The sequence below is a fragment of the Rutidosis leptorrhynchoides genome, chromosome 6, assembly GCF_046630445.1.
Source record: "Rutidosis leptorrhynchoides isolate AG116_Rl617_1_P2 chromosome 6, CSIRO_AGI_Rlap_v1, whole genome shotgun sequence".
Taxonomy (NCBI): Eukaryota; Viridiplantae; Streptophyta; class Magnoliopsida; order Asterales; family Asteraceae; genus Rutidosis; species Rutidosis leptorrhynchoides.
In genome coordinates this window covers 300,234,945-300,307,033 of record NC_092338.1, presented here as the reverse complement: position 1 = coordinate 300,307,033, position 72,089 = coordinate 300,234,945, and the positions used below count along the sequence as shown (strand labels likewise).

Here is a 72,089-nt window from a genome sequence, read left to right as displayed (position 1 = left end):
CATAACCTGTTTATATCAAAAAGCCCCAAATTGCTCAAGAACACAAACCCTAGATTTCTAAAATTTTTGAAGTTTTTGGCTTCAAATCATGTTAAATAGCATCAATCTAGGTTATACATGCATAATATACTAACAATTTAACTCTAATTACACTAGAAATTAACAAAATCAAATTAGGTAAAATATAGCTCAAGAACACTAAAAATCAAATTTAAAGAGGTTTAGGGGTGAAATTGTTACCCTTCTTGATAAACTTCTTATCAAATTCATGATTAGAGCGGATTATAGAAAGAAATTTGGTTGATTTTGATGAAAATTTGATGAAAATTGAGAGGTTTTGTGGTGTATGTTTGTGTATTTGTGTATGTGTTGTGTGGAGACAGAGAACTCGACTAATATTTGATCCTGGCCAGATTTTCAGTTCCATGCGATCGCATGGCTCTGAAGGCCAAATTCCATGCGATCGCATGGGGTCCGGGTACAGTTTTTTTTTTTTTATAGAAACCTTATACTAATAAAACATATAATTAATTAAAAATTTTGTTTATTTTTAGGATGAGGGCGTTTCGGATCGTTGTCCTAGTTCGTCCCTCGACAAAATTTTAAAATTTGTCAATTCAAAGCGTTGTTTTAAAAGCAAAGATTTTTGGGTTTTTTAAATGTTTTTGGCACACTTTAATTCAATAAGATTAAAAATAATGATAATAAAAGTTTTCGTCCCTCCCTTGAGTAGAGCAATTTCGGTTCAACGACCTAGTTTTCAACTCACGACGAATTTTAAAAATCAATTTTTAACTTAGCGAAATAAAGTACATTTTTGTTTTTAAATTCACACCAATCTTAAATTTAAAATGCATAAAATTAAGAATTCATATTATTAAAATTTTAAAAATTCACACCAAGTTTATATTATAATTTTGTTTTTATACATACAAACTTATATTAAAAACATAAAATTTTCAGATATTTACAAACTTAAATATATTGATTTAAAAAGTTTACAATAATAATTTAATATTAATATATTAATTTTAAAAACAAAGTAAAAATAAAAATTAAAAATCTTTTTGGTCTTTTATCCCACTTTAATCAATCAAATATTATCAAAAATATACGCCCCTCTTTTCGGTAAAGTAATTTCGGCTATATTACCTAGTTTTACTCCTAACGAATTTCTGAAATATTTTGGGTTGATTGATTAAAGATATTTATACCTTAAGAATAAACGGTAAATTTCGCAGTGATGTAATAAATTTTTGTATGATATCAATAATGTCGGTTGCAGAACCTAATTTTATTGAATACCAATTTAATACTTTATAGCGAACGATTTAACGTTTATTATCAAAAGGTTAAAAATAATAAAAATAAAAACTGTACATACTTACCTATGAGAAAGAATTCTCAGAGACCTGCTTTAGCCCACTCATAATATAGTCGGACTAATTGGTTTTCCATAGCTACATAGGCGTAACCTCGAGCATTCAACGATTTTTCTTCTAAACATATGAACGGTCCTTTTCTGCATAAAGTAACGAACTCGGTATTGGAATATGTCTGATTTCCTCGAGCATTTTCCTTCGTGTGACCATTTTCCGCATTTGTGACATCTTTCAAGGTGTCGTGCTCTTCTTTTCTGGTGGCGTCATTTAATTTTCTATAATCAATACAAACACGCCATCCTGTTATAGTCCTAGTAGGAATAAGCTCATTTTTCTCATTTGTGATGACCGTCATGCCACCCTTCTTAGGTACGCATTGAACTGGGCTTACCCATGGACTATCAGAGATTGGATAAATTAAACCTGCATCTAGCAGTTTAATAATTTCTTTCTTAACAACATCTTGCATATTAGGATTTAGTCTTCGTTGGCGTTGCACATACGTTTTATGACCTTCTTCCATAAGGATTTTATGTGTGCAATACGAAGGACTTATTCCTTTAATGTCATGAATCTTCCATGCAATAGCTGGTTTATGAGCTTTTAGCACAGAAATGAGTTGAGATTTTTCATTTTTCGTAAGAGAAGACGATATTATTACAGGTAATTCGGATTCACCATGTAAATAAGCGTATTCCAAATGGTTTGGAAGTGGCTTTAACTCTAATGTCGGTGGTTCTTCTATCGATGATTTATATCGATATCTGTCTTCTTCTTTTAGCATTTGAATTTCTTCTGTTGTCGGTTCATATCCATTAGCCATAAGTGTAGCTAACATTTCAGTTTCATCAATTGGTTCAATTCCTTCTCCTAAAGAACATTCTCATGATCCTTGTAATTCTGGAAATTCTTCTAACAATTCTGCATGTGAATCTATAGTTTGAATATAATAACATATATCTTCTGCAGATTGCGGTTGTTGCATGGCTCTATCAACTGAAAAGGTAACACTTTCGTCCTCTATACTTAGGGTCAGTTTCTTACCAAACACGTCTATTATTGCTTTAGCCGTGTTTAAGAATTGTCTTCCTAATATGAGAGGAACTCGAGAATCTTCTTCCATGTCCAGAATAACAAAATCTACTGGAAATACTAAAGTACCAACTTTAACTAGCATGTTCTCCATTATCCCTCTAAGATATTTTACTGATCGATCGGCTAGTTGTATACTTATTCGTGTTGGTTTCAATTCTCCAAGGTCTAGTTTAGCGTATAGTGAATACGACATTAGATTTGTACTAGCACCTAAGTCTGCCAATGTTTCTATTGAACTAAGACTACCCAGAAAATATGGAATTGTGAAACTTCCTGGATCTGATAATTTTTCTGGTATCTTATTCAACAGCACTGCAGAACAATTAGCATTCATAGTAACAGCTGAAAGTTCTTCCATTTTCTTTCTATTTGTGATTAGATCTTTCAAGAATTTAGCATATCTAGGTATTCCTGAAATTACATCAATGAAAGGAAGATTGACATTTATCTGTTTAAACATATCCAAGAATTTGGATTGCTCAGCTTCAAGTCTCTCTTTTATCATTTTACTCGGGTAAGGAAGTGGTGGTTGGTATGGTTTAACATAAGGTTTAGCCTTAACTGTGTTATCTTCATTAACCTTTTCAACTACCGGTTTTGTTTTCTTATCTTGCTCAGGTTGTGGTTCTTGTGGAGTAGGAATAGCTTCATCAGAAATTACAGGTATTTCAGATGGTTTAAGTGTAATACCACTTCTTGTGGTAATGGCTTTAGCTGTTTCATTCCGGAGGTTAGCATTTGTATCACTAGGTAGACTTCCCGGTTTTCTTTCACCTATCAACCTTGCTAGGTTGCTCACTTCTTGTTCCAGATTTTGAATAGAAGCTTGTTGATTTCTAAATGCTTGAGCATTTTGTTCATTGGTTTGTTTCTGAGATGTGAAAAACTGCGTTTGAGATTCAACTAGCTTCGACATCATATCTTCTAAATTTGGCTTTTTATCATCGGTTTGTGGTGGTTTGTTTTGAAAAATAGGTCTTTGCTGATTGTAAGTATTGTTGGATACTTGTTGATTGCTGGGACCTTGTTGGATGTTGTATGGAACATTTCGGTTATAGTTCTGATTCTGATTGTAGATTGGTCTTGGCGGTTGATAATTATTCTGATAATTATTTCCAGGCCTTTGGTTTATGTATGAAACATTCTCTCTTTGTTCCATTGTTGGTTCAATACTGAGACAATCTTTTGTCAAATGTGGTCCTCCACACTGCTCACAACTAATTCATATTGAGTGAATATCTTTAGTCATCTTTTCCATTTGTCTCTCAACAGCATCTATTTTTGCGGAAATGGAATCTAAGTCATGGCTAGAATCGGCTCTAGCTGCTTTAGATGATCTAATGATATCTTTTTATTGGTGCCACTCATGTGAGTGGGAAGCAGTGTTATCAATAATTTTGTAAGCGTCAGTTGCGGTTTTCTTCATAATGGAACCACCAGCTACTATATCGATGTCTTTTTTTGTAGTGATGTCGCATCCTTGGTAGAATATTTGTAATATTTGACAAGTGTCTAAACCATGTTGCGGACATCCTCTCAATAACTTTCCAAATCTTGTCCACGCCTCATATAGAGTTTCATTTGGCTTTTGTGTGAATGTAACAATTTCTCCTTGAAGTCTCACGGCTTTAGATGCTAGAAAGAATTGTTTAAGAAATTTTTCAACTAAGACGTCCCATGTATCAATCGCCCCTTCAGGTAACGATTCTAACCAATCTTTGGCTTCTCCCTTTAAAGTCCAGGGAAATAACATGAGATATATCTGTTCATCCTCTACTTCTCTTATTTTAAATAGAGTACAGATCCTATTAAAGGTTCAAAGATGTTCATTTGGATCTTCCTTCGGTGCACCACTAAATTGGCATTGGTTAGTTACCATGTGTAGGATTTGTCCTTTGATTTCATAATCTGGCGCATTAATGTCTGGTTGAGTAATTGTGTGACCTTGGCCAGTACGTTTAGCTCTCATTCGGTCTTCCATACTTAGAGGTTCCAGATTCTCCATTATTGAATTTGTTAAATCTGAATCACTAGAGGATTCTGATTTAATGGGTTGTTCCTCGACAATCTCTGTTTGAATGATTGGTGGTTCCGGAGGAAAGATTAATGGTTCAGGATCTCTAAATTGTCCCTGAATATCTTCCGGATTCTCAATTATGAGGTCGGGTTCAAAAAATGGATTATCGGAAATTTGAATTGGAGTACTTGGTCGATTAGATGACGATTCTAAAGAAAAATCAACGACGACAATATTGGCTAGATGTCTTGATCTGGTTACAGGTGGTGAACGTATAAAAGGTGGTGAACGTTTTGCTCAGTGCATTCACTGAATATCCTATTAGTTATAAAATATAAAAATTATATAAGTTATCAAATTAATAGACTTTTCTACTTTTGCCCACATTTCAAATAGCCAAAAGATGTAGCAGGAAGCCAGAACCCTTTAAATCGGAAGCTCACAACTCAGCCACTAACAAATCCAACTATTACTACGAAGCAGAAAATTTGGATGTCTATCAATTTAACCACTTAAAATAATTTTTTCGTTGAAATTTAAAGAAATTTTAGAGAAGAAATAGAAAATTCTATGTCCTAAAAACTAGAGTGGCGAAAAATAAGAAAGAAAAAGATCGTGTCGGAAAACGTCGAAAAATAAAAGGTCAAAAAATAATAAAAAGAACGTAGCGCGTCGAAATTTAAAAGTCTAAAAACTAAGAATTAAAAGTTGCGTCTAAAAATATTAAAGCTTAAAAAGAATTCTATATTCAAAACAGTATAAACTTAAAAAGTACTAAAATTTATAAAAATGGCGTCGCAAAATTCTAAAGCACCTAATTCTTAGTCTAAAGAAAAAGTACTTAAGGGATTTTATGGCAAAGCCTAAAAATTTAGAAATAAAAATAACTATGGCAAAAACTATATCTTAAAACTACTTACGAGCGAAAAAATACAAATATTACGCTAAAACAAATAAAAATAAACAAAATATAAAAATAAACTTAAAGTTGTAAAAAGTACAATTTTTATAAAAATATTATTTTTATATTATTTATTTTATAAAACTATTAATTTTTATATATTAATAAAACTAATTAAACTAAAAATACAAATTAATAATAAAAACTAAACTAATTAATTAAAAACTAAACCCTAATTAGGGTTTTAATAATAATAATAATAATATACTCCATAATTATTGCTGTAATCAGGTCAAACCTGGCGTGTCAGGGCTGATCATGCGGTCGCATGAGTTTTGTTCATACAAGCCATGCGATCGCATGACTCTTGGATCTGGGCCACAATTCTGGGCTGCAACAGTTCTCGGGCCGAGTGATTTTTTACATATATTTTTTTTTCTGTTTTTCTGTTTTATAATTATACAAAAAAAATATAAATAAAAATTAAATACAACTTATATTTTTACAAAAATATCCACCTATTAGTTTTTGTAACTAAAAGAAAATACAAACTTTTTAATTTTTTTTTATATTTTGAACAACTCTTATATATATATATATATATATATATATATATATATATATATATATATATATATATATATATATATGTATATATATATAGCGTTTAGCTTTCGGCGTTTTTACTTTCCCCGGCAGCGGCGCCAAAAATACTTGATGTGCGTAGAGGTGTATACAAAATAGTTATATTTTTACAAGGAAAATACTATTAAATACGATACAATTTTACACAAGTTATTTATTTATTTATAGAGTGGATATACCTAAACCTTGCTACAACACTTATATGCAGTGTACCTAATCGTACAGTAGTGTAGTTTTTAGTAAGTCCGGTTCGTTCCACAGTGATCTTTAGCCAAGTTCAACGCTATATTTTTAAAACTATATTTGTAAATATATAAATATATAAGTAGTATTATTATTATAAAAAGGGGGTTTTTACCGTTTAATGACCGGTTTGTCGATTTTAAAACTTTAGTCGCAGTTAAAACCTAATGTAAAATATTAAAAATAAAAATAACTTAATTTAAAGCGTAAAGTAAATGACAATAATTAAAGTGCGATAAATTAAAGTACGATAAATAAAATGACAATAAATAAAATTATGATAATTAAAAAGTACGATAATTAAAATGACAATAAATTAAAGTACGATAATTAAAAGTGCAATTAAATATGAAATAAAGGAATTATGCTTATTTAAACTTCCGTAATCATGATGTTTGACGTGTTGATTTTAGTTTATTCCCATGGGTTAATTGTCCTTTGTCATGGATTATTTGATATGTCCATACGGTTTTGTCCATAATAGTCCATCAGTCATAATCATAAAATGCGGAAGTCTTCGTCAAATTATTCTTATTTCCGAAGTCAAATATTCCAACTAATTGGGGATTCGAATTGTAACAAGGTCTTAATACTTTGTTTAATGAATACACCAGGTTATCGACTGCGTGTAGTCCAAGGTTTTACTACTTTGTTAACAATTACACCAATTACCCTTGAATGTAATCCACCCCTGTTTCAATAAGTCTATTAACTATTAATCTAGTTCCTTGTCCGGTAAAATGAACAATTATTGGTATTTATAGATATCCCGCCCACCGTGCCCAGTCAAGCGTATATAACCAGTCAAGCGTATGTGGTTATATATAAATACGTCAAATTATAAGTCTATATATTAAATCAACGAGGTATCATTTAGTTAATATAAAACCCATTAATAGCCTATAGTCTAATTTCTACAAGTGTCGTTCTTTTATCCAAACCCCAATTATGGTCCAAAGCCCAATTACCCAATTTTAATATTTAGCCCAACATCACGATTACTTTGGCATTAAATAAGCATAATAATAACTTAACTACGAGACATTAATTTAAAAAGGTTGAACATAACTTACAATGATTAAAAATAGCGTAGCGTTACACGGATAGAATTTCGACTTACACCCTTACAACATTCGCTAACATACCCTTATTATTAGAATTTAAAATTAAAATTAAAATTAAAATATTATATATATATATATATATATATATATATATATATATATATATATATATATATATATATATATATATATATATATATAGGTCAGATCATGTTGAGATTGAGAGAAATGATAAGATAAAGAGAGATTCGGTATGTAAGCATGAGACTCGGTATTAGAGAGAATCGGTACAATTACATTCCACAGCTTCTAGAACTCAGTTACAATGCAATGGCTATCTAATTAGGACTACTTAGGTTCCTTATATAGCCCTCTTCTAAGGAACCTTCAATTAAGCTTATTTCATATTAACACTATACAACTTCGGGGTCCTAACATATATATATATATATATATATATATATATATATATATATATATATATATATATATATATATATATATATATATATATATGTATATATATATATGTATATATATATATATATATGTATGTATGTATACGTGAGAGAGATAGAGAAAAAGATGTAAAAATTCGTCCAAAACTCGCGAACTTTATAGGACCTGATGTGCTACAGGACGCCATGCAATCGCATGGCTTTTGTGCCTCCAGGCCATGCGATCGCATGGCCAGCTGGATCCAGTCACATTATTTTGTTTTCTTGTTTTGCCGACGGTTTAATAAATAAATATAATATATAAATAATTTTAAGAATTATTTAAATATTATATTATATTTATGTGCATAGTTGACTTGTAATTTTTAGTCCGTTGCGTCGAGCGTTGAGAGTTGACTCTGGTCCCGGTTCCGGATTTTCGAACGTCCTTGCGTACAATTTAATATCTTGTATTTTGCGTTTCGCGGCTCGTACTCTTGTAATTTTGAGACGTTTCTCATCAATAATTTGAACCACTTTGATTGTACTTTGTACTTTTTAGCTTTTTGGTCATTTGCGTCTTCAATTCGTCGAATCTGTCTTTTGTCTTCACCTTTTATTATTTAAACGAATATTACTTGTAAATAGAACAATTGCAACTAAAAGCTTGTCTTTCTTGAGGGATAATGCTATGAAATATATGTTCATTTTTAGCATTATCAGATGGTAACGAAGGATATGGGAGGCGAGACTTCCATTATAAAAATTTCAAGGATACCCAACCTCCTATGTTCAATGAAGTGAGGGATCCATTGAAAAGCACGTGTTGGATCTCCGACATCGAGGGGGCTTTTCGTACAGCAGAGTGTCCTCCCGATAAGAAGACGAGGTACGGTTCTAGCATGTTGCGTGAAGAGGCGAAATTGTGGTGGGATGATAAAATCAAGTTCTATGGTGAGGAGCAATGCATGGACTTGACGTGGGAAGAGTTTAAGAAAGAATTTTACAAAGAATACCGAACTCCTTCTGACCTTGATAAAATCCGGGACGAGTTGCACAATTTGCGACAAGGTTCAATGGACTTGGTTACTCTCAAGTCTACCTTCTTGGCAAAGACTCGTTTTTGTCCGGAATATGTTGGTGATGACCACAAGTTGATGCTAGATTTTTATCGTACACTAAGCGATGAGTTGAAGCGTAAGATTAGTCGGGGTATGGCTAAATCTTTCGATGAGTTATTTGAGTTAGCCCGGGGCTTCGAACCGGAAGTTCCAAAGCAAAGCGATTTCTCTTTCTCTAAGAGGAAATTTGAAGGTTCGAGTCAATCGAACTTTTCAAACAAGAAGTCAAAGAAGGGTTCCGAAAGTGTGAATAGTGTGAAGAAGGGTGCTTCCGGGGGTTTCGGACCCACGTGTTTTAATTGCAACCAACGGGGACACATGGCCCGTGATTGCACCAAGGCGTCGGCCAAAATCACTTGTTTTAATTGTGGTAAAGAAGGGCACAAGAGGACGGAATGTCCCGATTTGAATAATGATCATGTTAAGAAGTTGGAGAAAGCGGCGGGTACGGCTAGGGGTCGCAACTATTTGATGACGAATGAAGAGGCCAAGCAATCCAACGAAGTAGTCTCAGGTACTTTCATGGTTAACTCTAATCCAGCGCGAATACTTTTTGATAGTGGTGCTAATTTGTCGTTTATGTCACCAAGATTTGTGCCTAAGTTAAATAAACCGCTAGTGAAGTTAAGTCGTCCGGTAGAAGTTGAAATAGCAAATGGCAAGACGGCGCTAGTGGCTGATGTGTGTAAAACTTGTAATGTTGTGTTTGGTGCCGAAAGTTTTAAAATCGATCTCATTCCGATGACTTTGGGTGATTTTGATATTGTTGTTGGTATGGATTGGCTCGATTGTAATAGAGCCGATATTGCTTGCCATGATAAGTTTATTCGGGTAAAGACCCCAAGTGGGGGAGAGTTAATTATTCATGGCGATAAGCAAAGAAGACTTGTGCCGATATGCACTTTTGCACGGGCACGTCGTTTCCTTGTTAGCGGTGGCATGGCTTTTCTTGCCCATGTTGTTGATGCTCGTGATGAGCCACCGCCCATTCGTGAAATTCCGGTGGTTAATGAGTTTGAAGACGTTTTCCCGGATGAGTTGCCGGGTGTTCTGGCGAAAAGACAAGTTGAATTTCGCATTGAGTTGGTTCCGGGGGCTACCCCCATTGCTAAAACTCCTTATCGTTTAGCGCCAACGGAAATGCAAGAATTGTTAAATCAAACCAAGAGTTGCTTGAGAAGGGTTTTATTCGACCGAGTGCTTCGCCATGGGGTGCTCCGGTTTTATTCGTAAAGAAGAAGGATGGTAGTATGCGAATGTGCATCGATTACCGGGAGTTGAATAAAGTGACGATCAAGAATCGCTATCCATTGCCTCGGATTGACAATTTGTTTGATCAACTTCAAGGCGCGATGTACTTTTCTAAAATTGACTTACGGTCCGGCTATCACCAAATGCGGGTCCGTGAGGAAGATATTTAGAAAACGGCTTTTCGAACGCGTTACGGGCATTATGAGTTTGTAGTTATACCTTTCGGTCTTACGAATGCACTGGCAGCATTCATGGATCTAATGAACCGAGTGTGCCAACCTACGTTGGACAAGTCGGTAATTGTGTTCATTGACGACATACTAGTCTACTCGAAGAGTATGAACGAACATGAACGTCATTTGCGGGAAGTATTGAAGACGTTACGAAGGGAGAAATTGTATGCAAAGTTCTCCAAATGCGAATTTTGGCTAAGGGAAGTACAATTCCTTGGCCATATTGTGAACAAAGATGGTATTCAAGTAGATCAGGGGAAGATTGAGACGGTGAAGAGTTGGGGACGACCGACTACGCCTACGGAAATCCGGAGTTTTCTAGGATTGGCCGGTTATTATCGTCGGTTTATCCAAGACTTTTCTAAGATTGCTTCTCCATTGACGAAATTGACAAGAAAGAATGCTATATTTAATTGGGAAAACGAGCAAGAAATTGCTTTTCAATTGTTAAAAGAGAAGTTGTGTCAAGCTCCGGTGTTAGTGTTGCCGGAAGGTGTCAAAGACATGACGGTTTATTGTGATGCTTCTTTAAATGGGCTCGGGTGTGTTCTAATGCAAAGGGGTAAAGTCATCGCTTATGCCTCTCGGCAATTGAAGGAACACGAAACGAGATATCCGACTCATGATCTTGAGTTGGCGGCGGTTGTGCATGCGTTGAAAATTTTGCGCCACTACTTGTATGGTGTCAAATGTACGATTTATTCGGATCACAAGAACTTAAAACATTTTTTTAGTCAACGAGATTTGAATTATCGTCAACGTAGATGGATGGATGTGGTGAAAGACTATGATTGTGAGATACTTTATCATCCGGGTAAGGCGAACGTAGTCGCGGATGCATTGAGTCAAAAGAGTCAACTTCCGGCGATACGAGTAGGATCGTTACGTTTGATTATTACTAACGATTTTCTTGTGAAGCTTGGTGAGATTCAAATAGAGGCTTACATTCACAACAAGCATGCGGAACGAATCGTGGGGCAATCAGAGTTCATTACGATGGGCCCGCGTGGTTTGTTGTCTTTTCAAGGAAGAGTGTGGGTGCCTAAGATGGGTGATTACTGGCGGGTGCTACTTGATGAAGCACATAAGTCAAAGTATTCCATTCATCTGGGCGCGACAAAAATGTATCTTGACTTGAAAAATGATTATTGGTGGCCGGGCATGAAACGTGATGTTGTGAAGTACGTTGAACAATGTGTTACATGTTTGCAAGTTAAAGCCGAACACCAAAAGCCGTATGGTAAGTTGCAACCGTTGGAAGTCCCGAAATGGAAATGGGAGCACATTACCATGGATTTCATCACAAAGTTACCTAAAACGGCGAGAACCCAATTTGATACGATTTGGGTGATAGTTGACCGATTGACGAAAAGTGCTTTGTTTCTTCCCATTCGGGAAGCGGTATCGTCGGAGACTTTGGCTAAGTTGTTTATCAAGGAGGTGATAGCGAGACGCGGTGTCCCTGTATCTATTATTTCGGATCGAGATACTCGTTTTACATCTCGGTTTTGGGAAAAGTTTCATGAAGATATGGGTACACAATTGAAATTGAGCACGACGTATCATCCTCACACAGACGGTCAAACCGAACGTACGAATCAAACATTGGAGGATATGTTACGGGCGTGCATCATTGATTTCGGTGGTAGTTGGGATGAGCACTTACCTTTGGTGGAATTCTCTTACAATAATATTTATCAAACTAGTATCGGGATGCCACCTTATGAGATACTTTATGGGCGTAGGTGTCGAACGCCGATTTGTTGGGGTGAAGTGGGTCAAAGAGAAATCGGGAGTACCCATTTGGTTTTGGAGACGAATAGTAAGATTGATATGATTCGGGATCATTTGAAAAAGGCGCAAGATAGACAAAAGTTGTACGCCGACAAGCGTAGACGAATGATCGAATTTCAAGAAGGTGACATGGTGATGCTTAAGGTTTCGCCATGGAAGGGTATTATTCGGTTTTGAAAACGGAGAAAGTTAGCTCCTCAGTTTATTGGGCAATTTAAGATTTTAGCTCGTGTTGGTGAAGTTGCGTATCGTTTGGAATTACCCGAAGAGCTCGCGGGAATCCATAATACATTCCATGTTTCCCATCTCCGTAAGTGTCTTGCGGATGATTCTTCATGGATGCCTTTAGAAGAAATTGAGCTAAACAATAAGTTAGAGTATGTTGAGGAGCCGATTGCTATACTCGATGAAAAGGTGAAAAGGTTGAGGAATAAAGAAGTGGGGACTTATAAAGTTCAATGGCGTCGTAGTAAAGGTTCCGAGTTTACATGGGAGCCCGAAGAGTTTGTTTTGATTTATCTTCCGGCTTGTCATGCGGCTTGGATTGCGAGGACGCGCTCCGATTCAAGTGGGGGAGAGTTGTAACACCCCGTTTCCCCGTACACAGTTCAAAGGTACGTATTTTACCTTGTAAACGTTTATTATTAACCGCGAACGTTTGTGTATAGTTTAAGTGTAGAAAATGTTGAAAAATGATTTGATCAGGCGATCTGTCGCGTTTTAGGGTGTCCCATCGCATTTTGGTTTGTCGCGAACCGCGACAAATTTTTCTGGGACGCGACAACTCCAGAACCTCACTTCTGTCAAGGTTATCACGCTTGAAGCTTGTCTGTCGCGTTTGGTTGTCGTGAAACGCGACCATGTGTCGCGAAACGCGACAGATGTCGCTGTTTGACAAATTTGACCCAATTTAAATGGCATCTTTGGGTGTTTTTAGGTCTTTTCACTTGTGGACGGTTTTAGATCTAGAAAACTGATACATGAGTTATCCTAACTCATTTAACACATCTTCACCTACGCCACATTCAATTTAGAGAGAGAGAGAGTTAGGGTTTAGTGAGAGAAAGCTCACTTGGAGAAGAAGGAGACCAAATCTCACCCGAACCCAAGTCTTAAAGTTGTTCCTTGCGTCTCTAGCTACATTTTGATAGTCTTGGTAAGTCCTAACTCTATGTCTTGAGTTTTAATTTGTTTATGCTAGAGTTTTGGTTCATTTGGAACTTACATGACCCATTTGGGGTTAAAATGGGTGAACTTGGGTGGTGTTGATGAAAGGAAACCCTAAATGTAGTGACCCAGAAATTTCCGATCAAATTTAAACTTTAATCTTTATATATTTCCGACACGATAAGCAAAATCTATAATGTTGAGTCTCGAAAGTTTTGAAATCTATATTCATGCATTCAATTGACCTTTGACCATGCCTGACGATTCACGAACAATTAATTGTAAATAGATATGTGTGTATGTATATATATAAATAATAATTCGAAATATAATTTGAAGTATTATATGATGTTGTTATTAAAAAGTAATAAAATAAAAATTTGATATTATAATAATTATTATTTAAAAATATATCTATATATATAAATAAAGTATATAAAAATAAATATTTAATGATTGTAATATTCGTTGGACGTTTCGATTATTATTTAGAGAGGTTCAATTCGAACTTATATGATTTTAAAATAAACGGTGATCCGAAAATGAGTTCTATAAATTTTAAACTTATTAAAAATGTATTTAAGACCTAGTTATTAAATTTTAACACTTTTTATATTTTACCCGTAAATGAGAGAGACAGTTGATGTAATTTTTATTTAATAATCAATTATCGAATTTTATACCATAATGACTGAAATAAATAAATATAGTTAATATGAAAATATGAGATTTTTCTAAACGCTTTTATCCGCCACTTATTTCACCCGATACACTATCCGTGAAAACTGTCCGTTGAGTAAATTGAAAATATGGGCAGCTAAACTGTGGTATTTGCGCAATTGTGTGATTCATGTGACCTAATTAACATATTATAATTATTATTACGATTGATTATTATTGGTTTATTATTATTAAAACATATAGATATATATATTATATACACACTTGTGCTTTGTTGTGGACTCAATTATCAAAAAGAGACCAGTAAACTACTCCCGTGTTTTAAAGCAAATAAAGTCACCTTTCACTGTATTTGGTTGTTTCCACCATCTTAATAATACATGTACTAGGAACCTCTCCCTTTCAGTTTAAATTTTTTTTCTTTCTCTTCTGTGTGCTCGTGACTAGGCGATGGAATCATCCCTACAAATTCAATCGATATCCTGTGATTTCTATTTCAATCATTAAATTTTATCATTCTCAATATCATCCATATCTGCAAGCATCTATCATCTAGCTGATATATAGCAAAAAAAAAAAAAAAAAAAAAATTTTATTTTTTATTTTTAACCTCTGTACGTACTACCTTTTTGCTCTTAATTTGTAATCGAATCCATTTTAAAAATCTAAAAGTGCAGAAGTGTTTTAATTCACGTCATGAATGTTTCCTCAAAATCTTAGGTTCCAATTCGTGATATCAAGCTTGAATTTTCGAGTCAAAGTTTTAGAAGTCAAAAGTCAAACAATTGTTCTTGAGGAAATTCGAACTCGTTTTGAAGATTCAAGTCCAATTGAAGATTCCGTTAGTTTCTATAAATAATTTGCAAACAAATTCGTGTTTTAACAATTTCCTAAAACTCTCTAAAAATCAAAATCATTTTTTTTTTTTTTTTTTTTCAAAACCGTAAGCTGCTGGTGCAGCTATTTTTTTTTTTTTTTATATTTTTAAAAAAAAAAAAACATTTGATTTTTATTAATTAGTATTAATTTGAAGTCTCAAAAATCGTGATGTGATGATTTGAATCTTGGGTTGGTCGATTATTTTTTTTAAACGAAGAAGAAGAACTAGAACACTTAGACAAACAGATTATATAGTTTTCTGTTAAGGGTTAAATCAGATATGGATGGATAGCTGATTGGTTAGGCATGTTAGCAGGTAGTCAGGAGGTCCTGAGTTCAATCCTAGGCTGCAGCAAGATAGTTTTTTTTTATTAAACAACACTCTGATGGGTCTATTGTTGGGCTAGTAGTTTCTGTTGGGCCGAACTCTTTGTTTCCAGTTGGGCCAAAATCCTGTTGGGCCGTTATCGAAACAAAGTAAGATATTAAAAAAAAAAAAAGATGTTTTCGGGATAAATATATTAGGGTAGTAGTATAAATTAGGAAAATAGTAACAGAGGGATGGTATGAGGTCTTTACGAGTAAGCAGGAGGTTGCTGGTTCGAGTCTCGTTTGGGACAATCTTTTTTAGAAAAAGAGTTGAAAGGGTATACTTTGCTATATTTTTGTACTTCTTTTATTATTTATTATTGTTATTATTATTATTATTATTATTATTATTATTAGTAATATACTTATTATTATTGTTATTACTACTAATACAAGATTATTGATCATTTATTATTACTATTATTATAAAGATTATAATTATTAACATTAGGATTATATCTAAAAGTATTATTTTTATTAATATTATTATTATTATTATTATTATTAACAATAGCATTTTTATTACAATTATCATTTTAACTACTATTGGAATTATTATTATCATTATCAATGGTATTATTTTTAGAGACAATATTATTATTTTTATCATTACTATTATTATTATTATTATTACAATAAAAATTATTATTGTCAATATCATTATTAGTATTACTATCACTACTTTTGTATTATCATAAGTATTATTTTAACAAATAAAAGATATTTACATAAAAATATAATTACTACATATATAATAAAAATATCTAATTTACTATATTAATATAAAAGAAACATATACAGATATATATTTAACATTTGAAATAACAAATACATTATAATAAGTAATATATTATATAACTAATATATAAACTGGTTTGCTTATTATTACATGATAAATTATACGTTTTAATATATATATAACTGATATAGGTTCGTGAATCCGAGGCCAACCTTGCACTTGTTCAATGACGTTATATGTATTTTTACTACGAAATACAGTATGGTGAGTTTCATTTGCCCTCTTTTACTCTTTATGTTTTTGGGCTGAGAATACATGCAAATGCTTTATTAACTGTTTTACAATATTTATATGCGTGAGTTTCATTAATCCCTTTTTATATGCTTTTGCAATATATATTTTTGAAACTGAGAATACATGCGCTATTTTTATAACTGTTTTACTAAATAGACACAAGTGATCGAAACTACATTCTATGGTTGGATTATTAAATCGAATATGCCCCTTTTTATTAAGTCTGGTAATCTAAGAATTAGGGAACAGACACCCTAATTGACGCGAACTCTAAAGATAGATCTATCGGGCCCAACAAGCCCCATCCAAAGTACCGGATGCTTTAGTACTTCGAAATTTATATCATGTCCGAAGGAGGATCCCGGAATGATGGGGATATTCTATATGCATATTGTTAAGGTCGGTTACCAGGTGTTCAATCCATATGAATGATATTTTTGTCTCTATGCATGGGACGTATTTTTATTAGAATTGAAAATGAAATCTTGTGGTCTATTAAAATGATGGAAATAAATGATTATGATAAACTAATGAACTCACCAACCTTTTGGTTGACACTTGAAAGCATGTTTATTCTCAGGTATGAAAGAAACGTTCCGCTGTGCATTTGCTCATTTTAAAGACAGTATTTGGAGTCGATCATCGCAATGGAACCAGTTGTTGGTGACTTCGTCCAGATGGTTTAGGACGGGTCCTTTCAGTTGGTATCAGAGCGGTGGTCTTAGCGAACCAGGTCTGCATTAGTGTGTCTAACTGATAAGTCGTTAGGATGCATTAGTGAGTCTGGACTCCGACCGTGTCTGCATGTCAAAAGTTTTGCTTATCATTTAGTGTCGAAAATTTCCTGATTATCTTTCTTAGGGAATCACTTGCTTATCATTCTTAGTCTAGACACGTTTTACTGCATTGACTGCATGAATAGTGTATAGACAAAATTCATATCATAGCGTATCTGCTACTTTATATCTTAGCGTATCTGTTACTGTAACTTTGCCTGACAACTTCCGTAGATTCCTCTGTAACTTATGGGATTTTAGTATTATATATGCATATGTAAATGATGTATAGCAGGGTACTAATCTACATTCTATAATCCATTTCTTATCGAAAAACCCTTCATCTGATCGTACGAGATAAATCCTTCAACCAGTTCGAGTCCCTCAGATTCCGATAGCTATTCCGATAGTTATTCCGACAACTATTCCGACATAGATGTTCACCTAAGCCCCGAAAATAGCGTCACCGGCATGAATCAACCAATCAGCCATTATCAATTCATCTGATGGGTTCGTAGTCGACTTAATTAATGGAAACGCGCAGAAGGCAATCCCTTCCACCAACCGAATTCACCTCTTGACAATGAACCTGAAGCGTTTACCGGCGAACCTATCCGAAACACCATTTTCAGTCTCATTTCTAGAGCAGCTCGACACGATTATATTCTATCCACAATTCTGAACCTTATTCATCCGCTCGTTCTGACCTACAATCATCCTGGAGTAATGAAAGAAGTCAACAAACTTCGCGCTCGAGTAATTAATTTGGAGAATATGGTGCAAAATGTACCAGCTTCAGCAACCTCACCGACACCAAACAGTACCATCAGTAACGGCACCAGTACCATCAACAATCCATGCTTCAACATCTCATTCTGTACCTCGAATATAATCATAGTTCTACGTATTGTTCTACATCAATTATCTTCGTTCTTCATGGCGATTATGTAATCTCTAATGTTTTAGAGATTATATATTCTTGTTCTAACGGTAAATCAAATGAGTTTAATATCATATTAACTCATTAAATCCAAGATTACATCTGAAGAAAATATATATGTATATATGTTTTCATAAAGATTGTAATTAAAAATTCTTTTGTACAAACTGTTATTGGTGAAAATATTTTAACGGGTAGGTAATACCCGAGGAATATTTAAATTTCACATTAATAAGTTACATTGTACGTTCTTCGAATCTGTTTCAACAGTTATATACTATCCTACTTACATCCACCGATATACAAATCCGTTCACCACCGAATAACCATATTCATCCAAATACATATTTGGATTTTGACCTATCAGAATCCAACAAGTGGCATAATGAAGAAATAATGGACACAATAAAAATTGATTAGAAACAGACTAATTGACAATATGAAATTTTGTTAAGAAACCACGCTAACAAAATCCTAGCTAACTGTTCCTAGCTAACTGTTAATTCCATATTACATTTTATTTATCGCAATTTATTTTATCGCAATTTTAATTCTCGCAATTTTATTTATCGTTATTTAATTTCTGTTATTTACTTTACGCATTTTATTTATCGTCATTTAATTTCTGTATTTACTTTACGCACTTTAAATATCGGGACACGTATACAAAGTTTTGACATATCATATCGACACATCTATATATATTATTTGGAATCACCATAGACACTCTATATGCAGTAATGATCGAGTTCTCTATACAGGGTTGAGGTTGATTCTATAATAATATATATACTTTGAGTTGTGATCGAGTCTGAGACATGTACACGGGTCACGGTACGTATTAATTAATTCGAATATTATATATTAAATTATATATGAATTATTGGACTGTCAACTATGGACTAATAACATTGGACAATTAAAATGAATTAAAATATTGATTATAATATATGAAACTAAATAATTCTTCAAGTTTGCCACTTGATTTCATTTTAAACCCCATTCGTATCATCACAATTACAATCTGCGTTCAAACCCTTCATGATTCTTGAAAACACCTCAATCGAGAGGATGAATCAACCGCACTTCATTTACGGAAGGAAAGAGTTATGCATATAGTAGTGCACCTGAGAAACTCTCGGCAACTGAGTAAAAGTTTAACATTTAGCCGCGTCAGATCCTTTGACATTTATTAGCAAAAATAACTTAGTAATCTCTTTCCAAAGTAGCAAATTTTGTCACAGCTTCAGCAAATCAACTTCGACTTTTCGTTCGAAACAACCTCATTATCACCTTGACTAATATGTATGTTCATTTATTGTTACCGGGAACCTTTTATATTCCACCATATTACCGTCAGCGTTTAATCATCTAAAAACACAACTTTCTTGAAATCATCTCGGATCGATAACAAATGATTTAGATAGGGTAGCAGTAAATGTAGAGGAATCGGCAATCAGTACTTTGAAAACTCACAGCATATCTACATCAACAGTTATATGTATGACATTTATCTCTTAGAATTATGATCTCTCATTCTGAAATTCTGAAAAGCACTCAGTCACAAATCAATACTCTGAATGTTGAAAAAGCTGAATGAAGCAGCAGAAACTGTAGATAACCGTAAACGACCATAATCATCGAAAGTTTGATGATAAAAATTAGTATGTTGGAAAAGCTCAGAAAAGTTGGAACTGGAAAGCGGATTGAGCTAACCATAAAGGAAACCAAGGAGAAATACAAGTAACATACCCTAAATTCATAGAACCCAGATAAATCTAGATCCGTTGAAATCTTTAGAGAATATCTTGCTCCGAAGTCATGTTAAAATCTTGCGGAAAATCTTTCTCCATCAACCATCGAACTTAGATATTCCAAAATAACATCATCAATATCTTCGATATTTCTGAGGATATTTTCATAAATATTCTCGTCCGAAATTATATACCTCTTCGTGCTTTCTGTGTAACATTATATTAGAAACATTCAATAGAAAATTTAGTACTGAAAAGCGGATTATGCGAAACTATGAAGGAAGCCGTGGACAAATCACAAAGAATAAGTTTGACTTCAAAGAATCCAAATGATTCTATTTTTGATGAAGTCTTTAGCAAATACCTTGCTTCCGAATATAAACCCTTACGGATAAATCTTCTTCATCATCCATCAATATTAGAAATTCCAAGATATCATCGTATCTTTCGTTATAAATATCCTCCATATTTCTGAAGATATTTTCATAACTATTCTTATCTGAATCATTAATCTCTTCCTGATATCAGTATTACATCATATAGAAACTGTTAGTTTCTATATTCTGTAAATTTTCAAGCTTAAAATATGAATGTTTTTGTAGTAATGATGGGAACTGATGCATGAGTTAGTATAATATAATGACACTTGATCAACGTGATTATATTACAGTAAGTCATGCTGAGTTTCTAATGAAACCTGATGATGGTTCACAGTAGATTATACCATCATCATGTGTCATGTTACATAACTCTTTCATTCTACATAACCTCCGAACATATCAAGAAGAATGTATTATTGATAGTTCTATCTTTTACCTTGAATTCAGAAAAGCAACCGTGACTACGTCACCGGTTAAGATGAACTTATATTTACTCATTCAACTCTTTTGTGATAGCTTCACTTGCACGCTTCGAATAATCGAATGGTTTTATCCATATCACTCAATGTTGATAAAACTCTAGTTCTCAACTCTAATTCGTCATGAAAATGAATCTTACTATTAGCCATGACGATCTCACTCAAATTTCGGGACGAAATTTCTTTTAACGGGTAGGTACTGTAGTGACCCAGAAATTTCCGATCAAATTTAAACTTTAATCTTTATATATTTCCGACACGATAAGCAAAATCTATAATGTTGAGTCTCGAAAGTTTTGAAATCTATATTCATGCATTCAATTGACCTTTGACCATGCCTGACGATTCACGAACAATTAATTGTAAATAGATATGTGTGTATGTATATATATAAATAATAATTCGAAATATAATTTGAAGTATTATATGATGTTGTTATTAAAAAGTAATAAAATAAAAATTTGATATTATAATAATTATTATTTAAAAATATATCTATATATATAAATAAAGTATATAAAAATAAATATTTAATGATTGTAATATTCGTTGGACGTTTCGATTATTATTTAGAGAGGTTCAATTCGAACTTATATGATTTTAAAATAAACGGTGATCCGAAAATGAGTTCTATAAATTTTAAACTTATTAAAAATGTATTTAAGACCTAGTTATTAAATTTTAACACTTTTTATATTTTACCCGTAAATGAGAGAGACAGTTGATGTAATTTTTATTTAATAATCAATTATCGAATTTTATACCATAATGACTGAAATAAATAAATATAGTTAATATGAAAATATGAGATTTTTCTAAACGCTTTTATCCGCCACTTATTTCACCCGATACACTATCCGTGAAAACTGTCCGTTGAGTAAATTGAAAATATGGGCAGCTAAACTGTGGTATTTGCGCAATTGTGTGATTCATGTGACCTAATTAACATATTATAATTATTATTACGATTGATTATTATTGGTTTATTATTATTAAAACATATAGATATATATATTATATACACACTTGTGCTTTGTTGTGGACTCAATTATCAAAAAGAGACCAGTAAACTACTCCCGTGTTTTAAAGCAAATAAAGTCACCTTTCACTGTATTTGGTTGTTTCCACCATCTTAATAATACATGTACTAGGAACCTCTCCCTTTCAGTTTAATTTTTTTTTCTTTCTCTTCTGTGTGCTCGTGACTAGGCGATGGAATCATCCCTACAAATTCAATCGATATCCTGTGATTTCTATTTCAATCATTAAATTTTATCATTCTCAATATCATCCATATCTGCAAGCATCTATCATCTAGCTGATATATAGCAAAAAAAAAAAAAAAAAAAAATTTTATTTTTTATTTTTAACCTCTGTACGTACTACCTTTTTGCTCTTAATTTGTAATCGAATCCATTTTAAAAATCTAAAAGTGCAGAAGTGTTTTAATTCACGTCATGAATGTTTCCTCAAAATCTTAGGTTCCAATTCGTGATATCAAGCTTGAATTTTCGAGTCAAAGTTTTAGAAGTCAAAAGTCAAACAATTGTTCTTGAGGAAATTCGAACTCGTTTTGAAGATTCAAGTCCAATTGAAGATTCCGTTAGTTTCTATAAATAATTTGCAAACAAATTCGTGTTTTAACAATTTCCTAAAACTCTCTAAAAATCAAAATCATTTTTTTTTTTTTTTTTTCAAAACCGTAAGCTGCTGGTGCAGCTATTTTTTTTTTTTTATATTTTTAAAAAAAAAAAAACATTTGATTTTTATTAATTAGTATTAATTTGAAGTCTCAAAAATCGTGATGTGATGATTTGAATCTTGGGTTGGTCGATTATTTTTTTTAAACGAAGAAGAAGAACTAGAACACTTAGACAAACAGATTATATAGTTTTCTGTTAAGGGTTAAATCAGATATGGATGGATAGCTGATTGGTTAGGCATGTTAGCAGGTAGTCAGGAGGTCCTGAGTTCAATCCTAGGCTGCAGCAAGATAGTTTTTTTTTATTAAACAACACTCTGATGGGTCTATTGTTGGGCTAGTAGTTTCTGTTGGGCCGAACTCTTTGTTTCCAGTTGGGCCAAAATCCTGTTGGGCCGTTATCGAAACAAAGTAAGATATTAAAAAAAAAAAAGATGTTTTCGGGATAAATATATTAGGGTAGTAGTATAAATTAGGAAAATAGTAACAGAGGGATGGTATGAGGTCTTTACGAGTAAGCAGGAGGTTGCGGGTTCGAGTCTCGTTTGGGACAATCTTTTTTAGAAAAAGAGTTGAAAGGGTATACTTTGCTATATTTTTGTACTTCTTTTATTATTTATTATTGTTATTATTATTATTATTATTATTATTATTATTAGTAATATACTTATTATTATTGTTATTACTACTAATACAAGATTATTGATCATTTATTATTACTATTATTATAAAGATTATAATTATTAACATTAGGATTATATCTAAAAGTATTATTTTTATTAATATTATTATTATTATTATTATTATTAACAATAGCATTTTTATTACAATTATCATTTTAACTACTATTGGAATTATTATTATCATTATCAATGGTATTATTTTTAGAGACAATATTATTATTTTTATCATTACTATTATTATTATTATTATTACAATAAAAATTATTATTGTCAATATCATTATTAGTATTACTATCACTACTTTTGTATTATCATAAGTATTATTTTAACAAATAAAAGATATTTACATAAAAATATAATTACTACATATATAATAAAAATATCTAATTTACTATATTAATATAAAAGAAACATATACAGATATATATTTAACATTTGAAATAACAAATACATTATAATAAGTAATATATTATATAACTAATATATAAACTGGTTTGCTTATTATTACATGATAAATTATACGTTTTAATATATATATAACTGATATAGGTTCGTGAATCCGAGGCCAACCTTGCACTTGTTCAATGACGTTATATGTATTTTTACTACGAAATACAGTATGGTGAGTTTCATTTGCCCTCTTTTACTCTTTATGTTTTTGGGCTGAGAATACATGCAAATGCTTTATTAACTGTTTTACAATATTTATATGCGTGAGTTTCATTAATCCCTTTTTATATGCTTTTGCAATATATATTTTTGAAACTGAGAATACATGCGCTATTTTTATAACTGTTTTACTAAATAGACACAAGTGATCGAAACTACATTCTATGGTTGGATTATTAAATCGAATATGCCCCTTTTTATTAAGTCTGGTAATCTAAGAATTAGGGAACAGACACCCTAATTGACGCGAACTCTAAAGATAGATCTATCGGGCCCAACAAGCCCCATCCAAAGTACCGGATGCTTTAGTACTTCGAAATTTATATCATGTCCGAAGGAGGATCCCGGAATGATGGGGATATTCTATATGCATATTGTTAAGGTCGGTTACCAGGTGTTCAATCCATATGAATGATATTTTTGTCTCTATGCATGGGACGTATTTTTATTAGAATTGAAAATGAAATCTTGTGGTCTATTAAAATGATGGAAATAAATGATTATGATAAACTAATGAACTCACCAACCTTTTGGTTGACACTTGAAAGCATGTTTATTCTCAGGTATGAAAGAAACGTTCCGCTGTGCATTTGCTCATTTTAAAGACAGTATTTGGAGTCGATCATCGCAATGGAACCAGTTGTTGGTGACTTCGTCCAGATGGTTTAGGACGGGTCCTTTCACTAAATAGCTATAACCTAGGGTTTGATCTTAAGATTTGATGTTGTAAGTGTTAAATGGTGTTCTTTGTCACTAATACACTTGTTAATGATGTGAAAATTGTTAATGAGCTAAGTTTGATTAGATTGTGAGTCAAAGTGTTAAAATGAGTCAAAATGGGTAATGTTGACCTATTTTGGACATGATGGGTATGAAAGACCCTAAATTATGTTAGTTGGTGTTATTAGACCTAAATCACTAGCTCTTAGTGATGAATGGCGGTCTTGACCTTATATGGACGGTTTTGGTGTATATGGGGCATTAGGTGCATTTAAGCCATTAAATGCACATGAATTAAGTATTGGTGTTAGCCAACTAGTTTGTGTGTTGATTGAGTACTTATTGTATTAGGTACCTTGCGTTGAAGTTGCGGAAGTACAAAACCGTCTCCGGATCATTAAGGTGAGTGGAATAATTATGCGTATATGTATATGGCGTGTTTATTTGTGAATGTTATGGTATGAACCACGAGCCGGTAGTGCCATAGCATGATGTGAACCACGAGCCGGTAGCATCAAGTGTGAACCACGAGCCGGTAGCACTATAAACAAAGTGTGAACCACGAGCAGGTAGCACTATAAACAAAATGTGAACCACGAGCCGGTAGCACTATAAACAAAGTGTGAACCACGAGCCGGTAGCACTATAAACGAGTGAGACTCATTTGCGTATGGTGTGAACCACGAGCCGGTAGCACCATAGCGTTATGGTTAACCATATTATATGTTGGATATTATTAGCATGCTATTTATATATTGTGTTGCGTATATGCTGACGTGGCGTTGTGATATTGTACGAGTTATTAGCATTATGAGTATGACGGCATGCTATTTGAGTTATATTTTCGTATGTGGTAATTGGTGGATGTGATTGCAAATAGATGGGTTATATATATGTATGTATAATTATTGCATTCACTAAGCATTAGCTTACTCCTCTCGTTGTTTAACTTTTTAGATGCAGGTGCGGATAAGTGCAAAGGGGTTGTTGGGCACTAGGTGTCCCTTGATGATGTTTTGTTGGAGCTTTTGAAGTTGGCCTAGCGTTTTGGGTAGTTTAGCCCCAAACCATGCTCGATGTGTTGTTTGGTTTAAAACTATCATTTTTGTATAGGTCAAACTTGTATCACATCCGCTAATGGCCTTCGTACCTTTTGTAAACATTAAACTTGTGATGTGGTTAAGTGGGTTATATGTAACCGTTTAATTTGGGCGTTAAAGGTTTATTGTTTTAAAAAAAAAATTGTTGTCGTATGTTATGCGGGTTGGGTTGTTACAAGTGGTATCAGAGCATGGTCTAAGGAATTTAGGCGACTTGAGATAGGTGCCTAGACTTAGACTTTATTGTATATGCGTTGTATGCGGGACTTGTAGGACTTCGGGTTGGATCGGGTTTGATTAGTGCATAGGTTTATGTGAACTAACCTTGCGCTATTTGTTTGTGTTGTATTTGCAATCATTAAGCGAGATAGACGTTGTACTAGCGAGTTAATGCGACGTGCTCGCGTAACAATGATTAGCTATCATTGTTATGGGTGCAAATCGTGTCAAACAAGCAATGTACGACGATTGTTGAGCGAGATGGGGCGGTGAGGTGTTTACGAGAGGTATTGGTGTCAGGTGGGACCAAATATATTAAAAATAAAATTCAATTCAATTTATTCATTCACTCCAACCACACAAAAAATAAAACTAACTTTTTTTATTGTTATATTTTATCATTACTTTTTTTTAAACAATTGGTAATAATAAATTGAGTGAGTCCAGTTTTTTTTTTTTTTTTTTTTTTTTTTTTTTTTTTTTTTTTTTTTTAAGAAGTATGTTATGGTTGGTAGTGTTTAGTCTTTTTCAGTCTTTTTAAAGATATGTTGACATGGCGCATATATGAAGTTCGGTCTTTTATTTAAAAGTACTTCATGGTTGAGAGTGGTCTAAGGGCTGAGATTTAAAAGGTTGACTTTCATCCAAGGGTGAAATCTTTGCCAACAAAGATTTTTTTTTTTTAAAAAGTTATGTAATTAAAGTTTTGTAATTAATATTAATATTAATTAATATTAATATTATTAATACTAATACTTTACATACTAAAAGTGGTGGCGGTTTCCGTCGTTTCAGTTATATCGGATTGTCGTTTTGAGTTTGCGTTCACATTACAAATGGTCCCCCAACTCCGGATATATTTACACAACGGCCCCTGAAATTTAACTTTTTCAGGGGTAAAAAGTGTAAATATATAATTTAATTAAAATAAAAGAAACTAATTCCACCCGAATTTATAACGGACCATATCTTCTCGTTCGGTGCGAGTTAAATTTTTCTAAGACCACCGTTCAACTCGAAAAAATCTTACAAACCCAACGAGACTAACTATACGCGAAACAGACACTTTTAAAAAAACGTTAAACACAACGACAGCCCGTATCTTTCTGTTCGCCGCGAGTTAAATTTTTCCGACAACACCGTTACACTTGAAAAAATTTATTGAACAAAGCAATACTAACTACGTTCGAAATGGATATGTTTTAAAAAACGATTAACACAACGACATCCAAAATGGCGCTTAACACATGAGCCGTGTTCCTCTCTGTAAATACACAACGCTACGTTAAATATGAATACGCAGGCCGAAAGCCCCCGCCGCAAGGCGCGGGCGGGTCCGGACTAGTAATAGATAAAAGAGATGTTTAAAATATCTATCTAGAAAAGACTTGCAAAATGATCTAGTCCCTCGTTAACATTTGTTATATAATATAACTTCTATCTCTATCTATATCTAAATAATCAAACAATGTAAACTATATTTTACACAATATAATATTGATGAACGCTAAGATTTTATTCAGTTCATAATTTAACTTACAGAACAGAATTATCAATGTTGAAGTTAAGAATCAAATATCAATGACCCAACATACTTAACTTGGAAGTTATAGTACGTTTTTTTAATTTTATTTATAAATATAAATTTAAATAAATAATTAAAATTAAAAGTAATTGATTTTTTTTAGTTGGCTAAAATCTACAATAGAGTGCAGTTTTCAAATTTTAATTTTAACGCTCACTTAAAAATTTGGATCTTATTTTTTCATACCCTTTCAGTTAGTTGTACTTTCTAATCTACGTAGCCCGGACCAGCCACTGGCAACGCTGCCGCAACTATCACCTCCGCCGCGTACAGCCACCGCCGACTTATTCGGAGATCCAATCGACTCACATCCCTTATGGTTCAAGCAATCCTCATTCCTAAACCCAAATCGTACATCTCCGATCTGCGAACATTTCGAAACCCTAAGATCGGAACTCCAATCTCATCTTTCTTCTCTGAAACATGAACTAGTGGAATTAATCATTCGAGATTATGCTGATTTCGTTAATTTAAGTACGAAACTTGTGGATGTTGATGCTGCTGTATTGCGTATGCGAGCACCATTGGTTGAGATCCGGGAGAAGATATTAGGGTTTCGTGGAGGATCACTTGTGTCATTACAAGGTGGACTTAAGCAAAGAGCTGAAGCTTCTGCTGCTAGAGAGATCTTAGAACTTTTGATCGATACTTCTCTCATGTTGTTTCGAAGGTAATGCAAAGTGATAGTTTTGGGGCTTGATTAAGTTATGCATGCATAACTATTGCTCTATTTGATGTGAATATAAGCGAGTTCGTTTCTGGATTTAATAAATTTCAGTTTGAACAAGCCATTGAACTGAAATTCTGTTATGGACCAAAGTATGCTTATTGCTATAAAGTTCATTGCTTTTCATCTATACACTTCTGATCAGCGCAAACTTCATTTTCTTTTCTTTAGATGTAACGAAGAATTTGAATGATAATGCTTTAAGAAGGCAGGTCTTTAATTAAAAAAAAAAAAAAAAAAAAAAGGTAAGCTAAATGAATTGTTGAGATTGATGATCTTATTTATTTAGGATGTATGGAGTGGGGTTTGAGTGTTTAGGATAATTTGCTTCATTCGATATTGTTTTATAATTTATGCATGTTCTTTAGTACCTATTCTTCACATCGATGACCATTTCACAGATTTTGAGAGATGAAGTAAATATTTCTGTTTTCTGTGATAAACTTGTAGTCAAAGTTTTCACACGCAGTATGAAGAAACGGTTTTTATACAACTATATGAGAACAGTTGAAGTATTTGTATTGCAGAAACTGTCTTGTCTCAGATACGAGCTACAATTGTATTAGCGGTCTAAAAATTTCTTGCCTAATAAGAGAGTGATGTTGACCTTTTGAAGCTTTATCTGCCATACTCATGTAGTGTTTACTGTTTATTCGTCCCAATAGGTTGGCACAAGTATTTGTATTCCGTTACATATGGGATGCATCAAGTCATTTAAGGATTTATACAGTTGTGTTGATGTGGTTGCAGGTTGAGAAAGCTAATAAAGGAGTTGCATAGTGTGCCTGTTGATGATTCAAATGGAGATTTACATACTGCAGAAAAAGCTCATCTTAGTAACGGTGTATCTACACAGCATGCTGAAATTGGAATAAATCTCAGGGAAACTCAAAGCATGCTTTTGGAGAGAATTTCTAGTGAAATGAACAGACTAAAGTTCTACTTTGCTCATGCCAAGGTCTTAATAAGCATTTAACTCGCCTTCTTTCTAGCCTTTAATTTCATTTGTAGTTTCATTGACCTGTAAAAACCTTGAAAGTTGTTCTTGATAGTATTCATAAGAACTTACACATATTCTCTATGTTAATGGCAGTACAGAACCTGCCTTTTATTGAAAACATGGAAAAAAGGATACAGAATGCAAGTTCATTGTTGGATACAAGTTTGGGACACTGTTTTGTAGATGGACTGATACACAAAGATGAAAACGCACTGTACAATTGCTTACGTGCTTATGCTGCTGTGGACAACACCAGAAATGCAGAAGAGATCTTTCGTTCAACAGTTGTGGCCCCATTAGTTCAGAAAGTAATTCCATATAGTTCGTCTGGAGCTGTTAGTGGGCCCATTGGGGATGAACTTGAAGAAGACTTTCAACAAATTAAACGTCTCATCGCAGAAAATTGTACATTTTTGTTGGAGATTTCTTCTACAGGTACAATCATTATTCTAAAGCCCTGTCTATAATATATTATCACATTTGTCAAAGATATTCCTTTTTGGGTACTCTATGGGCTTGTTTAAACATTCTGCTCTTTATATAATTGGTCTCATATGGATGCATTAGGTACATGCTTAAGAAGTAAAAGGGACAGTTGACTGGTTCTTTTTCTTACTATTTGTTCCTAACTATTGCAAAAAAATCAGGCTTGCATGTATTTAGCTTTCTTTCTAATTCAATCCTAAAGGAGGTTCTTTGGGCTATCCAACAGGGAAAGCCGGGGGCATTTTCCCCTGGAAGGCCTACCGAGTTCTTGAAAAATTACAAATCAAGTCTAAGTTTCCTGGCTGATTTAGAAGGTATCAAAAAAAAGTTTTGAAATATAGTATCTGCCTTTTTTAACTTTTCAAATCATTTGTATCAAGGGTGTCACTGGTACTTATATTTGTAATTTTTCATTGTCTTCCAAAGGATATTGTCCATCCAGATCTGCCGTTGCCAAATCCCAAGCAGAGTATGTGTACGTAGAATTCATTAAAATGTGGAACATTGGGGTGTATTTCTCTTTAAGGTACTGAAAATTTGCAACTTGTGGCATTATCTAAAGTCTAAATCACTATTACTCAATTACTCTCACACGTCTTTTGATGTGAGGTGGCTAAAGGAGATATTTTGGGCCTGATTATATGTAAATGGATTAATTAATATGGTCTGTATTCTATCCCAAAAGGGTCAAATGTGTAAATAATAACACATATTACACAATCATTTTGACCTATTACACAACCCACCCAACCTACTCTTTTTCCAACTTTATAAATAGTACATGAAACAAATATCTTGCTTGCAGATTTCAGGAAATTGCTGGTTCTTTAGATTCGGCACTCGTAGGTTCTGGTCTTACACCGATTCAAAAATCAGATTTTGAACATGGAATGACATTAAAGCAAAGTGTTACTCTTTTGGAATGCCTTAGATCCTGTTGGCGAGAAGACGTTCTTGTCATTTCTATATCTGACAAATTTCTTCGCTTGACGTTACAACTTGTATCTAGGTTAAGTTGCATCACATTTGAATCAACGCAGAATTTTGTTAGATTATTAGTTTTAACTTGTGAAATATTTGATCTGTTTAGATATGCAAATTGGGTGTCAGCTGGACTGTCTGCTCGCAGAACTCGCAACTCGGGCTCCAATTCTCCATTTGAGTGGGCCCTTGCTGCTGCTCCAGATGATTTTGTTTATGTATGTATCACATTACACTTGGCCACTTGGGCAGTGTTTGTTTTTTAGTCTGTAGATCTTATTATGTCTTATGTCTGCGTGTCTGCGTGCACTGCTGATGCGCGCTCACAGTGCACGCAGTGCAGACTGTTTGTTTTGTGAAGACATAAGATAAAATAATGTTTTATTCTGTCTGCAAACTCGCAGACTTAGAAATATGCTTTTAAATGATGCAGACAGAATTATGTTATTTTGCAGACAAAAAAACAAACAGTCTTCATTATTCTTCATTATTCAGCATGCAGACCTTTAGGTAACTTCTTTTTTGTAGACATGGTCCGTTGATCTTCAGACAAAAACATCTTAAAAACAAACAACACCTTAATCTTGAACTTGTTTTCTCATGAGATGTTTGTAACAAAAGTTTCGTTTAATGGTGTAGATAATTCATGATTTAGATCATCTAGCTGCAGAGATATGTGGCAGCTACATTGAAGAAGTGTTCGAGATTCTAAATTCCTGCTGCACCGAAGAATTACTTGATCATGTTAAACACAGCATTTTGCAAGGTGGAACATCTCTTAAAGATCTCATCCCTTTTGTGATTGATTCAATCATTGAAACATTAGTTGAAAAGTCTAATGAGGTGTTATATTGTCACGGCATATGATAAACAAAGTCTTTACTAACTTCAATATCACGATCTTATGATGACATGTTTGGTCCGTAACTCTGTAGGAATTGAAGCAGCTTCTTGGGGTATTTGCTACTTACAGAATGACTAAAAAACCACCTCCTGTGAGACACTCCCATTACGTGTCAGGGGTATTGCGTCCCTTGAAGGTATTTATTTTTTTATATTTAGGTTTAACTTAAATTATTATTATTATTATTCTGTTAGTTTATGGATGAAGTTGAAGTATAATATGCATAATTTATTTATTTTTGTTTAAAATTAAATTAAAATAATGTACACAGGTTTTTCTGGATGGTGAGCGGGCTGCCAAATATTTGACAGCAGATACCAAAGAAAAACTCACGCAAGGTGCCGCCTTTAAGATTACTGACCGCTATAATGAGTTTGCTGCTGGTATTGTTAACACGGTAAAAAAAACATTAAATAATGTTGAAAAATGCATATGAATATTTGATCTTCTGTAATCTTGAAATCTTACTTAATAAACCAGGCAAGGAAAACAGAGACTTCACTTCAGAGGATACGTATGGGCGCACAGAGACGAGCTGGAGCTACATCCGATGTCTCGGACCATAATGTTTCTGAAACTGATAGAATTTGCATGCAGTTATTTCTTGACATTCAGGTGCAAATACTATAACACTACGAGCATCTTTCATAATATGGGTAGCTTATTCAACCCATATACCTAGATATGGGTTCATTTGGTTAAATTTGATAGGCTAAACGGGTCATGTGACGCAAAGTGTATCTAATGCCTACAATCTTCCTGATTGTTTTTAAATCTGTTACATTTTAATAATATAAGTTTGAGTAATTATAATAAACACGACAAACTTTTTGGATTTATTTGGACCCATAATAATAGAGTACTTGTTGTCTGAACTGTGAACTCAGGAATATGGGCGTAACCTTGCAGTACTTGGGGTTGAAGCAGCCAAGATTCCTGCATATAGATCGTTGTGGCAATTAGTTGCTCCTCAAGATAAACAAGCTGAAATAAGTTTAGTTTAGATTTTTCATCTTTTTTGGATGTGCCTTAATATACCAATGTTTTTTTTTGTTTACATGTCAGATTGTTTCTGTCTGTCTCATTACAATGTATATATATAGGTTTTGTCGACTTTACTAATAATGTATCGAATACAATTTTGTAACTAGTGTTGTGACTTGTATATTTTTTCCACATATTGAGTTCTTGAAAGACACCTGTATATTTTCTAATACTTTTCTTACATTTCCTTAAAGCAGAAGTAAATAATTTCTAGGATATGTACATAAGAGTTAATGTTTTATGTTACTTCACTTTAAAAGTAACAAATACTACGTACATGACAAAATTCCCATTAAATTTTTTGCTTTTTACAAGCATGGTTGAAGGTGTTAAGTTGTTCTAAGCCATGATAGAAAAGTAAATTTGCTCAACTGTATTATCAAAAAATCTAAAAGACAATTTCATTCCTCGTTCCTGAACTTTACATCAAATTTGATTCCATGTCCTTTTTTTTTTTGTGCATTCCTCGTCCCTAATGTATCAAAAATCTACATCCCTCGTCACGTCTACTTTCTGTTTCTTTTTTCCTTCAACACCTATCACATGCAGGTCATGTGAGGGTATTTTGTCTTTGTTTTGTCATCTTTCACTTACCCATTTCTTCGTCTACTTGACTTCTCTTCCATTATCTTAACCCTTTCTTCTTCAGTTTCACATTACAAATTTACAAACCCATTTACACAGCACCACTAGAACTTCATTTTATCCTTTATGTATAATCGATATGTTGCATATGAAACATCAAATCCATTTCCATTTTATGTTTTACATCATCATCATCATCATCATCATCATCATCATCGTCGTCATTGTTCTCACAGTACACTCCCATAAACTTTATATACTTGCAACCAGTGTTTTAAAAAACCTGATTACTCATCGATTAATCCCCGATTAATCATTTTTAGGAGCAATCTGTTCCGATTTTCAAAAATCCGTTTAATTAAACGGTCAACGTCAATTGATGGATCAAAATCGAATTTGTTAATCAAAGTAAGTCAAAGTTAAAAATTATTAACATTTTAACATGAATTTAAACTAGAACTTTATGGTTTTGAAGCAAAATGAACAATTTTAGACAATTATGTTAAAAATTATCTTTATATTTATGGTTTTTTTTCCATAGTTACACATAATTTTTAAAATTTAATATTTAAATATATACAGTACAATCCGATTAATCTCCGATTAATCCGCGAATTACCGATTAATCCTTCCAAAGTCCTGACCGATTAATACCCGAATAGCGAATTTTGCAACCTTGCTTGCAACACATTATAATTATAATATAATGTATAAATTAAATAAAAACATGAATAATTGACATAATCTGCGTAACAATTACAACAATGATATGTAAAATTCTACAAATAAATATAACAATTAACAAACAAAAACTAAGCTCCATAACAAAATTCAAACTCTAAAACAAATTAATTGACATAATCACATGTTCTTGAACCTTGAGTTCCAAGATCCGATTTGGTGACTGAAATCGTGACCTGAGGCCGCCGGAGTATTGGATCTACACCAAATCGTGACTGAAATCGTGACTGAAACCGGAGTATTGGATCTACATCCCTCGTGACTGAAATCTTGACTGGTCCCGTCGAAATTTGCAGATCTGGCATTTTCATATCTACACCAAATCGTGACCAACGACTTTCATTTGTATATGAAGTGGATCTAATTTCATTTCTAGATCTAATTTCCTTTCTTGTTGAACTGGTCCCGTCGATGTATTTCTAAATTCTAATCTATATATAACCTCCATAAAAATAATAATATAATTATATTATATAATATATATATAATAAATAAAATATAAATATATTATTAATATAATAATGAAGGGAAATTTTAACAATGACAAAAATACCCTCACATGATATGCACGTGATAAGAGGTAACGGCTGGATTTGACAGAAAGTAGACGGGAGGACGAGGGATGTAGATTTTTGATACATTAGGGACGAGGAATGCACAAAAAAAAAAAAGGATATGGAGTCAAATTTGATGTAAAGTTCAGGAACGAGGAATGAAATTTTGTCAATCTAAAATCATTACAATGAATGTGAAACAACAACTAACATCTTATCAGGAAGGTACAACAACAACAACAACAACAAAACCCAATACCACAATGAGTGGTGGTGTATGGGGAGGTGAGATGTAGACAATCCTTCCCCTATCCGAGAATAGAAACAAGTCCTTTCTCTACCCAGAAAGTAGAGAAAGTCATCCCTCTCTCTATTCGACGAATAAAGAGATTGCTTCCGAGTGGAGGAAGGTACAACAAAGCATCCAAAATTACAACAAACATTTTGAACTACAGTTCAGTGCGTCCAGGGAACCAAGGGAGGCCAGGTTCAGCGCGCATTTTGCTGTCTGGAATAGGAACAATGGGGCCCAAGAAAAGACGCCACAAATCCAGTATTATGGTGACGAGCATAGCTGCCCCTAAAGCATCAACAGCCACTCTGGGTAGGTCCCACAGATCTTCAACATTCTCATCAATCCTATATATAATCACGAAATACAGCAATGAACAAGTGACATATATTTGTTACATTTTATAACTGATACCACTAGGCACATTTTTTTTTTCTTTCTTTCTTTTTGAACGGCAAGATTTGCATCATCATTTATTTCAACTATTTCAACGACACTCATCATTTGCACACACACACGCGTTCGGGAGGAAACCCGAATCGCATTACAGGAACCCGATCCTTTAACCATCCCGAGGGGCAGGCGGACTGGGTTTGAATCCTGAATGGATCCGGGAGAAAACCCCCCGAGGTCAATCTGGATATCCATATTTCAGGCAGATTAATTAATAGGATGGGCAGAGCGAGGCTCGAACCCATGGCCTAACCCCCAGCCCAACACACAAGGTGAAGGGGATGCCGTTGAAGCAATGTTTCGTTAGCGATACCACTAGGCACATGATCTAAGTACTTACCTTAGAAACATTGGGAAGCTCACAAGAAAATAGATGGCGTAAAACAACGAACCAACTTTATACATCAAAGATCGGTCCACAAATGAATAGTAAGGAAACTGCACATTTTTAAAATATAATACTGTTAGTCATAGTCGAAAGTTATAATTAGTCTCATGGGTGATATAAGAAATGGACACGTACATTTGAAATAGCTATGGTCTCCAGAAACGCAATAAAATATGAAAGAGCTAGAATCCACGCAGACTTAATAAACCATTGTGTTTTAACTGGCAAGTGAGCAATAGCATGATGTAGTCTACGAAGTGTCATATTTGATGTCACATGGTAAAACAAGAAGCACACAATTGTCAATAGGAACGTTGTGTGAGGTACCTGCAAATAAATTTGATAAATCTTAAGAGGAAAAAAAAAAAACAAATATACATAAACGAAAAATGTAAAAATGTTGAGGTGTATGGGACTAAACAGATAGCAGTATGGCTTACGTTATTCATCTTCCAAGATGGGAAGGTATAGGAAGCACCGAGCACTGTGAAAAAATAATGAGTCCAAAAGTAGTTCCCAACGTAACCAAAGATTATTATCCATAAACTTGCCTGCATTTATATACAATTTTGTTTTTGATGATGTAAGAATCCTTTTTAACCATTATCATCTGCTGATAAAACGAAATGTGAATCATGCGAAAATGAAGTAGATATTGAATCAATACAAATGTACTTGCCTTCACCCAATATCGATCCTTAAAGCTAAGACTACGATCCGCCTGAAAAAAAGCACATTTTGTAAAAAAAAATGTAGATATCTCATGAACTTTCATTCAACTGATAATACATTAATCACATCAGTACACTGTTTAGTCGTATGAAACTAAAAAACCATACAAAGTTCACCTTTCCAACAAAAAATATTGGTATAAGAAAAGCAGGAAGCACGGAAACAAGTCCCAAAAGCAAATACTCCAACTCCTTGAAATCCTGTTGACATAATTTATATTTATATTTATATATAAAGTAAACAAAAGTATGTGTCAATAAACACAATTACAGTCTTCATGAAACATAAGATAATAATGAGCATGGAATACAAAACATAACATTGTTTTCAAACCCTAAAAAGCCTAATCTAATACCCTCCACCCCTAATTTATTGTCCAGTATTCCATTTTGGAATGTCCCAAATTAATTGACAACTTTCATAAATAGAAAAGAATAAGAAGATTAAGTTCTATTATGCCCTTAATGTATGTGGATAAGATTAAAGGAGAAAGAAAAAGTAAGGGTAAAACTGGAAAGTAAACAGAAAGTACAATACTTTTATGACATTTTCTTAAACTGTGTTTTTTGTCTGGGGACAATTAAATTGGGACGGAAGGAGTAACTCAATAATCTGAAATTACAGTGTTACGTTTGAAATATGGGACATAAATGAATGGAGTATGTCTTAACATTCACACCGAAACTAGCGATTAACCTTTCAAAGTATAAATTCTGAACACTAAAACTTTCTGCAAGTATTCCAAATCAAAACTCGTTCTTGGTAAACTAATAGTAGCATCAACAATCAAGTAGTCAATAGTTTTAGGCGGATGCAGGCTTGCCTATTTTTATTAAATTAAATATAATAGAAATAAAAATAAAAAAACTGATACCTCATAGAGCTTGTAAGGAACAACAATACCGAGACAGAGAGTTAGCCAAAAAGGAGTGTAAAGAAGAAAAAACACTTCACCCCATCTCTTACTTCCATTTGATGCTAACCATAAACTCGAACTACATTCTGCTGATTTTTTACTACCTGTATTCAATATATGAACTATCAATCAATCAATTAAGTAATATACCAAATAAAACAAATAACTTCGTGTTCATTGCATCACATTGCCATGCAGATGCAGTAATCAGACATTTGTCTTGTCAAGCTAAAGAAATTGCATTTCCTTCTCGTCTTTCAGAGGAAAAGAATCCTCCATTATTTTCATCCCCAAATTTAATTGGCCAGTAATTGCTACTGAACTTGTGATTAGGTTTGAAACGATGTTTATGGGATTTGTAAATCAAAAGAATATGAGCGACGATTAGGTTTATAGAGATACACTTGAACTGAACTTACCGCTCATATTGGGTTAATTGCAGTCGGATCCAAATGTTTCTTCGGCAATGGTGTGCTGAGATTTGGTCAGAGCTTTGTTAATGAAAATGTTATAATATTTCCCCCTGTAAGTTTATATTTCTTCCTTTTCAGTCCCTAGACTATGTGGATTACTTTGTTTCGTGTTTATATTTCTTCCTTTTGCCCCAAAGTCTCAATATTTTGTTCCCAAACCTACACATTTTGTCCCAAAACCTCCATATTTTGCCTCAAGACCTTCACATTTTGGCCATAAACCTTCATATTTTGACCAAAAAAATTTGCTACGTTTTAAAAAAAAATTTCGCCCCCAATAAAAAAAATTCATGCTTCCGCCACTGAATTGATTGCTTCAAAAATATTCTCAACCGAATTGTAAACGGATTTTAAACCTTCTCGGGAAATAGGTGTTTATCGATTCAATTTTTCGGTTCAGTTTTCTTGTTTTAGTAAAAAAAATTGAAGCAAAATCGAAAATCGAATCAAAACCGAATTCAAATTTCAAAATTAAAACCAAAACCAAACCGAATTCAAATTAGGTTTAGTTTTGGTTAAACTGAAATTGAATTTATTATTGGCAATAAAGATTTATTTATACATAACTTCATTCATGTTCGACGTCAACAAAAGTTGCAATTAATGACTGATCACTAATAGTATATAGGGATGGCAATGGATGTTCTATCCATGGACATCCACCCGATCCGATCCATTTATAATGGATATGGATGATATAAATGGACGATTAACGGATATGGATATGGATATGGATATGGATATGGACGATTTAAATATTTCGTGGATCGGATATGGATGACGATTTATCATCCACAGATATATCCATTATCACCTTAAATACATTTATACATACATATATACGTATTAAAATATATGCATATACATCTACATATCGATATACATATACATATAACCTACAATTTCTTAAATTATTAACGTAAATAAAGGTTGTGATAGTCACGATAATTAAATTTTACTAACAATATTCAAAGTTACATATTTAGATTAGTTTAAACGTATATTTACTTATATTATAACGTATTTTGCTTAATTAATTCACGATCGGCGAAAAATACAATCAAAACATCTGTAACAAATAAAAAACATAAAGATTAAATATTTACATTTGTTATAATCTATATTAAATTGATAAATTCATCGTTAGACTAACATTTCATTTGATATCCAACGGATATCCATTAACCCGCTTGATCCATCGGATATGGATATGGATGGATGAACTGAAATTAAATGGATATGGATGAGGAAAAATTAAATGGATATGGATGTGGATATGGCATCATCCGATCTATATCCGATCCATTGCCATCCCTATTAGTATACATAAATTAATAAATATAAAAAAAAATTGTAAAAAGAGAAAAATGGATGCAAACGTCATGCTGACGACCGTGTGACGTCATGCTACTGTCAACAAAAGTTACTATACATGAATGATCACTAATGCTATATGTATATATATCAATTTATTTTAATGAAATAAAGAAATAGAATGATGATGTTAGTGTGACGTCATGCTAACATCAACAAAGGTTAGTATTCATGAATGATCACTAATAGCATATAGCATTAGCATATATAGATGATAAGAAAAATTGGATGTTGATGTCAACGTGGTGTCATGTTGACGTCGGCAAAAGTTACAATTTATAAATGTGTACTAATAGTATGTATATATATGTATATATTTGATAAAAACAAATTTAATTGTACAAATAAAAAATATTAAGTATTGGTGATGTCACTAATAGTATATATAGATAATAGTTAAATATATTATTAATCTGAATTCGGTTTAGAACCAGTTTTTGATTTAACTAATATTAAAATTTTCAAAATTGAATATTCATTAATTCTGTTTTGGTTCGATCGATTCAAAACCGGTTTGCAATTTCAACTTTTTTTTTTTGGGTTATTCAATTCTAAACCGAATGTTGAACCCAAGGGGAGTAGTTTTACTCATATGTAAAAAAGCCTAACCAGATTGGCCGTGATCGTTTCTGACCATTTTTCTTGGTCACCTCAAAATAAGCGGTCTAACGTTTTCGATCCTTTTTCATGGTCATCACAAGAAATGTTTCTAGCGATGTTTGAACTGAGACATCATATAAGTCCAAACCACTCGATACTCTATAGTGAATAGACCCCTTTTCAAGATTCTTTTGTCATATTTCTGACCAAAATCAATAAGATGTGTACAAAATACAGGTATAAATCCTCCAATTACAGGAGGCAGACTCTTCAATCAAAAGAGATCAATATCAATATATTATAGAAAATCAGGGAGTTTTTTAGAGTAGGTTTTATTTTTAATATATATTGGTGGTGTGTGCTGCGGCTGGAAACAAAACGGAAAGAGGTAGTCGACGTCACCTAGAAGACACCACATCTCAATTTGCAATTCTGACGGTGGTAGTGACAATCTTCAATATTCAATTGGTGCTTTTGATCGAGTAGATTGATAAAGAGAGAGAATGAGGGGAAACTTAGAGAGAGAAACAAGAGCAAGGTATGGCTATTCGAGGGGCTCGGAAGGCGGCGCACGGAGGCGACAATGGATACTACAACAACATATTCACCTCAAGGGCAAGAGGTAAACGAGTGGCATCTTTTCTGTTTTTCAACTTTCCAACAACTTGGTCGGTTGAAGATCTATGGTGGGTTTACAAAAGACAAGGGAATGTGAATGACATATACATGGCAAGAAGCAGATTAAGGAATGGGCAACGCTACGGTTTCGTAAGATATGAAGGTGTAAACGATCCTGCATACTTTGCTGCAAGATTATCAAAAATCCAGGCCGGTGAAACACAATTAAGGGTGTACAAAGCCAGGAGCGAAAAGAGCGAAGATAAAAAGCATAACATGTTCACTGAAAGAGAAAGAAAGGAGGGGTACTCATATCATCAAGAAGACTTTCCCAGCCTGAACATGAACCGACGATACCATACCCGTTTTCATGATGTCGTCAATGATGGCAGAAAATACACTGATGTTGTAAACTCAACAAGAAAGCCCTTTCCCTACCCACCAACTCACCAATGCCCACATAGATACCCACAAACCTATGCACCAAAACAGAATATACCAAAACCCAACACAGAAAACACTTGGAAACCAAATAACTCATATCACAACATTCCAAATCACGATCAAAACCATAATCCTAAGAGTGAATCCGAGAAGATCAATAATCAAGGTCGACTTATTAACATTGAGAAGGACAGTAACATTACAGGCATGCTTAAAAGTGCATTAATTGGAGACGTCGACACAATGACATCCTTGAACAATTACAAGAGATATGTGAAGAAGAAGGAATAAACGAGGTTTCAATAAAGTACATTGGAGGTCTAGAGGTCATCTTCGTTTTTGAATCAGAGATGGTAGCAGAAAACATTCTGTTATCTAAAAATCATAACCTGAAGAGATGGGTCCAAAATCTGCGACGTGGGGAAAAAGACACATTGTTTTCAGGTAGACTAACTTGGGTAAGTATACATGGAGTACCTATTTCAGGATGGAATGAAACAAATTTTAGAAGAATTGTTGAATGGTGTGGACAAGTTTTGGATACCAAAAACTGTAGCCTACATGAAGGAAACCAAAATCTTGTATCAGGTAAAGTTCTTGTCAAAGTTAAAAGTCCTGATCCGATTCAAGAGTCGATAAGGGTCAAGTTAGATGAGACAATCATGTACATCAGAGCTTCAGAGGAAATTCGTGACATAGTAGAATTAGACTTGGGGGCGGGCGATGATATCACTGATTGGATGTCTAACGATTACGAGCACATGGAAAATCCCGATGAAGAATCTGTGCCGGAAACTGTAAGTCCGGTAACAATACGGGGAGACAATGTGGAAGACCAATCATCCAAGTGCATAGATACAAGAGAAAATTTTAAAAATATCAATAATTGTAATAGCAGTAAAGACGGCAGTTCCATTCCAATGCAAGGGGAGAAAAACGATGTAGCAGTTAATACCCCAGTCCAGAAGTCGAAGTGCTATGATCAAGATGGGGCCCACCTCAGTCAGGTACAGGTAACCCCTCATATTACCCCTAACTCTCCTAACCCTAACCCTAAAGAAACCTTCAAGACATGCAGCCCAATAAACCCAATCCCACAAAACGTAGCCCATATTACCTCCCCCAACCCAATTGACCCACTGGACCTAAACCATGAATCTACTAAATCTACTTCAAATTGCCTTAGCCCTAATACCCACAAAGGACTCACCCAACCCATAGCAGCCCATGAAGAAACCAAATATTGCCCTTTTAGCTCAAACCACGAAACCTACCCTTTTAGCCCAATAAGAAAATTTAATATTTTCCATACATCCTAACCTGTTAACCTTCATGATAACTCGAATTCAAAACATGTAACCCAACCCGATAACACTCATGTAATCCAAAAAACTACGCAATCCGAAAACACTACCTCTTCTCCCTTAACCCTAAAAGAAACTGTCCCACCAAATATCCCAAAACCCCACAAACCAAAAACGGTTCATATCACAAGAAAATCACAATCGATAGCAGGCAAAAACCAAAAGTCAGATAGGTCAAACAAAATCCAATCACAAAGGTCCTGTAAAGCATCCTCGCGGCTTCTTCACTTTAAGAATATTGATAGATCAGAACCCAAAAAACAGAAACAAAAATCTAACTCAATCTCAATTGGAGGAAAAAAGTGCTCGAAGAACAAATCTGGAAACTCTTCTGCTTAGGGAAACCCGAAACCCGTTATATTTGGGCCGGGTCTGACCCGAGTCCGTCGGGTCATGGACCGGGTATGGGGATGGTTAAAAAAAATCCGGGTTCGGGTTCGGGTATGGTTTTAGATACAAACCCATTTACCCGACCCATATACCCGACCCGCATACCCGTATACCCGGTCCGAGAAATTTTAATAATAATTTTTATGTAAAAATTTTAATTTTAATATTAGTATTATATTGTTAATGTAGGAAAGATTTTTCTTATTTGTTTTGAAAACGAGTATAATTTTACTCGATATAATCATATACACGAGAAGTGATATTTTATATACTTTGTGTATTTGAGTATTTTAGAAACTTTTCAATCAACTTTTTGTATGTGATATTTTATAATACTTTAAACATGAAGTAGTTAAATTATTTTTCGATATTTTGATTTGGTAACTTATTGGAAAATATATACATAATAACTAATCGGGTATACCCGTTTACCCGTGGGGAAACCCGAAACCAGATAGTATGTAAGTAAATAGGGACCCGACGGGTTTCGGGCCGGGTTTGGGACAGGGTTTCTTAATCGGGTTCGGGTCCGGGATTACCTAAACCGACCCAAACCCGACCCGATGCCATCCCTACTTCTGCCAGTTTTGGACTCAAAGAATTTGGTGCAAAATTTGGAGTTGATTGGGATGATACGAAACAATAACTGGTTTCAAACTCTCTCTCGTAAGTTAATTGTTTCCATGAAGATACTATCCCTCAATATTCGTGGCTTCGGTAGTAGTAAAAAGAATGTAGAAAGCAAAGAAAGTTTCAGAAGATTCAGGATGGCAGAAACACCTGATATCGTGATCATTCAAGAATCAAAGTGTAACTTGGTAGATGAAAGATGGGTTGAAAAAATATGGAGATCCTCAAATTTCAAATTCATTCAAAAATTAAAAGTAGGCAAATCAAGGGGTATGCTAACTATATGGGATCCAAACATTTTCGATGTCAATGAAGCGGTTGAAAAAAGCATTTTTTAGCAATAAAAGGGAAGTGGATAGGAAAAGATAAAGAGACGGTAGTTGTCAACGTATATGGACCTCACATAGAAGAGGGAAAAAAGAAATTGTGGGAAAGTTTCGAATCACTGATGCAACTTCCCGAGGTCGAATGGGTGATCGGCGAAGTAAGGTCCCAAGATGAAAGACGAAACAACAATTTCAACAAAAATTGGGCCAAGTATTTCAACAATTTTATTGAAATAAATCACCTGATCGCTGTCCCATTATTAGCAAAAAGGTTCACAAGAATTAGCGACAATGGAAAAAAATTTAGCAAACTCGATCCTTTTTTGGTCAATGATCAATTCCTACATACATGGGGTGATGTCTCATCAGTTGCTCTAGATAGAAACACATCGGACCATTGCCCGATTTTACTCGGAGACAAAAATATAGATTTCGGTCCAAAACCTTTTAAATTGTTCGATGTATGGTTAGAATCGGAAGAAGTAGAAAAGATCATTATCGAGGCATGGAACAAAGCTGTAACAGGAAATAGGGATGACTGTAACTTTAGAGACAAGCTGAAAAATGTAAAAGCAGCGCTTAGAAGTTGGAGTAAACAGAAATATGGGGTACTAGACGCTGAGATTGCAGAGTGTAAAAAAGCAATGGAGGAGTTCGAACAAAAAGCTGATTCAGCTCCTCTTTCTGAATCAGATCGTGAAGAGTGGCTGAATGCAAGGGTGTGTTGGTTAAAAAAAGAAAAGGAAAAATCTGATATGCTAAAACAAAAAGCAAAACTGAAGTGGATTGTTGAAGGCGACGAGAACACATCCTTTTTTCATGCAGTTCTTAGAAAGAAATCAAATAAAGCATTGATCAGAGGTCTAAATATTGATGGTGTATGGGACGAACGACCAGAAACAATCAAGAGTGAGATACACAATTACTTAAGCAAACTGTTTTGGGATAATCTGACTTCGAAACCAAATTATGAGTCTCTAAATTCCCTGCAATTTAATTCGATCAGTCCTGAAGAAGCTTGTGCTTTGGAAGCCCCATTTACAGAAGAGGATATATGGTTTGCTATTAAAGATTGTGATTCCTCAAAAGCTCCGGGTCCCGACGGTTTCAATCTAAATTTTTATAAAAAATTCATTTGGTTGATAAAGGAGGACTTGAAGAAGGCAAAGAAGAAGGCAATCTATTGGTTTTGGTCGAAGGAAACAATTTCCAAAGGGTGTAATGCAAGTTTCTTGACATTGATCCCAAAGAAAAGTGATCCAATGAGCTTAGGCGAATATCGCCCCATTAGTCTCATTGGAAGCAATTATAAAATCATTGCCAAGATACTTTCTAGAAGGATCCAAAAAATAATCCACAAGATAATTGTTTTTGAGCAAAGTGCCTTTATAAAGGGAAGGTACATTCTTGATGGGATCCTAGTGGCTAACGAATCTTTGGACGAGCTTAAAAGACAAGAAAAAATGTCTTGTTTTTAAAGCCGACTTTGAAAAAGCTTTCGATAGTATCAAGTGGGAGTTTCTACTCAAGATCATGGAAAAAATGGGGTTCGAATTAAAATGGAGAAATTGGATGAAAACATGCCTATCGTCGGCTTCGGTGTCGGTATTAGTTAATGGATCCCCAACTGATGAGTTCATGCTCCATAAAGGAGTTCGACAAGGAGACCCGATATATCCTTATCTTTTTATTATCGCGGCGGAAGGGCTAAATGCCCTTGTCAAACGAGCAGTCCAAACTAATCTTATCAAAGGGATTGAAGTCGGAAAAGATAAAGTGGTTTTGAAATATTCTTCGGAGAGTGGAGTAAGCGAAATGCTCAAAACATATTCAAACTTCTTGAGTGCTTTGAAATATTCTCGGGGCTAAAAGTAAATATCTCGAAGAGTTGTCTTTTCGGAATGGGTGTCCAACAAAATGTAGTTGAAGAGATGGCAAGTAGACTTGGATGTCGTATTGGAAACTTTCCTTTCTCATACCTTGGGCTCCCTATAGGAAAAAAGATGAATAATATTCGGGATTGGGAACCTTTCATAGAAAAATTCCGGTCAAGATTGGCGGATTGGAACGCAAAATCGATGTCATTTGGGGGTCGCCTTACCCTAATCAAATCCGTGCTTAGTAGTCTTCCATTTTATGCCTTCTCCCTATACCGTGCTCCGTCGTGTGTTATCTCCATGCTCGAAGGTTTGAGAAAAAAATTCTTTTGGGGCGGGTCGAGGGATAATTCAAAAATTTCATGGGTTAAATGGGATACTATTTTAAACCATATGAGGGCGGGGGATTAAACATCGGGACTTTAAACTCAAAAAATTTAGCATTATTGGGAAAGTGGTGGCGGCGGTTTCATGTTGAAAAAAATGCTTTCTGGGTCAAAATCATATCGAGTATCTATGGTCGGGACGGAGGTTTGGGCGGTCAAACTCAAATACAAGATTGGGTACTGGTTCGATCTGGAAAAACATAAGGTTGGTCTACATATTGATGAACTTGGTGTATCGTTTATTAAATCGTTTGTTAGACGTATATGCAACGGTGATCAGGTACAATTTTGATTGGATAAATGGCTACAAAATCATGCGCTTCAAGATAGATTCACGAGGTTATTTTTGCTCGAGTCGCAACCAAACGTGCTGCTGATGAACAGAATAAAAATGGAAAACGGCTCATCATCTTTTACATGGAGCTGGAAACGTAGTCCAGTGGGAAGAACTCGATCAGAACTAACCATTCTCACTGAATTACTTAACAGTTTCTTGTTTGCAACAGGTGATACCGATTCATGGTCTTGGAATCTCCATTCCAACGGATTATTTTCAGTCAATGTATTATCTAAGCTCATCGATGACAAGGTCCTGCAGGCATCTACTTCATCTATCGAGACTAAACGACTTCAAATTCTTCCTCAAGAAATCGGGTTGTTTATTTGGCGTGCTAAACAACAACGAATCCCGGTTCGTGCGGAACTCGACAAAAGAGGAGTGGACTTGGATTCGGTTCGATACCCCGTTTGTGATAATGATGTTGAAACAGTCGGACATATATTATTACATTGTTCTTTCGCAAAAGATTTATGGCTTCGGATTTTTCGGTGGTGTAATACAAGTCGTCCAATGTACTCAAGTTTAAGTGAAATGTTCAGCGGAATGTACAATATCTCGAATGCTTCTCAAACTTCAAAGATTTGGCAAGCCATTGAATGGGTAGCCGGGTACATCATTTGGCGAAATCGAAATCTTACTCTATTCCAAAAGAAGAAGGGTAATGGCCCCATGGCTCTAAATGAAGTCCAAATCAAATCGTTTGAATAGATTTCAAGAAGGTCGAATAAAATAACAATCGCGTGGAGTCAATGGCTTCTAAATCCACATTCTTTCGAAGATAACGGCTAAGTGCAATTTTTTTATGTAAGAATGCAAATGCTCTCCTGTTTTTGAGCTTCCTGTTTAGATTGTAAATTTATAGTGATAGTTGAAGGCATAACCTCATATGCCATGTCTGTAACTTTCTCTTTGAGTAATGAAATATGTTTGCCTTGCCAAAAAAAAAGAACAGAAAATCAACTACAACTTGTTGCACTTGTAGTATAGCACTTGTGTAGTATATACAGACACAGTAGACGTATTCACTCACAATCTCTCTACTAATTGTTCAAGTACATATGAACATCTAATTACTCAAAGTATACAAATGCTATCAAACAATGGAAACCCTAATTTGATCTAAATACAGAAATCGTAAGAGAGTGAGATAAATCTGAATGAAGAGTTAAATACTCCATTTAAGTTAGACCACTCTTATCCATGACACTTGTCATGGAACCACACTGCTGCTACATCAGCGCCACCTCAGCAGCTTCTTCCAACCACATTCACTAACATCCATCACACCCATCACATCGTCCCCACTTCCAATAATTAATATTTTATTTATTCATATTTATTATTAATATTATATTATTATTATTATTATATTATTATTATTATTATTATTATTATTATTACTATTATTTTTTTTTTCTTTTTTTAACAAATTTAATAAAATAGAAATTTTCATTAAATAAAAAACACACATTACATTAAAAAGGTACAATTAAAAATAAAAAAAATACATAATTAAAAGCTAAAAATTAAAAACACATAATTAAAAAAACAATACATAATTTATTCTTCATCGTCGGAATTGTACTCCGCTAAGTACTTTTTGGTGAGCTGGCTCCGATATTTCATGACCAACTCATATTGGTCCGCAAGAATGTTGGAAGAAACTTTTTGAGATAAAAGCCTTAAACCATCAAATTTCGTACGAGTTTGTGCTTCTTTTCGTAACTCATCCATAGTTTGCCTTGTAGCTATGGACGAATCAATAACACGAGCTCGAGCCTCGTCCGAAGAAAGCCGAGAAGCAGCATCCGAAGAACCGGAACTTTTAGCACTTTTTGAACCATCACAACCTCGAGGACGACGGATAGGATCTCCTCGGAATAAAGGCTCCAAGTTTGGTACATTCGTGGTTAGTGTCGGTGTTGGGTCGGGATCTTCAAGATTAATTGAGTCGAGTTGGGCGCGTTTGTTGTTGAAGCCTTCATAAGTTAAAAATTGAGGACAATCTTTTATACTATTCCAAGCTTCTTCGTATGCGAATGTCCTACCCGTTTGAAGTTTGAAACCTTTTTTCGCATGTTTCATCATATCCGCGTCATTCTCTCCAATTTTTCAATGTTGTTTAAGCTTTTCATGAATTGAAATGAAGATCTTGATGTCTTTACACATCTTACTCCACTTTCCCATTAATTGATCTTGTCGGCGAGGCTCGGTAACCAAACTGTTGTAATCCTCTCAGACGGTGGACCGAAATGTCCCAGTAGTTTGTAGTTTGTGAGTTCCCGATAATGTTGTTGAGCGACGCTCGTGCCCAACACTCCGCTAAAATTCGACTTTCATCATCGGACCACATAACTTTTGCCCGTTTTCCTTTTCCACGCGACTCGGGTGTTTGTGTTTCTTCAACTTCTTCATTATCAAATTGAGTTTCTTGAACCGCATCAATATCGGGTTGTGAACCTTCTGACAAAGGGTTAGCATGTTGTTGGTGGGGATTCCCAAAACCGCCTTGTGAACCTCCGTAACCCCCAAAACCGCCTAGTGGACCTCCGTATCCGTAACCAAAATTTTGTTGAGGTGTTATGAAACCACCTTGTGGTCGGGTGAAATTTTGTTGGGGGATAGAAGATGATGTGTTTCTCGGAATGAAAATATTGTGTTGAGCGGTACTTTGTAGAAGTGAATTAAACTTATCACGATCGACCTCCGATGATTCGTTTGTTTGTTTTTGTTTGGATGTTTTTTTTTTTTTTTTGAGGTAGACATTTTGATGAAGTGTGTGAATTGTTGTTGTTGGTGTAGTATGTAGAAGTGTTTGAGTTCTTATTGTAGTATGTTTTGAAGTGTATTATATGTGTATATATCACTGTTGCAAAACATCCCGTCTCGAGCCGTTGCGACGGTTTGGTGACTAGCCCGTCCCGTCTCGAAAAAAAACCGTCTAATATGACAGTCAACGGTCAAAATTCGGGTCAAAGTTGAAAAAAATCAGGTCAAAGTCTCACAAAATTCGGAAAAGCCAGAAAGTCAGTAAAATCGGTCAAATTTGTCGTATTTTAATTCCATACCCAACTGGTACCAATTTTGCTGCAATCGTGATAATAGAATTATAATAGTTAAATAAACGTGAGTGATAATTAATCAATTAATCATCTAATCACATGTTCTTTCAAACAGCACATATTAATATTAATGTAGCAGCTTATAAAATAGATTTATAGAAAACATACATGCACCCCACAGCAAGCCATCGAGGTGAACGCTTCTAACAGCCTCCTCAAGCTTTTTCATGTCGGTCTCATCATCCCATGGCTTCACATCCATCAAAACTGAAGACTTAACAGCTGATAATATAAACCACAAGCAAAATCACAAATAAAATCAATGTCAGTAAAGAACTGAAATTATTCAAGAGGCTGGTAGTTTCATATACTTGATTAAATAATGAAGAAGATGAACTCACATTCTTTCTTTTTTCCGGATGCCTTCAATGCAGCTGCACGATCTTCAGCAGCCTTCTTTTCCTCTTCGGTCTCTTCACCGAAAAGATCGACATCACTGTCATCATCCTCATCAGCTGCAACCTAAAGAATATGCACCAAGTTGAATTTTTGTATTAGAAAACACAGACCAACCTGATTTGTCATGAATAAAAGATCAACCCAAACCTAAAGTTAGTAACTGTAGCGATCAAAACTCGTATACTTAGGAAAAGATTGTATTACGAAACAAAAACGCCCACAATTTGGTTCGTGTGTCAATCTCAAACGGGTCAAACCTGTGACAACTCAGCCAAAACATATTCTATATTCACAATCCCATTAAACCATTAAATTCAAAGACTTCACCTATAACAATCGACATAATACAAGGTTTCTAATCATAATCCACACATAAGTTTTCCTTAATATAAGAGTATTAAAACAGAACAAAAAAGTAGGTTGAACTTACTTTTGTGTCTGCAACAGGAAGAGTTGCAATGGCCTCTTCTGGGAAAGAAGCGGATCCCTCAATAGTAACACCACTTCCTTCAGCAGATACACCACTGCAAAAAAATAAAAAATAAAAAAAAAAAAAAAAAAAAAAATTGTAATCACTTAACATCCAATCCAACTATAATATATACATTCACAAATTATGATCTACTATAAACCAATAACAGTTTTAGAAGGTTCTTATTAATCATTTAACAACAGGTTCAAGCACTTACGAGATTCTCAAAAGTGCTTCAATATGGTTAAACCAACGAGACACATTAACGTATTGAGCTGATGGTGGTTTTGGGAAAGCACCATGAACGGTCAGATCGTCCTTCGACGCTTGGTACCCGGTGATGTAACTACGAGACAAAAGGTACTCATCCAGCTTCTTAAGACCAGCTTCCGAACCAACGTAGAATGTAGTAGGTGCCATTGTTATATAATCAAGTATTCCCTCCTGCAAATAATAATTGTAACTTTTTTTTTTCTTTTTTTTTTTTGGTTACTCAGGAACCCCCTACGAACGAATCTTTGACTCCCCCGCAGAGGGTAAACCTGGGGGAACGAGCCCGCTGAGTGCCAGACCCGCTACCGGGTGAATTGTCTTTCGACATCCCTCCAGTCATCTCCCTTTTTGAACAAGCCGAGGCGGAACTCAAACTCGAACCCGGGTGGATGCTATCATGGGGATAGCTCAGTGGCCATCCAGGCTATGCCCGGAATCATGTATATCTTCCAAAGAGATACAATATCAATTAAATCTCAATAAACCCAGTTCACTCGATTTTATCAATACAACTATGTATAGGTTTATTATGTAAAACCACTAATACATTAAAATTATAATCTTGATTAAATTATGAGTGTTATATTATCTTACTGGCACATCATTACTTGAATTGCAGGCAACAACCATTATTCAACTTTTTTTTAACTGAACTAAAAAATCACAATATACAGACAGATCTGCAAGTATAACTACAGCAAAACAAAAATTGATAAAGAAACAATTGGGCTAGTAATTTATAAGAGTACTACAAATCTGACATGATAGATAATTAATCAATCAACGGCAATAAAGATCCATAATTTACGGAGCGTACCTGATTGAGAGAGAGTTAGTTAGACGGCTGAGTCAAATACTTTAGAACGACACCCTAGTTCAATTCAATTTTCGATTCAATTAAATTAAATTTATATTTAAAAAAATCAACAGGGGCAAAAATGTCATGTTTGAGAAACCCAAGAAAGATCGAATTGCTCTTAAGCCCCTGGGGTTTGAATTTTTTTTGTGTTAATAAACTATTTTATTTTATTATTTTAATTTAATTTAGGTGGTGCGTTTACTTATTTAGAGTGCTACCAACGGTTAAGGAGATGCAAGCCGCCCTCGAACATGCCCTGCAGGCGCTAATGGCACCACCCAGCCCTCTGGCCGCCCTACCCCTTTCGCCCTCGTCTCCTTCTTTCTCACACCAGGACGGACATATATGTTTTTAATATTTACATACATACTAATAGACAAAACACTATTACAGTATTCACCAACAGTAACTAAGGTTATTTTCGTCATTTTACTTTTTTTTTCCCCGACGATAACATAAGCAACTTTCTTTAAAGAGCCAACCCTTCAATGTTACCAAAAGATGTCGAAAAAAACTCTTTTTTACAAAAAAATCAACTAACTTTTTTTTTACCTTCTCTCTTTTCTTCCTCAACGATAAAGGAGGCAACTTTCATAAAATGAATAACCCTTCAATGCTACCAAAAGATGTCAATATTAATAGACAAAACACTATTTCACTATTCACAAACAGTAACCAGGGGTATTTTTATCATTTCACCTTTTTTGTCCCCAACGATAAAAAGCAACTTTCGTAAAAGAACCAACCCTTCAATGTTACCAAAAGATGTCGAAAAAAATTCTTTTTTACAAAAAAATCAACTAACTTTTTTTTCCCCTCTCTTTCCATCCTCAACGATAAATGAGGCAACTTTCATAAAATGAACAACCCTTCAATGCTACCAAAAGATGTCGAAAAACATTTTTTTTACAAAATAAATCAACTAACTTTAAAAATAAAAAATAAAACAACGAACGCTAAAAGAAGCAACTTTCACAAAAGGAACAACCCTTCAATGTTAGATGTCGTAAAAAATTCTTTTTTACAAAATAGATCAAGACTTTTTTTTAACTCGCATTCAAAACGGAGCCCCCGGCGCGAAGCGAGGGCTCCACAACTAGTTTGTACTATTAGCATGTATGCTTGTACATTTAATGAATTAAATAATATAGTGGGTCTCAATTTTTATGAGAAATTATGTCATGGTTGAGAGTGTTTAGTGCTAGGTTAGTCCTGGTGAAGAAGCGCTGATGTAGCACTGATGTGGCAGCTATTTCTAGTGAGGAAGTTTGTCATGGTTATGAGCACTCTTACTTTAAGACTGTGTTCCACAGTTTATAAATAAAAGAAAAGAAGTGAAATGAAATGAAGATGAATGAAAAGGATGAAAGTGGGATCCTTGCAATTTGAAAGGAAAGATTGGAAGGAAAATTAGGAAAAATCATCAATCAATTTCTTTTCTTTTCTTTCCTACAAAAACCATGGAACACCATATTTGTGGAACAAAGTCTAAGTGTAGAAAATAGCAAAAGAGATGAGTTTTTGTAGTTTAGAGGTAGAAGTTTTATGTGGATAGTCCTAAAGACTATGATACATTATGAAAATTTGGCAAAAACATATCATATACGTAGTATAAGAGTAGTTATTTGTAGAGAGTAATTAGTTCAAAAAAAATATACAATCACATTTTACATCTGAATCATCTGAATGACTTGACTTTCAACAGGGTCAAGAAAAAGAGAGGTCCAGATGAACCGTTCAAGAGATTAGTTGGCCATCTCGCCAATGAAAACTATGTATGTCCATCGGGTGCTGCTTGTCGTCATGAGAACAGTACGTCTGGTAATGAAGATGATATCGTCGCTGTTGGTGAAGACGATCAAGAGGTTAATCAGCCACCTCCAGTTGTTGCATCTGAACAAAGACTGGTTGATGAAGACGATGAAGGAGATGACTTTGACCCTGATCAATTCGAGCTGAGAAAGCGAAAACAAGCTGAGGGTCCTTCTATTACGACAAATCCAAAGCAGAAGTGTCTTAGGTTCGTTAAAAGGGTAAAGAGAACTGAGTCGTCTTCAGCTACAGAACAGGGACAATGTCAGCAATCACAATGACAACCTCCAGCTGCTGCTACTCAAGAAACTACTGCTGAAACTGATACAGGAGTTCATGCTGCTGCATCCACGCCTGTTATTACACAAGATACTGCAGTTACTCTGTTAAGCGAGAAGGTTGTTAATATGGCTTCAGAGTTTGAAAGGTTTAAAGAAGAAGCTAGTGAACGAGAAAGAAGAAAGGATGCTGAGATTGCAAAACTGACCAAGCAGGTTGAAGATCAACGGGTTGAAATTGAGAAGTTAAAATCTAAAGTTGATGCTCAGAACTTGCTGATTGTAAAGGCCGAGTCTGCAGCGAACAAAGCACTGTCGAAAATGAATGAGTGGGAAACTAATTTCGATATTGAAGCTGTTGATCTTGAAGAGGATATAGATTTTGGTAATTTTGACGATCAAGGAGAGGATGAGCTAGGTTTGGATCTTTCAACAGGCACAAGCGAGAACCCACTGTCAGTAATTCCTCTAAATATTGATTATTCTTTATGTGATTTTTTAGCAGAGCAGGATCGTCTGAATCACTCAGCTGTATTTGATAATTTAGAAGAAGGGGAGATCCCGCCGGATCTAAGCGCTGAGGAGCAGGCCGAGCTAGCACGTCAAGAGCAACAAGCAAGTACTTCAGCTGACATGACTGCTAGCTCATCCTTTGAGAATCGATACGATTCTAGTGATGATTTTGAGGAAATTGTCGTAGAAAATGAAAACGACAACGATTTTGATGAAGTAATTATCGAAAATGAACCAGTAGGTGATTTTCCAGAGTACGAACGTAATGACGATAAAGATCTACCTACGTTTCAAGATTACTTCAAAATGAGTGAAGAGCTTCTAAACCATAAATGCAAAGAAAAGGAAAAGACCGAAGATTTGCCTCCAGGGTTTTTACCGGTCAAAATAAATAAAGAAAAGGTAGAAGTTCTAGAAGCTGAATGGAAGATCCTTTTGAGGATTAGAAAGTATTGTGAGAAGCCAGCGCCGGATCCTAAATGGTTGAACTACATTAATAGACCGGCGAATCTTTTGGCTAAAGGAAAAATCATAGCTTGGGCCTACATCAAAGAGTTTGATATATACGCAATAAAGAAGGAGTACGGAGTAGACTACATCAAACATGGATTCGAGTTCAAGAATCTACCGTACTTTGAGTTTATGCAGTTGGCCAGGCTCAAGATGCTATATCGGGATTATTACAGAATTCCTGATATCATTTGCAAGAAGATAAGGTGATCGTACTTGTCAAAGAACTTTGAGGGATTCACACCTCAATTTCCCACGATCACTTATCGAACAAACAAGAAAACGGGCGAACGAAGAAAGATTGTTAAATACCAGTCGGTAAAATATATGAGAAAAGTTTCTGTGATGAAAATGCCGCAGAACTTTAGCCCACGTTTTCGTTGATGGTACTACGATGAACGCTCAGAGGAAGCAGTCATCGTTTTGGACAAATTGAAGGAAGAAGAGACTGATTCGATACGGGTTTTAGATCCCGTTTGGTTGAGAAATTGTAGTGAAGCCAACATCTTCACATTGTACTACAATCGGATGCTGTACATGCCAGAGAATAGAGTTCAAGCACAACAGTACATTCAGGTTGCAAAAGTTTGCTACTTGAACAATATGGTTACAGATCCGTACCAAGATTGAAGATGATCGAAGACTTATGAGGAACTAGGTCTTAGGGGGAGTTTGTTAGTGCATAATTTGTAATCCAAAACATGTAATATTATTAAACGTTGACTGTCGATTGCTACTTTATATATATATGTAAACGTTTAAATAAAATGTGTAATGTTACTCGACAGTCGGCCGACTGACATAGTCAGTCGACCGACTGTCAACCACAGTCGACCGACATACGGTCTGGGATATTTAAGCCAAGTTAGTCTTCACTAATTTGGTTAACCACTCAATCTTTTTCACACACATAAAACCAGTTTCAATATCAGATTTACTCTAAAACCTTCATGTCCAAATACCATAGAATGTCAATCTAGGCTTCGTGTTTATCAAGATTTAATCTTGATTTGACTCGTACGAACCCGAAAACACACAGATATTCGTTTAAGCTCGTTCTAGCGTTATTCCGCCTCTAGATCGTGTTATGCTGATTCTAAGATCCGTTCCAAGCATCAACAAAGTGGTATCAGAGCTGTGATTGCTGAATCAATTGTTTTAAACGAGTTTTTATTATAATTTTTGGGTTTAAAATGGTTTTGGTTTGAATTTTGCATACTTTTACGTTAAACCTTTGGTTTTAACTATTTTAGAGTGTTTACAAGAGTCATTCTAAGCTGTTTAAGATGTTTATCAGTGTTTTTAGTTCGGAAATTGAGCTTGAAATCGTTTAGAAGTCAAAAATCAGATTTTTGAAAACGACAGTCGACCGATTTTAAGTCTAAATCGACCGATTGTTTTATATTTCGACCGATTGTCATTACTTCTACCGATTGTCCATAGTTCGATCGATTGTCCTAAAATTGACCGACTTTCATTCTAAATCGACTGACGTAAATTCTAAAATGACCGATTGAAAGAACATCGACCGATTGAGAAAAGTAATACCATTAGACTTAATACAAACATAACTTCGATCGATTAACATTTGACAGTCGACCGACTGTACGTGTTCATCGACCGACTGTAGTTGTTCATCGACCGACTGTGAATCAGATTAAACTTTGATTAATTTTAATGATGTCTGATCAGGCAATGGCAATTACTTCCGGTGTTCAGAATATTTTACTATCTGATAGTGAATCAGGAAGTGCCAATCGTGCTCCTAGACTTGATAATACAAATGATTACATTAGATGGAGGTCTAGGTTTATGAATTACATTAGAGGCCTTGATCCTAGAATGTGGGATTTGATATAACATGAATATAAAGAACCTTTAGGTACTGATGGTACTAGTAAAAAGTATGAAGATTATAGCGTGTCCGAAAAAGAAACATATGCCTTAGAATGTAGATGTTATGCTCAATTGACTCAGGGTTTAGATGGTGATATTTATCATCAATATCAGATGCACTTAACATCATATTCTCTCTGGAATGCTATTAGGATAGGTGTAGAAGGAAATAAGGCGTATCGTGAAAAGAAAGCTAAGGTAATCAAAAGTGAATGGAAAAGGTTTGCAGCCCTAAGTCATGAAACTTTAGAGGAGACAATCATTCGTTATCGTCATCTTGTCTCTGAACTGGGTAACTTAGGTGTAGAAGTTACAGAACAGAAAGCTATCAAACAATTAAAAGATGGTTTACCACACAAGTGGGATGTGTTTATTGAACAGGTAGAAGACAGAGCTTTGTCTTCTGGAGAATCACTTACCCTAGATAAATTTACATCAAAGTTGATGGTAAAGGACTTGGATATGGAAACCAAGAAGAAACGCCTTGAGGGTCAGCAGAGTCCTGTAATCTACAAAGCTGGTGCTTTTGGATTGAGTAATGTTCATGCTCCCTTGCAAACAGCTTTTGTTTCTAGTGATAGTGCTGTAAATAGATCACAAGCTGCTCAAAATTTGACTTTTCAAGCCCAAGTAAATAAGCCTATTAGTTCCGGTCAGTCCACTATTAGACAGGAGCCAAAAACTATAGTTCTCAACACTGAGAATTTAAGAACTAGGCCCTAGAAGTTGTAGAGGAAGATATGGCTTTAGTTGCTTTGGCAGTTAATTCTTATAATGAAATGGTTGGTGGTCAAATTGGTAATGCTTATTTAGAAGCAGAAGATTATGAACAGATTGATGAGGATGAACTTGAAAAGATGGATATCCTCTGGGCTATGGGAAGTGTGATCAGAAGAGCAAAGAAGTTTCTGAAAAGGACAGGTCAACAGAGCTTAGGTGTTTCTAGAGATACTAAGTTAGGTTTTGATATGTCAAAAGTTAGATGTTTTAATTGCAATGAGTTAGGACACTTCAAAAGAACATGTACCAGACCACAGAAAACTGGTTTTCACAATCCATTTCACAATCAACATAATAAAACAAAAGTTAATGTGCCAGTTGAAGCAACGAGCAGTGATACTGCAAGAAATGATAAGGCAAAAGGCTTAATTGCAACATATTCAGATTAAGGTTGTGATTGGACAGTGTTTGCTGATGATGAACATCATGCTAATGTTGTTAGAATGCCTAAGACAGAAGAAGAAACTGAAAGTGAGACGGTAAGAGATAGAGAAAGCTGGTTGTGTTGGTACTGCGAATGAATGCAAGTGTTATATCTGCAAGATGGAAGAAAAAATTGAGCGAACTTATGGAATGATCAGATTTGTTAGAAGAGGTGTTCTTAACAAGAGAGTGTATGAGAAGTTCAAATTCGCAATGCACAATGACGGCGATGTATGGACTGATTACAGTAATTCATCTTCATCCGATGATGAAACTATTGTAAAAGATGATTTGGTAAATAATAACATGTCTAGTGAGTCTGATTCAAGCAAGGTTCAAGCAACAGATGATGTCAAGACTGTTGGGATTTAACAAGTTTCATAATACTTAAAACCTTTTAAGAATCAAATAAAAGCGGAAGCATGTTCATATTATCATTTAAAACTTGTTAATCTTTAACCAATTAAAGTTAAATCCCAATTAGGATCAAGTTGTGATATATACTTACAAACTACAAGCAAGTAAAGAGATTATACCTACTCCAAGCTTGCTAGTAAATGATGAAGATGATAAAGATGAATGGAGCTCCAAAATGTATGAAACCTCAAGTTGTAATACCCCAAGCTTATCACCAACACCTTGTACTTTGGTTAGGATTTGTTGACACTTGAATTAAGCTTCCAAAAACCAAACCATGAACCTCTTATCCCTCATAAAAGCCCACGGCCTACTGCAGCAGAAAAAGAAGTTGTGCAGTTTTTTTGGAGTGTATTTGATGTGTTTTTGCATGTATGTTCAAGTGTTTAAGTCTCCAAGAGGTCTTGGTACTTATCACATGGAATCTTTGAAAGTAACACTTAAAATCTAGTAAAATAATAGCATGCTTGTGAAACTCCCATGCCACTTCCAAATATGTATTATAAAATAAGTTTTATAAAAGAGTTAATTTTTTATAAAACTATTTTATAAACTTCCATATTTATTTATGTACATTTTATTATATAAAACCCATTTATATAAAATGTAACATAAATTTATTAATTATTTAACCTATAAATAATTAAATCCAAATTATATAAATTATTCCATAATTTATATATATGCACATCAAATAATATTTCAGAAAACCGTTTTTCTTAAAGTTCAAGTGTCGCGTATTTAATCAACGATCCAATCGCTAAGATTAAATACATATAAGGTTTCGGTAAGCTTGTTATTGGGTATGACCCGACTTGGATCATAACACATTAGCCACATTAATTTAATATGTCTCTCGGGCATACGAAGAAACTTCAATCTCCCACTTGCACGAGAAACATAAGAAATTAATGCAAGTGATGGATACCACCTAACGACCGTCCATCACCCCCAATATGCTATGACTTTGTGCCATTCAATAACATCATCCCTTTCGAGTTCCCACCTCAAATATGAATAGGTGAATCTTTCATTATTTCCTTTCGTCCTAGATGTCATGTTAAATCCAAGAGATACAGAGTGATCACTCTCTTTTAGATTTAACTTTATCAGGCCTTAGACATCTGACTCTCAACGAATAAGAGGGACAAATTCCATCTTGACTACATACGTCCTAAATATGTACCTTGCATTATACCTGAGCTCTTCCTTGTGAGCTACCATATTTCAGAATAGCGAAGGAAAGAATCAAGGCACAATACTTGGTAAATATCTGAACCCAATATGTATCTCAGGTCAGAGGATACAATGATATTCGCCTTTACTCAAGATTACAAGTGATCAACCACAAAGGCTCTATTTAGTAAGTCTTGAGAGCGGGTCTTCCAATATTTGTGTCCCACAAATATCTATGAACCTTGGTTGCAACCTTGCCCCCACATTCATCCCGTGAATGTATACCAATCCAAGTTCATAATAGTCTAAACCTCACACTTGTTCCCACGAATGTGATCGACTATGGAATTTTAGAATAATTACTTATTCATGGATAAAATATGCAAAATAGGAACATGACTCAAAATAAATTAATACCATAATTATATTAATGAGTTTGAACAATTTCGTTCCGTTACAATACTTAAAACAGATCATGACCAATCACTAGAATATCGAAGCCCTAATGCACAAACATGTCCAGTATGTTTTGCTCCATGTAAGAGCTTCGTGAGAGGATCCGCTATATTAAGATCTGTGTGAACTTTGCGAATACATATCTTTCCCTTTTCAACTTCATCCCTTATGTAGTTGAATCTCCGCTCAATGTGACGGGTCTTTTGGTGAGCACGAGGTTCTTTGATTTGAGCAATCGCACCCTCGTTGTCACAAAAGATCTCAAGAGGGTCCTGAATGGAAGGGACTACTCCTAAGTCGTCGATGAATTTCTTCATCCATGCAGCTTCCTGAGCTGCCAATGATGCGGCGATGTACTCCGACTCTGTAGTGGATAAAGCAACAACATCCTGTTTTGAACTCTTCCAAGAGACTGCACCTCCATTTAACGTGAAGACATAACCAGATTGTGATCGAGAATCATCTCGATCAGTTTGGAAACTCGCGTCCACGTAACCTTTTACAGCGAGTTCCTCCTCACCAGACCCATATATTAGAAACATATCCTTAGTCCTCCTAAGGTATTTCAATATACTTTTAACAGCAATCCAATGACTGTTTCCTGGGTTATTCTGGTATCTGCTTGTCAGGCTAAGAGCGCATGACACATCCGGTCTAGTGCATATCATTGCATACATGATTGACCCAATGGCAGACGCATATGGGACTTTCTTCATTCTCTCTTGTTCATCTTTCGTGGTGGGGCACTGAGATGAACTGAGGAGTGTTCCTCTTTGAATGGGTACCAAACCTTTCTTAGAGTTCTCCATCTTGAACCTTTTCAAGATCTTTTCAATGTATGCACTTTGATTCAAACCTATCAATTTCTTGGATCTATCCCTGTAGATCCCAATCCCCAAAACGTATTGTGCTTCTCCAAGATCCTTAATGGAGAAGCATTTACTTAGCCAAGTTTTAACTCTTTGCATTGCCGGAATATCATTTCCAAATAACAATATATCATCCACATATAGTACAAGGAACATGATAGTGCTCCCACTAGCTTTCTTATATACACAAGCTTCATCACCATTTTTAATGAAGCCAAATTTCACGGCTTCCTCATTAAAACGATGATTCCACATTCTAGATGCTTGTTTCAATCCGTAGATTGACTTCTTTAACTTGCATACCTTTTTAGGATATTTCGGATCAACAAAACCTTCAGGTTGAACCATATAGACATCTTCCACAAGATATCCATTTAGGAAAGCGGTCTTGACATCCATTTGCCATATTTCATAATCATAATGAGCAGCAATGGCAAGTAATATCCTAATAGACTTTAGCATTGCCACAGGCGAAAAAGTTTCATCATAGTCAACCCCTTGAGTTTGAGTGAAACCTTTTGCTACAATTCTAGCTTTATATGTATCCAAGTTTCCATGTATGTCGGTTTTCATTTTGAAAAGCCATTTACAATCAACTAGCCTTGAGCCAGCAGGTTGTGTAACAAGTTCCCAAACTTGGTTGTCATACATGGATTGCATCTCAGTGTTCATGGCTTCCTGCCATTTATCTTTATCAATCCTTGATAAAGCATCTTGGTAGTTTATTGGTTCATCCAAATCAACCACATTGCAACCATCCATGAGAAACCCATATCTCTCAGGAGGATTACTAATCCTACCAGATCTACGAACGTCTTGTATATTTTGATCATCCATTTGATCACTCTCAACATTTTCATGTTGAGTGCTAGTGTCAACCAATTGTGTATCATCTACTTGATCTTGAACCTCTTCAAGATCTATCTTCCTTTCACTACTTCCTTCCATTAGGAACTTAGTTTCAAGGAATTCCGCCTTCCGAGCAACAAATACATTCTGCTCGGATGGATCATAGAAATAATATCCCATATTATCCTTGGGATATCCTATGAAGATACACTTCGTGGATCGAGCATTCAACTTATTAGCAACATGGCGCTTAGGATAAGCTCCACATCCCCATACCTTTAAGTATGATAGAGATGGAGGTTTTCCAAACCACATCTCATGAGGTGTTCGTTCCACTTTCTTGGTTGGGGCCATATTTAAAATACGAGCCGCTGAGCATAGACAATAACCCCAGAATGATAGAGGTAACGAGCTTCTAGCCATCATAGATCGAACCATATCCATTAGGGTTCGGTTCCTCCTTTCGGACACACCATTAAGCTGTGGTGTCCCGGGTGGAGTAAGTTGCGAGATAATCCCACAACTTCTAAGATGATCTTGGAAGGCATCGCTTAGGTATTCATCTCCTCTATCGGTACGCAGTACCTTGATTTTCTTGTTGAGTTGATTTTGTACTTCGTTTTGATATTCTTTGAATGCTTCAAAAGTTTCATCCTTATGCCTTAACAAGTTGACATATCCGAAACGACTGAAGTCATCAATGAATGTAACAAAGTATCTTTCACCATTCCTAGTCATGGGCTTAAAGGGTCCACATACATCCGAATGTATTAATCCTAATAAGTCCTTAGCCCTTTCAAAGGTCCCTTTGAAAGGTGCTTTAGTCATTTTGCCTTGTAAACAAGACTCACATATATCAAACGAGTCTAGTTCATTTGATTTCAAAAGTCCATTCTTTTGAAGTGTATGCATTCGGTTCTTGTTTATGTGACCAAGGCGACAATGCCATAAGTAGGAATCACTCAAATCCCTTTTGAGTTTCTTGGTGCTTGTATGGTACATTGAGCTACTAGATGATGTGTCATCATGAACCAATTCATAAATTCCATTTGAAGGCGAAGCCTTGAAATAGAATACATTATCTAAATAAACATGGATATCATCATTAACAAAATTAAGATTAAAACCACATTGTTTCAAACGGGAAATGGAAATAATGTTTCGACATAAATCGGGTGCATACAAAACATCTTTCAAAATAAGTTCCAAACCACTTGGAAGCTTTAACACAAAGTCTCCTTGAGCCTTCACTTGCACTTTGGCTCCATTACCCATGTAGAGACTTGATGTTCCCGTTTGCTTGCTACTTCCTTTGAACCCCTGCAATGAATTGCAAATGTGAGTTCCACATCCAGTGTCTAATACCCATGTATTAGAAGAAGTAATACTAAGCTCTATATATACCATATATATATTACCTGAGGATTGCCCCGCATCCCTCTTTTCCTTCAACTCCTTAAGGTAGACCGGACAGTTTCGTTTCCAATGACCCATCTCACCGCAACCGAAACATGGGTCTTCCTTGGGGTTTGCCTTTTCCGCAACCTTTTGCTTTTTGTTCTTGTTCTTGGTTGGGGTAACCATCTTTCCCTTTCCCTTGCCTTGATGGGTGGGTCCTTTCTTCTTAGCCGCCTTAGGCTTAGAGGTGTTGTTGCCTTTGGACCCACCATCATTGATCACTAGCACGGGTGAAGCCCTTTTACCCATGCTAGTTTCGGCCATCCTTAACATGCCATGAAGCTCACCAATGGTCTTATCCATCCCATTCATATTGTAATTAATTACAAATTGGTCAAACCTCTTTGACAAGGAGTTTAGGATAAGATCGGTGGCTAGCTCATTGGATATGTTGAGATTGAGACGGTTAGCGCGATCAATGAGGCTTTTCATTTTGAGAACATAAGATGAGACGGATTGGGTGTCATCCATACGACATGCATGTAGCGCTCGAACCGTTTCGAAGCGCTCGACACGTGCTTGTTGAAGGAACATCTCCTTCAATTGCGTAATCATGTCATATGCACTATGATGTTCGAAATCCTTCTGGAGTTCGGGTATCATAGTCCCAAGCATTAGGCAAGCGACTTGCACCGAATCGGCGCAATACTTGTCATAATAAGCCATGCCCTCTAGATCTTCCTCATCCGGTTGGTCGGGAATAGGGTCCTCCAACACATACGCTTTATCCTCAAGTTTGAGGACAATCCTAAGATTACGGAACCAATCCATAAAGTTCGTATGGTTGAGTTTGTCTTTCTCGAGGAGAGACCTTAACGATAGGTTGTTTAGGTTAAGTGGTGCATTTTGCATGTTGTTGTTGTTATTGGCGGCCATCTACAAAATTCAACAAAGTTCTTTTAAGTATCGATTTTAAATTTAATAAACAATACCCTTTTATTTTTAATTGTTTTATTAAATCTTAGAATCCAACGGTAAATCAAATTTCGGTTAGGTGACCTTTATCCCGTCATTTGATTTAGCTAGGTAGTCATTTATGTGACAATTGCAATCCTTTTGCAACTTCTAAGTTATGGGATCATGCAATCCTTTTGCATGGCATATTTATCCCATCAACGCCTATTTGTTCCTCATGCTTCGGTGACCCTAAGTTCATGATTTCTAAATCAAGTCGTCCTACTTGTGCAAACATGTAAAATTAACATACAAGTGGTTAGGTGACCTTTATCCCACAAGCATGCGAATTTTACCTTAAGCATATTAGTTAGTTCATAATGGTTAGGTGACCTTTATCCCATTATGAGTTCCCTACTATGTTCAAGTGTTCCTACAAAAGGATGGCGTTAAACTTGTTTACCTTGTTTTAGTTAAGGGATTTTAAGTTTTCATTAATTCTAGTTTGAGAAAACTTTTATGCCATACACTAACATGCATTTAGTGTATGGTTCTTATGAAAATCCATTTTCATGTCTATAAACCATTTTATATATATGATCCTAATCATGATCTTAATAACCGTTTATTAATGTCCTTTTAGCCATTTTTAATTCAACCAATTAAATTGTCGTTTTGCATGTCGTTAATTAATGTATAATTTAACCAATTAAATTGCCATTTTGCTTGTTGTTAACTTGTGTGGTTAACTTGTAGCATACAAACATACAATCCACAATCATACAATAAACAACCATGCATGCAAAACAAATATGTTCACAATCAAGCCATTTTGGTAGACATTTGTTTAGCCGAAAACAAATGCCACCGGATAAGGGGTAATTACACAAAGTAGGAGATTTCAAATCTCCCACTTAACCTTGCATCCAAATGCTTCTTCATGTGTTCTTCAAGTCTTCATCATTCTTCATCATTTTACAAAATATATCCTAATACATTTTGTCTAAAAAATGAAATTACAACCTAATCTATTTTACATACCAAATATAAAATAAATTACATAACCAAATGAATTATTACATGCCAAATGAATAAATATTATTACAAACCAATTGAATAAATATCAATCAACCATGCATGCAACCAAACACAAGGTCAAGGCTTAGATTGTGAACTTTAACTACATAAGAGATAGGCAATACAGAATCACAAGTGATTGGCAGTACAGAATCACAAGTGATCGGTAGTACAGAATCACAAGTGATTGGCAGTACAGAATCACAAGTGATTGGAAACACAGAATCACAAGTGATCTGCAAACACAGAATCACAAGTGATCTGCAACACAGAATCACAAGTGATTGGCAATACAGAATCACAAGTGATTTTGGCCAAAATGACAAAACACCCAAAATCGAAAATTTTACATTCTACTTCATGCATGTTCATAGAATGCAAAATTATAGTGGGTTTAATAACCATCTCGAAGCATATTTCAACAACTTCGGCTCTAGATACCATTGTTGGGATTTAACAAGTTTCATAATACTTAAAACCTTTTAAGAATCAAATAAAAGCGGAAGCATGTTCATATTATCATTTAAAACTTGTTAATCTTTAATCAATTAAAGTTAAATCCCAATTAGGATCAAGTTGTGATATATACTTACAAACTACAAGCAAGTAAAGAGATTATACCTACTCCAAGCTTGCTAGTAAATGATGAAGATGATGAAGATGAATGGAGCTCCAAAATGTATGAAACCTCAAGTTGTAATACCCCAAGCTTATCACCAACACCTTGTACTTTGGTTAGGATTTGTTGACACTTGAATTAAGCTTCCAAAAACCAAACCATGAACCTCTTATCCCTCATAAAAGCCCACGGCCTACTGCAGCAGAAAAATAAGTTGTGCAGTTTTTTTGGAGTGTATTTGATGTGTTTTTGCATGTATGTTCAAGTGTTTAAGTCTCCAAGAGGTCTTGGTACTTATCACATGGAATCTTTGAAAGTAACACTTAAAATCTAGTAAAATAATAGCATGCTTGTGAAACTCCCATGCCACTTCCAAATATGTATTATAAAATAAGTTTTATAAAAGAGTTAATTTTTTATAAAACTATTTTATAAACTTCCATATTTATTTATGTACATTTTATTATATAAAACCCATTTATATAAAATGTAACATAAATTTATTAATTATTTAACCTATAAATAATTAAATCCAAATTATATAAATTATTCCATAATTTATATATATGCACATCAAATAATATTTCAGAAAACCGTTTTTCTTAAAGTTCAAGTGTCGCGTATTTAATCAACGATCCAATCGCTAAGATTAAATACATATAAGGTGTCGGTAAGCTTGTTATTGGGTATGACCAGACTTGGATCATAACACATTAGCCACATTAATTTAATATGTCTCTCGGGCATACGAAGAACCTTCAAAGACTTCAGTTGAGTTGTGTAATTCTGACTGTTTCAGTTCTTGTTCAGAGTCTGAATCTGAATCAGAGACTGAAGAAAAGAAATATGCATTTATGGTAAACATATCAAGTGACTCTAAGGTACAAACTGAACTTCCTTTAGTATGTAATGATTGTGCTGGTCATAAGTTAGAAATTGCTAAACTTGAATGCATAGTTTCTAAACTGAATGATATCCCTTTAGGATGTATTTATTGTCCTGAAGTAAAACAGGAACTTAGGATTGTTAAAGCAGCTTACCTTGAGGTAAAAGACTTAAATGAGACTAATTTAACTCACTTTAACAATAAAAAGGAATTCAGGGAGACAATCAAAACTCTAGAAAATCAAGTTCATGATTTAAGAGCAACAATTTCAGGTGACCAAAAGGCCATACTGATGTACTTAAATCAACTTAAATGTGCTAAGAGAGAAAAGGAAGAGTTTAAGATTAAGTATGAGTCAGAAAAGGCTAGAAATGACACTTGGCAGCGAATGTCATATGTCATTGACTATACTGTCTACAACAAGAATGATGGTAAAAAGGGTTTATGTTATAATGAATGTCCTCCTCCTCTTAAGAATGAGTACATTAATAAACCTTCTGATTCTTGCCTTAGTGAAATCCTAAGATTTCAGTCTGTAGAAAATGAAAAATCAAACAGTACTAAGCCTGTTGTTGAAGGCTTAGTGAAGGACAATAAATCTGACTCAGAGTTTGAAAAGTTTCTGAGAGTGTACCAACAAAATCCAAACCAATTACTATTCTGAAAAATCAATCGAATGCTAGTAAGGCTAGTGAAAGTAGATGTCCCACGCCTAGAAAACAAGTGAACTCTAGGGACTCTAAAGGATAGAAAACATTTCAGACACCTGTTAAGTATCAGCAGGGACTCAACTTAGATAAAGAATATGTTCTTTCACAAGCACCTGAAAAACTATTTAATAAGAGGAGCCCTAATACTAACAATGTGTCTAAATATGTGCACCCTAACTGTCGACCGGGCTTGAATCATCAAGTTGAGAAGCCTATGTCACCCAAGAAATAGTCTTTGCCAAGGTTGCAAAAGACGCGAGACGGGGTCGAGACGGTCGGGTCCTAAAAGGGTCGAGACGGTCGAGACGGAGGTCTAGACGGATGTTGACTAACGTTGACTTTTAAATAAAAATGTTATATATATATATATATATATATATATATATATATATATATATATATATTGTACATTACATTATTCCAAACATAAGCATTTCACACATGTTTAAATACTTCAACATTTCAAACATAAAAAAAAACTCTAAGTAATAGGACATCGTTTAATTTTTTTTTTTATAAAAAAAAAAAAAAAAACTTGAAAAAAATAAGAAAAACCCGTTTTTTCCCGTCTCGGACCGTCTTTTGACCGTTTTTTGGCCGATTTCCGTTTTTCAAACGTTTTATGTATAAACGGGACGGAGCACTCCAAAATCCGTTTACACCCCCGTCTACACCCCCGTTTTTTCCGTTTTTTACAACACTGGTCTTTGCCCAATCAGTATCTGAGTTCAAAAGCAAATGCTCAAGGAACTCAAAATTGTAATAAATGTGGGAAAAATGGTCATTGGGCTGTTAATTGTCAACAGGGTTGGAAAACACCAAACAGAAAATCTGACACTGATACAAAATCTAAATACTATGCTTCTAGTACCAGTTCCAAAGGTACTTCAAGTAATAGTTCAAAAAGTTTTTATAGACAAAAGTCAAATTCTGTTACTAATTCGTCTCCAAGGGTACAGTCAAAGGTGAACACAAATTTTCAAACGAATGACTATTATAAGAAACCTGTTGGTAAACGTACCTTTTGGAAACCTAAAAGAGAGATAAAAGTTGTTGACAAGTCCAAAGATCCATCAGGATCAAATGGTCAATGGATGGATGTGCAAGTTATTGGTGTCAATGGGAAACCCACTGCCATTCGAGCATGGGTGTCCATCTCAAACTAACTTCTTTTCTTGATGTGCAGGTCGCCTATGATCAGAGTAGAAATACCTGGATTGTTGATAGTGGGGTGTCCCGGCACATGATAGGAAACATGTCTTTACTTTCTAACGTCAAGTCAGTAAATGGAGGATCTGTTTCTTTTGCAGGAGATGAAGGAGGTTTTATTACAGCTCAGGGTGTGATTTCTAATTCTAATGTTAGTTTTGATAAAGTGAATTTTGTGAAGCAGATGTCAAATAATCTGCTGTCAGTTTCTCAAGTAGCAGATAAAAAGCATAAGGTTGTTTTTGATGATCAAAGATGCTACATTTTGAAGAAAGAGTATGTGATACCGGAAGATATGATTCTTATGACAGCTCCCAGAAATAAAAACTTGTATATTTTGGATATGTCCACAGCCAATGTTAATGCTGCAACTGGTCATCAAGCCTTTATATCCAAAGCTACAGAACAAGAGTCAATTTCATGGCACAAGCGTATGGGTCATTTGAGCTTGAGAAAGATGAACAATCTTGTTCATAATGGTCTGGTTGAGGGAGTAAATGTTAAAAGTTTTCAAATTCGTGAAGGATGTCTTCCGTGTAAGAAAGGCAAATAGACTAAAAAGTCACATGCAACAAAGAAACATCATTCAATCATTGTTCCTCTAGAATTGTTACATATGGATCTTTTTGGTCCGATTAATCGAACAAGCATCTCTGGAGATTCATATTGTTTGGTAGTGACTGATGAATACTCACGATACTCTTGGGTAGTTATGTTAAAGAAGAAGTCTGACACGTTTGAAAAGATAAAGTTGTTGATTTTGAAGCTAGAATCTTTGTACAAGTTAAAGGTTAGGAAGATTCGAACAGATAATGGTACTGAATTCAAGAATCAGCAGATGGAGAGTTTTTGCAACGAGAAAGGAATTCAACAACAGTTCGGTCCAGCCTATACTCCGCAATCAAATGGTGTTGCTGAAAGACGTAACAGAACGTTAATTGAAACAGCTCGAACAACGTTAGCTGACTCAAGTTTCCAGTTAACTTCTGGAGTGAAGCTATTGCTACAGCATGTTATACAATGAACAGATTGTTAGTAGTCAAGAGGCATGGAAAGACCTGCTATGAATTGCTACATAAAAGGAAGCCTAACATTAAACACTTTGAACCCTTTGGTGCACCGTGTTCAATCATGATACGAGATACTGGAGGAAAGTTTAATCCTAAGGCTGTTCCTGGTATGTTTCTTGGTTATGGGAATCCAAACAAAAGAGTTTTCAACACAGTATCTAAACGTGTTGAAGAACATTTTGAAGTAGATGTTCAAAGAAATGCTGCTATTTATGTTAGGAAAGGGTTTTCATGGTAGTTTAATTATGAAGATTTGTTTGATTCTTTTGGTCTTCCGTCTGTTGCTACTGATGATGAAGTTATAGCAAAATTGATGAATTAAATGAATACGTCCCCATCACAAATGGTCCCGCAAACACAAATGGAACCACAACCACACGCAGTGCCGCAACAATAAATTGTTCAAGATGATGAAGAATCCGGTGATTATCAGGATGATCCATCTTATGACGGATCTGACTCTGAAGAGGAGTCACAACCTATAGATAGTGGCTATAATGTTCATAATCTGCCACCAATTGTAGAAGTTCAGGAAGAACAACAAGAACCTGAAGGTGTTCGTAGATCATCACGAACAGTTGTACTACCTCGACACTTGGATGATTTTATTTTTGATTCGAAAGGAGTTTCTGGAGCACCAACAAATGATGCCTCAACATCAGAAAATCAAAAAGCTTCAAGTGAAAGTGTTATGTAAGCTTTCTATTCTTCGCTAAATAGATCAGGCAAACTCTTTTTACATGCACATTCATGCTTTGTATGTCAAATTGAACCAGACACTGTTAAGGAAGCTCTACTATATGATGATTGGGTAAATGCTATGCAAGAAGAGCTTTTGCAATTCAAGCATTTAGGTGTATGGAAACTGGTGAATCCGCCTAATGGTTGCAAACCTTATGGACTTCGATGGGTATGGAAGAATAAGAAAGATGAGCAAGGTATTGTAATTAGAAATAAAGCTAGACTGGTTGTGAAGGGATATCAACAGATCCCTGAAATAGATTATGATGAAGTATTTGCACCAGTTGCTAGACTTGAGGCAATTCAAATATTTTTGGCATTCGCATCATTTAAAGGCTTCAAGGTCTATTAAATGGATGTCAAAAGTGTATTTTTGTACGGTACTCTCAATGAGACCGCGTTTGTTTAGCAACCACCTGGTTTTACCAGATCCTCACTCTCCAGAAAAGGTATATCGTCTAGAAAAAGTACTGTATGGGCTTCATCAAGCTCCAAGAGCGTGGTATGCTACGTTGTCCAACTATATGATTGATAATGGTTTCAGAAGAGGTGTCATCGATCAAACACTTTTCATTAAAGAAAAGGGCAAGCATATTATGCTAGTACAGGTGTACGTGGATGATATTATCTTTGGATCTACAGATAAGACGATGGTGGATGATTTTGAAGCGGTGATGCAGAAACGATTCAAGATGAGTTCGATGGGAACTATCAAATTCTTCCTTGGTATTCAGGTTGTACAAACAAATCAGGGTATCTTTTTACATCAGACGATATATGTATCAGATATCCTGAAAAGATTCAAAATGGGAGATGAACGTCCTGCAAGAACTCCGCTTTCGGTGAATCACGGGATTACACCGGATATGGAAGGTGCCAAGGTTGATCAAACCTTATATAGGGCCATCATTGGTTCTTTGATGTATCTGACAGCGTCTCGTCCATATATCATGTTCGCAGTTTGTCTATGTGCTTGCTATCAAGCAAATCTTAATGTGCATCATTTGTTTGTGGTGAAAAAGATAATGCGTTATTTGAAACAAACTCCAAATTTAGGATTATGGTATCCTTGTGATAATAATTTTGAACTGACGAATTATAGTGATTCTGACTATGGTGGATGCAAGAAAGATTTTAAATCAACATCAGGAGGTTGTCATTTTCTTGAAAACAGACTAGTTACATTGCAATGCAAAAAGCAGACAGCAGTAGCATTGTCTACCTGTGTAGCTGAATACATTGCTACAGCAAGCTATGCATCTCAGGTTGTGTGGATACAACAGCAGCTTCGTGACTACGGTTTGAATATTTCTAACACTCCTATTTTTATTGATAATACTGCTACCATAGCTGTTACGAAAAATCCTGTGAATCACTCTAAGACCAAACACATAGGGATTAAATACCATTTTATACGAGACTGTTGATATTGCTTTAAACATACATATAATTCGACGCAATATCATTTATATTTCATCAGCTTTTATCGTTTACTAAGACATTCAAATGTATAAATCACGAGAAAAACGACAAAAGATAATACGAGCTCGAAGTTTGAAGAAAAGACGATAAACGATGGATTTAAACCAAATATATATAAAGATAACGTTACCCGAATACAAGTTCAAGATGAGCAAAGAAGAAGAGTTCAAATAAAAAGTTCCAAGTCGATATACGTAAACACGGGATCAAAAGAGAACAAAACATAAAATAAAAACAAGAAAACTGTCGGCTATTCTTACGCGAATCGTGTGGCCACCTACGCGAAACGCGTAGTAATTTTCTCTTACGCGGATCGTGTGGCCTCCTACGCGAAACGCGTAATATCCAGTCCAGATCCAGATTCAAATGCAAATGGGACGGTTGCTTTTATGTTTTAATATAATTCTTTTTCAAGTGGTACAGCAAAGGGATACTTTTGACCTACTACACTAACTATCAACATGTATAATACGGAGTACACTTACAGTTACAAGGGACACACAAAAAGAACAGAGAGTTAGAGGGCAGAAGACTACAAAAAGAAATATACAATACAAAATTATTACTTTAGTTACTGTCTTTGTATTCTCAAGTACTACGTCTTAATTTCAGTTTCAAGGTTCAAAATTAGGATAGTTTCAAATATTAAGGGTGTGTTGTTCGTGATTAAGGGTATTATTGTACGCGCTAAAGGGGTGTTATTATTGTAATTTTCTACTGTTTAAAGTAAATGAGAGTGAAGATTTTCGTAAGTATATTCTGTTAAAATTATCGTTATCAGTTTTTATCGTTACTATTATGTTTGTATATTTATATTTTCATGTTTTCCTTAATATAATGAGTAGCTAATTTTCCTAGTGTTTGCTTAGATGTAGAGCCCCTAGTGAAATGGATT

The 72,089-nt window shown here is 34.8% G+C and overlaps 2 protein-coding genes across 2 annotated transcripts; one reads left to right on the top strand and one right to left on the bottom strand.

Moving 5' to 3' along the window:
* The first annotated feature begins 24,649 nt into the window (after positions 1-24,649).
* LOC139854591 (conserved oligomeric Golgi complex subunit 2-like) lies at positions 24,650-32,459 on the top strand. Its single transcript, XM_071843888.1, has 15 exons — positions 24,650-24,721; positions 24,767-24,817; positions 26,230-26,241; positions 27,514-27,989; positions 28,797-29,004; positions 29,145-29,481; positions 29,694-29,846; positions 29,959-30,058; positions 30,338-30,541; positions 30,623-30,731; positions 31,153-31,356; positions 31,449-31,553; positions 31,689-31,814; positions 31,898-32,032; positions 32,305-32,459. Exons 1-15 carry the CDS (start codon positions 24,650-24,652, stop codon positions 32,419-32,421), a joined length of 2,409 nt encoding a protein of 802 aa, XP_071699989.1. The 3' UTR covers positions 32,422-32,459.
* A 2,143-nt stretch (positions 32,460-34,602) lies between these two features.
* LOC139851695 (cycloeucalenol cycloisomerase-like) lies at positions 34,603-51,079 on the bottom strand. The gene is made up of 12 exons (XM_071840825.1): positions 51,028-51,079; positions 50,155-50,381; positions 49,896-49,989; positions 49,408-49,528; positions 49,175-49,288; positions 37,081-37,226; positions 36,323-36,406; positions 36,154-36,195; positions 35,915-36,025; positions 35,610-35,801; positions 35,427-35,524; positions 34,603-34,980 (listed from the first exon to the last, which is right to left on the bottom strand). Exons 2-12 carry the CDS (start codon positions 50,355-50,357, stop codon positions 34,791-34,793), a joined length of 1,395 nt encoding a protein of 464 aa, XP_071696926.1. The 5' UTR covers positions 50,358-50,381; positions 51,028-51,079; the 3' UTR covers positions 34,603-34,790.
* Positions 51,080-72,089: the final 21,010 nt, after the last annotated feature.

What these genes read in the sequence shown, in the direction of transcription:
- LOC139851695 (XM_071840825.1), bottom strand. Translation starts at nt 50,357, where the DNA reads ATGGCACCTACTACATTCTACGTTGGTTCGGAAGCTGGTCTTAAGAAG. An exon ending in CATCTTGGAAGATGAATAAC is followed by an intron (nt 35,802 to 35,914) that starts GTAAGCCATACT and finishes ATTTATTTGCAG; the next exon opens with GTACCTCACACAACGTTCCT. An exon ending in AGCTTCCCAATGTTTCTAAG is followed by an intron (nt 34,981 to 35,426) that starts GTAAGTACTTAG and finishes GATTATATATAG; the next exon opens with GATTGATGAGAATGTTGAAG.
- LOC139854591 (XM_071843888.1), top strand. Translation starts at nt 24,650, where the DNA reads ATGGACGGTTTTGGTGTATATGGGGCATTAGGTGCATTTAAGCCATTA. An exon ending in CACATGAATTAAGTATTGGT is followed by an intron (nt 24,722 to 24,766) that starts GTTAGCCAACTA and finishes TTATTGTATTAG; the next exon opens with GTACCTTGCGTTGAAGTTGC. An exon ending in ACGTTACAACTTGTATCTAG is followed by an intron (nt 30,542 to 30,622) that starts GTTAAGTTGCAT and finishes TGATCTGTTTAG; the next exon opens with ATATGCAAATTGGGTGTCAG.